The sequence below is a fragment of the Protopterus annectens genome, chromosome 6.part0 (assembly GCF_019279795.1).
Source record: "Protopterus annectens isolate FY-2018-M chromosome 6.part0, PAN1.0, whole genome shotgun sequence".
Taxonomy (NCBI): Eukaryota; Metazoa; Chordata; order Ceratodontiformes; family Protopteridae; genus Protopterus; species Protopterus annectens.
In genome coordinates, this window is record NC_056737.1 from 1,972,189,386 (window position 1) to 1,972,261,474 (window position 72,089).

Consider the following 72,089-nt stretch of genomic DNA (forward strand, 5'->3'; position numbering starts at 1 on the left):
GATAGTTACCTAGCTCTTCCAATTTTCTTTGCTATCATGCTGCTAAACTGTCAGATGAATACAATTCATATGTATCCTGTTATTGAGTATTGTAACTGCCAATAGACATAACTAATGTTTGCATAACATAACAGAAATGCTATGTAAAATGGAATACAGATCTGCCTAGAATACTGTACATTACACAGTTATTGGCCCAATATCCCACAATCATATTTGCAAAGTAAGCCCACCTTTGACATGCTTATCTCACTAATACACCCATACATATGTCTACTGTTACAATATATCAACATATCCTATCCCCTGTTATAGCACATACTTGTTGGACCAACCATGAAACTGACAGTGGCTGGAAAAGAATTGGTGAATTCCAAGCCCATATATATCATCCTTTGTGGTGTATGAGGAGTTTGCCTTGTGACCTACAGCAGTACACACATAGAATACTACAAGCATTACTACTGCTCAACAATACATCACTACAAGATAGCTATTTCCACTATATGCATTGATTACACTGTAATTATTACAGAACAGGTACTACATACACAGACATACTAAATGTATCATTGAGTAGTGAGACCCGCAGTTTATTGCTTGGCTGCACCTGTTACAGCAGCGGACTTTCAATTGAACTTTGCATGATGAAGGCACTATAGGGGAAGCATGAGCCATAGCCAGTATCCAGATTCCCAAGGGTGACAGGTGCAGGCCCTGTCTGGCAAAGCATCATGGTCTGTCAACCATGTTATCCCAGGCAGAGAGATACTGGATACCCTTTGAATTACACCAGTACATTAGACAATTGTGGAATACAGTCCTTTTGTCCCTGTACTGCAGTATAATTCTGGCCAATGGCAGAATGCTACCCAGGCCTTGGGACATACCTGCATGGGCTACAAGACCTAGCAGTTCCTACATGTGTGTTTCCATGCAGTCCAGGCTACTGCATCACAGTTCCTGCACAACAACATGAAATATGCCAGAACCATGTGTATAGTTCAAAAGGTGGTCTGAGTGTATGGGTATGTGGCTAATCATGGCATACAGGCAGCTGACAGTATGTTTGCCCTTGTATAGCGTGGTGTGTAACATAGTGCTAGTGTTTGCATTCACAAATGAGTACTGTTGGGCATGTTTCTGGCCATGTATTCTGAGGTGTGGCACAATTTGGCAAACTATGTCATACAGTTTGTGTATTTTGTTGTCTGTCTATTCCAGTTTGGGAGGTCTCTTGCTTGGCCAGATACTTAGAAGCCTCTGTGAATGTGTGTGATTTCTGGTGACATGTATGGGTGTCCTTACTGTCTCCTGGTAAGGGTATGTGTTGGTTGTGGTGATGAGATGCATGTTTTAACCTACCCCTCATAACTGTCCAGTCCAGTCATGTCTGTAGACTGGACTGCCTTCCAGCTTACCTCTGTAGCTGCATCCCAGACAATGTGTGGGGTGTGGTGTTAGGTGGGTTTGGCAGTATACATGGCATAGAGATTACATTCCCCCAGGATGGCCACATGCGCAAAGCTGACATTAGTAAACACCAGTAGCTGACTAGTGGACATGCCTGTATGAGCATTCAGTACTACAAGTACCAAGTACTGTATTTAGTTTACTTATTGCTTATGAAGATGTTTTAGACAGTGATGCTCATAAGTACATATTTGTGTTGTGGACGTGACAACACTGGCTATTAAAGAAACATAGTAGCTACCTTTAACAGCAATCCTCATCTGAGGAGCACATCACATCCTGATAGTTGATTAGAGATGATGCAAGTGTCAACAGGTCTATATCCTTTTCTGGGTATATACTCACATATCCACCAGAACCATGAGCTCTGTTGGGCACGGACACCCACTCCCCAAACAGAGTCAAGTATCAATAGACTCTGCTGCCACTATCAACATGATCAGGATATAATCAGCTAGTGTAAGCCATCACCTATGAAGCAGCTATTACACATGGGCAGCAGTCTCCTACATCTTGCACTCCTACTGCAGATGTTACACTGGAGTTAAAGATGATATGCAACTTGTTTCATTAACAGTACTGTGCACAACCTTACGTACAGTATTTGCAAGCGGCTGTTAGGTTGGCAATGAGAGGTTAGGCTACACAAACCTGAAAGTTTAACCAGTGTGTCTCTACTCTCAATATCCACTCTATGTAGGTATGCACACAACCATTTGGCCCAGCCCTGTAATAAGGGTCACTACACATTTGCATAACATGTACACATGCACAGCTGTTATTACTTGCAAACAATACTAGAGAGGTGGATATTACATGTCTTGTGTGCATGGATAGTTACCTAGCTCTTCCAATTTTCTTTGCTATCATGCTGCTAAACTGTCAGATGAATACAATTCATATGTATCCTGTTATTGAGTATTGTAACTGCCAATAGACATAACTAATGTTTGCATAACATAACAGAAATGCTATGTAAAATGGAATACAGATCTGCCTAGAATACTGTACATTACACAGTTATTGGCCCAATATCCCACAATCATATTTGCAAAGTAAGCCCACCTTTGACATGCTTATCTCACTAATACACCCATACATATGTCTACTGTTACAATATATGAACATATCCTATCCCCTGTTATAGCACATACTTGTTGGACCAACCCTGAAACTGACAGTGGCTGGAAAAGAATTGGTGAATTCCAAGCCCATATATATCATCCTTTGTGGTGTATGAGGAGTTTGCCTTGTGACCTACAGCAGTACACACATAGAATACTACAAGCATTACTACTGCTCAACAATACATCACTACAAGATAGCTATTTCCACTATATGCATTGATTACACTGTAATTATTACAGAACAGGTACTACATACACAGACATACTAAATGTTATACATACCTTCTTGGTAATTGGAGGTGTTATTGACTGGTATTTTAATCTTTTTCGGTTAGTGTTTTAATCTTCTGTTGGGTATTTTGTACTGTTCTGCAGGTATATACAGATGGTTTGAATGTGTGACAAGGCATCCTTTTATAATTAGAGATCAGTAACGTGCTATCCTGATCACCAATTGGTGTTCCAAAGTAGTTAATTACATGCACATCAGCTGTGCAGCTACTCCATTAGCCAATACCATGGCAACAGTGGAGTATAACTGAGTACTCCACTTGGGCATTGTCCCTTTGCCTTACTTGTGAGGAAGAGAGCCTGGAAGTGTTGCCTGAAATCTATTGCAACAGCTGTATGGAGACAAACACAAATATATTGTGTCTAATGCCTGGAAGATTTGGTCTAAATGTGAGTACTGCTGTTATATTTCTGAACATTGCCACTTCTGCATATGTTTCAGTCTGGCCAGGATGTTTGACCAGCTCAAGGCTGTATGGCTATGCATATAAGGTTAAGGGGTTTACAGTGTGCTCACCAGACATTTTTAGTTTGGTGTAAATGTGTATCATACTGTGCTGATAATCAGTAATTGGTAACACTTCTATCCAAAGGAAACACAAACCAAGAAGAACAAACATAATGTATCCAGACAATCACTCAGCAGGTACTCGTAACGACAATTTATTGGGTTCTCAATAAAACCACACTCAAAACACAATAGTCCACAGATTAAGCGCTTTCATCGGAATAACCAACTTCATCAGAATACACATAATACAACTCAAAGGATTTAAATACCCTCCCAAAAAGCAAAAACCCCGACATCACATCCTACTATTAGGTCACTTCCTGTCAACTAATGCACATATTTAAAGGAACCAATACCTGAGTTGAATTGCCAAGACATATGAAAAAGTATACTCTCATATTGCAAATAAATATAAAAATATAAACATACATATCACCAATAAATATAAATGTATATAAATATATAACAAACAACTGTAGATACTATAATGCAGAAAAATGGGGTAATAAACCCATTAAATGACAATAAAAACCTTTTAAATATTTTAAACAATTTTTTAAATATAAAACAAAGCTCTTAGCTTCAACAGGGGCATAATACTTGTACGCTCATTAATGCCAGGATATGAGCCTGCATTCAACTTAATTTGCCATTTCAACTCTAATAATTCTAAATAATCATCCACTGGGCCACCCTGGGGTCCCAGGTCCACATGATCAATGGCAAAAAACATAAAAAAATGCATTGGATATTTGTCCACATGATTAAAAAGTGCATTGTTTTTATTTTTGCATTTAATATCATAGCAGTGCTCATATACTCTCTGCTTAAAGGCCCTTTTCGTTTTGCCCACAAAAAATATGTTTCATAACCAGCACTTGGCAATATATACCACCCTTTTCGAAAAACAAAAAAGTTTTTTACTGGGGTAGATTCATCCAAAATTCTTAATAAATGTATATTCACCCTCCATAACATATGGGCACTGCCCACACCTACCACATTTAAGGCATCCACCAGTTTTGTTCTCTTTCTTCTGTCTTTTCAAGAATGCTTTAAAACTATAATCTTTTTTGTAGACAATCATTGGTTTATCCCCTACAATTTTAGAGACATCCTGGTCCGATGACATCACTGGCCAAAAATTAACCAATGTATTTTTGATTTCATAAAAATCCAAGGTGAAGGTTAGGGTACACGATCTTGAAAAAAATATTATTATTAGAATGTAATCTATCTCTAACCTTTCCATCATCAATGCTACAACAATTTAATACATTTTTTACTATTAACCCTTTTTGTCTTTTGACAGTAACCTCATTTTCGATTTCTTTTAAAAAATTCATAGTTTAACCCCTTCTTCCAAACATGTCAATACGTTTATCACATTCTGTTTGGAAGTCCCCTTCATCTGACACCATTCTAGCGATTCTGATAAATTGTCCCTTAACTAGGGACTTTTTCTGATGAATCGGGTCCCAGCTCTCAAAATGTAAAGATGTATTTGAATGTGTAGGTTTCCTGTACAGCATAGATATAAAAGATTTACTCATATAATCCTTCACAATAGTGACATCTAAAAAATTCAAGCTCTCTTTGTCAGAATTCAGGGTAAATTCTAAAAAATCAGTGGTACTACTATTAAGGTATTCAAAAAACTCACCTAATTTATCCTCACCCCCTTTCCATAAAAGGACTATGTCATCCAAATAACCAGCATATAGAACCCAATGGCCTTTGTAGCATGAATTCATAATGTATTCCTCCTCCCAGTGTGCCAAAACCACATTGACAAACACAGGGGCACAACATGCTCCCATGGCCACTCCTAAAGTTTGCTTAAAGAGGTGGCCATCAAAGCTTAAAAAGTTATTTTCCAAAACAAGTTCCATACAGGTCCTAATGGCATGTTTGGTGTCAAAACTTAAATCAGAATGCCTACAAAGATATTCATAAAACCAATCAAGCCCCTCCTCATGTGGAATTACTGAAAATAGATTCTTGATGTCCAAGGTGGCCATAATAAGGCCATCATCATGCATATCTGGATGTATTCTACCTGAAAAATCCCATAAATCTTTAATAACCCAAGGCGTCTTTTCCACTAGACCTTTCAATTGATGGTCCACAAATTTGACCAACCCATATGTTTTCGAAGCCTCGGCATCCACAATCGGACATAGAGGGGGGTTCTGGATGGATTTATGTATCTTCAGAATGCCAAAGATGGTAGGTGCTCTGGGGGTTTTACACTCTAAGAACATATGTGTGTCAATACTTATCTGTCGATTAAGTAACAATTCCTCAATGGTCAAATTGATGATCCTATAGGCTAGATTCATCTCATTGACTGACACTTCTCGATGTGTCAGTATACAATAGATCAACCATTTTATTATTGTAGTCCAAATAATTCATAATGACCAGCCCTCCCCCCTTATCAGGTTTCATAAGCCTGATGTTGTTGTTACTAATGATATCTTGAAGTAACATCCATTCTTTTTCATCCGAATTGTTGACATAACCACTGTGATTACTATTTAAAATGATGTTCCTAAGTTCATTTTCACAAAGTGTCTCATAAATCACAAGAAGAGGGTGGGTAGGTGGAATAAAAGTGCTGGGTCTATGCAACTGGTGGGCATTTTGAGTAATAATGTTTGTTTGTTTCTTTCGGCTTTTCCCGGTTAGGGGTCGCCACAGCGGAACTCCGGTCCGCTAATGATTGGCAGTAGATTTTTACGTGCTGGCTTGCTGGGCTTAATGCACAACCTTCAATGAAGGAATGCCCATTCATGCATGTTGCCACACAGAAGACGCTCTAACTGAGAATCGAACGGGCAACGTCTAACTGTGAGGTGACAACGCTACCGCAGCACAGTATTACCAAAATATACCCCTAAATTTAATTTCCTCACATACATTTTAAGGTTTAAAATACTGTCAACAACATTTGCTGATCTCCCTGGGACAAATTTCAACCCTTTCGCGAACAAATTAGCCCAATTAACATCAGCACAAACTTGACTAAAATTATAAATAGTAAAATCAGCATCATAATTTTGAATGACCTGAATAACTTGTTCACAGGGTTCAACTATCTCCGGTAGGCTCCCCTTCCTCCCCTCCATGATGGATAATGGTTGTAGTTGTTTTGATAATACATTTGTCCCTTCCTCTCCCCCCTCTGCTCCCTGATCCTCTCGGATCTTCTCAGGGGAGGGGGGTCCACGGGGACATCCCCATTTAAATACTCATTGTCAACAGGATTATCATTGACCACATCGTTCACATCATTATTTTGTTCATTAAAATAAACAGAGTCCTTCCCTCTAGGAGGGTCGGGGTAAGCTTTACCAGTTTCATAATCAATCTTGTCTCTATTTAGTTTACGTTGCTTCCTAGCCCTAAGTTCAACCAGCCCATTGTCCACATGTTTGAATACATTTAAAAAATCATTCTTTTTACTAGCAGACAATAAATCATTCTTAATACTCAGTTCTACTTTTTTAATGTCTCTAATAAGTAAGGACATTTTCCTGTTGTTATCGCTAATGAGAATTCTTAAAAACTCACATCCCTGTCTGTTAAAAAATGCAATTAAGTCTTGGTACAACTGGGAGTTCTTAGTCAACCCAGAGGGATATTTCCACAATCTCAGTCCTTTTGGAATTTGCTCTCGTTCTATGCATTGTTGCTGGTATGAATTTTCCAACTGTAGTTTCTTATACTTGAAAGTTAGTTCCTGAAAATGACTCAATTGTTGCTCCATACTCATATGAGATTCATTGAGCCGTTCCTGATTGTCCTCCAGTATTGTCTCACTTCTGAGCCAATCTTCCGTAGAAAAAGACACCGTACTCAGGGACCCGATTCATCAGAAAAAGTCCCTAGTTAAGGGACAATTTATCAGAATCGCTAGAATGGTGTCAGATGAAGGGGACTTCCAAACATAATGTGATAAACTTATTGACATGTTTGGAAGAAGGGGTTAAACTATGAATTTTTTAAAAGAAATCAAAAATGAGGTTACTGTCAAAAGACAGAATGGGTTAATAGTAAAAAATTTATTCAGTGGTTGTGGTATTGATGATGGAAAGGTTAGAGATAGATTACATTCTAATAATAATATTTTTTCATGATCGTGTACCCTAACCTTCACCTTGGAATTTTATTAAATCAAAAACACATTGGTTAATTTTTGGCCAGTGATGTCATCGGACCAGGATGTCTCTAAAATTGTAGGGGATAAACCAGTGATTGTCTACAAAAAAGATTATAGTTTTAAAGCACTCTTGGAAAGACAGAAGAAAGAGAACAAAACTGGTGGATGCCTTAAATGTGGTAGGTGTGGGCAGTGCCCATATGTTATGGAGGGTGAATATATATTTATTAAGAATTTTGGATGAATCTACCCCAGTAAAAAACTTTTTTGTTTTTCGAAAAGGGTGGTATATATTGCAAAGTGCGGGTTATGCAACGTATTTTATGTGGGCAAAACGAAAAGGGCCTTTAAGCAGAGATTATATGAGCACTGCTATGATATTAAATGCAAAAATAAAAACAATGCACTTTTTAATCATGTGGACAAATATCCAAAGCATTTTTTTTAGTTTTTTTTGCCATTGATCATGCGGACCTGGGACCCCAGGGTGGCCCAGTGGATGATTATTTAGAATTATTAGAGTTGAAATGGCAAATTAAGTTGAATGCAGGCTCATATCCTGGCATTAATGAGCATATAAGTATTATGCCCTTGCTGAAGCTAAGAGCTTTGTTTTATATTTAAAAAAATTTTAAAAATATTTAAAAGGTTTTTATTGTCATTTCATAGGTTTATTACCCCATTTTTCTACATTATAGTATCTACAGTTGTTTGTTATATATTTATATACATTTATGTTTATTGGTGATATGTATGTTTATATTTTTATATTTATTTGCAATATGGGAGTATACTTTTTCATATGTCTTGGCAATTCAAGTCAGGTATTGGTTCCTTTAAATATGTGCATTAGTTGACAGGAAGTGACCTAATAGTAGGATATGATGTCAGGGTTTTTGCTTTTTGGGAGAGTATTTAAATCCTTTGAGTTGTATTATGTGTATTCTGATGAAGTTGCGTATTCCGATGAAAGCGCTTAATCTGTGGACTATTGTGTTTTGAGTGTGCTTTTCTTGAGAACCCAATAAATTGTCGGTATGGGTACCTGCTGAGTGGTTGTCTGGATACTTTATATTTGTTCTAACTGGTAACACTTCCTGGTGTAAATACTTTTCAATACTCTGAAACAGGATTCATTCAAACAAACTCTGTAACATCAGCAGCTGTCCCATTGTATAACAGCAACTATTTCACATAGGGCCATGTTAGTGTGTCTCTGTCCAGGTATGTCAAGGTTTCAGCAGATGTCGTACAGTGGGTGAATAATTGGTTATGGTATGACAGTATATATTGTTGTAATTAGTGTGGGTGTGGGGGAAATGTTGGTGGGTGTACTTAGCAGATGCAGGTGTGTAGGAACTGCTTTTATACATATTCTATATGTGTGTGGGGGTTATTTCCCTATGTGAACACCTATCCCTTAGTGGACTAATACCATGATAATTGCAGGCTGATTCATTAAGGCACTGTTAAATGCTTCCTGTATAGCATGCAGGTAATGTTAGTCCTTGAATCCTTTTGGCAATACATCAGAATATAATAAAGTTTTGCTAAATGAAAGATGTCTGTGTATTTCTGCCATGGATATTTGCAGTCATTGTAGTTGTGTTGGTGACTAACCCTATTTGGCTCATGTCCATAGAACATATTTGTAATAGTGTATTGGCATATACTCTTCATATGTTATGTTCATATTGTTTGGGGGTGGCAGAATGTGTGATTGCTATGATCCATGTTATACTCAGATTTGAACATATATCTATATATATATATATATATATATATATATATATATATATATATATATATATATATATTTGTATATAGATATAGATATGTGATATATATTATTGCATACATTTATATGTACCTCCATAGATGTGTAGATGTGTTTAACCTATCTATATATCTACATATATGTATATCTCTGTATATCGACATGTATCTCTCTCTCTCTCTCTCTCTCTCTCTGTATATATATATATATATATATGTGTGTGTGTGTGTGTGTGTGTGTGTGTGTGTGTGTGTGTGTGTACATCTGTATATATAATATATATATCTATATAGCATACACCTTTCATTGGGTACATGGCGGTTTGTCCTATTTCCACACAATCCTCCCTTTTGTGTTTTAACCTGTCTGAATACACAACTGGCATAGGTACATCTCAGGTAGCTTAGTGGCAGGTTACTCTGAGGATGGTGTACATGGTCGTGCGTTCTAATCCTGGAAGTAGTTATTATTTTACCTCTCAAGCAGGCACTGGTAGGGAAAGTGTGATTAATGCACATTTAAGCAACTGTAAGCAAGTTTGCCTGCGGTCTGCGTGATGGTAAGCAAAGGTTACACCTGTGAAGTGCTTATTCGTTTAACTGTGTTTAAGTGCTGCTTTTCCGTCGTGCAGACCTGTGCAAAACCGCTTAAAAGTGCCTTTATCAACCTGCATCCAACAGCCCTTATTCTGGCCCTCAAAATAAATGAACAGCCCTTGAACCCGGGACCATGAACACCACAGTCACTGGCTTTACCACTAAGGCATCTGAGATAGGTGCCAGTGTTATGGTGTTTAGAATATACATTTTACTACGGGCATTCCTCACTACTGAAAACAAATGTGACAGTCAGTTGGTGTACATATGTATGATACATGTTAATGTTCATATATTTGTGGAATTAAGTGTTGCAATGTGACCTGACAGGGTGGATTATGGATGAGAATGGTTCTTGTTTTGTGTCCTTTTTTTATTATCTCCATATTCCATGTATACACCTCCAGTTCACTTATTGAACATCCAACTCAGGCTCTCCTTGATGCATAATTTCATTACCCATCATTCCTCCCCCACCCCAAACTCCACATACACAACAACCATCTCTTCTATGGTGAATTAAGTTAATATTAATAGTTATAATACCATAGCTGCATGTGTTTTGTGTACACTTCAATTCCTTTGGATTGCTTCTGTGTCACAAAGTGTGTTCATAGATGTGTATATATGGCTATAGATGTAACTATATATATATATATATATATATATATATATATATATATATATATATATATATATATAAAACATTTTTTTATATCTATGTGCAGACATCACTGACATGCATATATATATATATATATATATATATATATATATATAGTATTAATTTTTAACAGTTATACATATGTAGACTTGTATATGTTGATTCAATTCCTTTGGATTGCTTCTGTGTCACAAAGTGCGTTTATAGATGTGTATATATGGCTATAGATGTAACTATATATATATATATATATATATATATATATATATATAACATTTTTTATATCTATGTGCAGACATCACTGACATGCATATATATATATATATATATATATATATATATATATATATATATATAGTATTACTTTTTAACAGTTATACATATGTAGACTTGTATATGTTGATTCACAAACTACAGTACATTACAATGTATTGCACATATATATACAAAGTGACTGTCCCATTTGTGGTCAGTACTGTGGAATGCCTATAATAAAAGGTGTAGTGTGAAAACCATGGAACATGTATGTAGCTCAGATGGCTTAGGGGTAAGTCCCATGATTATGGTGTGCATGGTCCAGGGTTCAAGACCTGCAATGCTTTAAAAATGTTTTTTTACTCCAGAATAAGGCTCATATAACCAGTTGTAAGCATGTTTAAAAGTGTTTGTGCGACATTAAAGCAGCAGTTAAACACAGTTTATAAACGTATAACCTGTGAGCGCAAACACGGCCACATCTGCTAACTACTCAGGATATATATATTTCAGTGAAGTAACATCTCACTATGTGCTTACATAACATTACAATCTCTGTTGACTACTCTCTGGCACACATGGGTTTACATGGGTGTTTCAAATGTTTATTATACTGAAGATTACTACCTAAATATGCAAGCTGTGGTTAAGGTATACTTTTTAACATGAGAAACATCTCTGACTTTATTGGGATTTGAACCACGAATGCACAGATACTATGCAAATGCTGTAACCATTACACTATTGACATTAACGTTGCTTCTGCCTATTTCCTATTTAGATTATTTCTATGTATAAGCTAGGCTAAGCAAAGGGCGGAGATGCCCAAACCCACTGAGCTTCACTTACTCTTGAAATAAAAACATAACAAATGAAATGGGAGACTATTAATTAAATTCCTAACTACATTAGGCATAGCCCCTCACTGACACACATCAAGAGAAACCTTGATGTGTGAATGGGTAACAGAATATACACCCCTAGGATCATGTGTCCCAGAACCATACAGCCAGAGGGAGGGGAAGCCCCTCCAGTTTTATAGCTGCAAGGCCTGTTGGGGAAATGGAATGGTGTTGATTTTTCACGTTAACATGCCCTTTTTAGATCACTAAGTGCCCCTATCACCCTCCACCACCCCAGTCTTCAACACCTTCCAGCAACTTTGCCTGGAATCACATCATTGGCTATGCTTGACAGAAGGTCAGTTACTTTATCAATGGTGCAGAGAAAGCCAAGACACTGTAGCTATGCTTCTAAATGCCCTTGGGCCAATAGCGTACTACCTATCTGTGAACCTCTAAAGTGCAGGCCATCACAGAAATAATATGTGAATAAACAGAGCTTTCAGATCACAATATACAGTGAGAAATCACCATGTAGTCAGAAAACAGTTAATTACAGCAAGAAAATACAGAACACTGATACACAATCACTCCAAAAGCCTATCTTGGTAGCTAGAAGACTTGTATCAGTTTAAGGCTTTCTGTTGCTTACCAGCAGGTTACCTACAGGAAAGATGAAACAAGTAGAGATGGGAAACATGCATGCAACGATACCATAATGACTTGCATGTGTCAGCCTTAGGCTTTTGAATACTGGTCAAGGCTTTTGGCACCCCCATGGTGCCTTTTTTAGGCATGGCTCAAAGGTGAATCCCACCTCTGTAAGCACAATAGCAAAATCAATGAGGGTTATGCTACTCAATGCCAGGAGGTGTAGGTGTAATCACAAAATGCACGCACTCACAGCACTCCTCAGTATGGACAACATCAACATCTATGCAGTAACTGAAACCTGTTTTAAGGCTCCTGAGAGCACACCAGCACTACTGGACTACAACCCATACCACACATTTCGGCCACAGAACATGGACTGACATAGACATGGGGGGGTGTATCCATATTCATCAGGGATACCTACATCTCCAGGTTAATGGGGCAGCATGATACCTCTGAGATCATCCATGTGCAGCTAACATCAGCTACAACTGCAATGCATACTGTGACCTGCTATGGATCACCCTCCATGACCCAGGACCACCACTCCACCTACCTGGAGTCAGTGGAAAACATGACAGTCCTATGGAACACCCTGGTATTGGTCAATTTCAAATACCCAACCATTAACTGGGAAACTTACTCGAGTACTCACTTCCAGGCCCAGCGCTTCCTGGAATTTATCACCTCAAATGCACTGTATCAGATGGTAAACTCCCTAACCAGAGGTGGAAACATACTAGAAGTGGTAATCACCAACATATGTGACAGGTGCACCACAGCAGAGGTAAACCGGTGACTGGTTAGAGCTGACCATGAACTATTCACTGATGATTTCTACCCCCAACCAAGGAAACCACAGTGAAAGCCTTTCCTACAGCTAACTTCACACTACTAAAGACAGAGATGGGAGGTTTCACAGCCCCCACACTAAGGGAAAACATTGTTCAAGATACAGAAAGATTTACAAATGTACTCTATAACCACCTACAAGTTCATAGATAAGTACTAAGCTAACTGCCCTTGCGAGCCATTTTACACCTAGCCAATTATCTCTTGTGAGACTCAAACCCTGCACCTTGTGTTTGGAAGGCAAACACCTTAACCATTAGGCCACCCTCCCAATCCCAAGGATGTATGGCTCATGCCATCACTGGTAAACCAAGACTCACTCCTCCAAGACAAGGGCACTAGTCTGGTGGACCCCTGCAATAAACAGGCTATACAACAGAAGTAGGACAGTAGTCCAGAAAAACAGCAAGTCCCAAGAAGGACAGACATCAGTGACCAGTATTAGTAAGAAACATAGGTCTCTCATGAAATCATCCAAGGCTAACTTCAACAGGAAAATAGGCAAGGATTCAAAAGATAACCACAAAGCCTTCTTTGGCTATGTCAAGTATCTAAGTGGTAACACACAGATTTGCACTGTGCTGGTAGAATATACCACAAAATATACTGACCCTACTGATATCGCCAACATCCTTGCAGATACATTCAGTGCAAACGTCACCCCCTAAAGAGCCCACTACAATACCCAAAAAGTACAGTATCCCAGACATCAGAGACATACAGATGGAAATAGCCCACTCAAATGGCAAAACACATCATCAATGGAGGCAGATGGTGTCCCAGACTGCGTCTTGCAAACACTACAAGATGAACTAACCCCCCCACCTAATTAAACTTTTCAACCTCAGCCTCTACACAGGCTACATGCCCATACAATGGTGCATAGCAACGGTTATTCCACTTCACCAAGGTGGAAACACAACTGACCATGGTAACTACCACCCCATAAGCCTGACTAGCCTGGTCTGCAAAGCTATGGAGCGCATCCTCATGTCACTCATTAAAAAAGACATTGGTAACCTCCAAACATTTGACCCAACCCAGGTCAGCTTGGTTGAGTGCAGTTCATGCCTACTGAACCTGTCCGATGTCTTACAGACAGTCATCAAGGTGTTAGATGAGGAGAGATGTGGTTCACACATACTACCTGGACCTCACCATGGCTTTTGACACCATTCCCCACTCAGGTATTATTGATAAACTCACCGGCCTGTACATAAACCCATACATCACAGAATGGGTTGCCAACAGGCTTATACACAGAACCCACATGGTAAGACTAGCAGCCTCCAGGTCCAACTCTTAACCAGTCACAGCTGGTGTCCCACAGGACTCAGGTCTGGGACCCCTACTGTTTGGCATATACTTCTCAGAGGTACAGGCAAACACAGCTGGACTACGGCAGACCATGTTTGGCAATGACTGCAAACTGGGAGCCATAACTGACAGTCCAGCTGACACAGACATCCTTCAAAGGGCCTCACAGAGACTGACACAGGGAGTCAAAGTCATGGCCTCAAGCTAAGTGCCACAAACTGCATGGTCATTCCATTTGGGAAAAACTAAACACCCACATATTAACACATAAGTGGCAGCCACCTTAATCCAGATGTGGTAATAGGGGATCTGGGGACTAAGGTAGATAGTGTTCTCTCTTTTGACAATCATATCTCCAAAGTAGTTAGGACATCCTTCTATGTAGGCCATCTGATTACTAAAGGGTTCGCATCTAGATATACTGAGGTTATAGTGCCCATTTACTCATCACTCATCAGTCCCATCATAGAGTATAATAACCCATTTGGGATGTACCTCAGAAGACACTTCTGACAGCTGGATGGACCACAAACATACCTCATCAAGAGGATTACTGGCCTCAAACATATGTCCTATGCAGCTAGACTGAATAAACTCCTGCTTTACTCAGCAGCATCTTGTTTACTCAGAAATGATCTCTGCTGGCCTACAAAGCCATGTCCAACTCAGGCTTAATGGATATGCTCCACCTATGAGAATCCATGTCATAGTAAGCCACACGCTGTAGTTAGCTAAACCTTGCCACAACAATAACTAGAACATGCTGGAGGGACAGATTCCTGTCACAGAAACTCCCCATGCTTTGGAACAACATCCCTATTTACATTATACAGAGCCCCTCACTAACACTCTTCAAGAGAAACCTTGAAGAGTGGATGGGGAGCAGTAGATACACCCCAGGGATCCTGCCATTGGCTCTGCTCCACAAAGGGACAGTTAAATAATCAATGGGGTGGCAAAAGCTGACACATTTTGGCTAGGCTTATGAATGCCCTTGGGCAGTTAGCCACGTACCTACCTATGAACCTATACATACAGTATCAGCACATGCTGATAGCTTAATTTACTGTTCAGGTGTTGACTTACCTTGTGCCATTAGGAGTTGTGTGTGCAATAGTTGAGGGCTGCCTATGTTGGATGCACACAGTAGACTGCCTATACATGACAATTTACAGGTAGTCTTGTGTGTGTGCCATCCATGTTTACTGTGTGTGCAGGTGAAGAAAGGTGTCAGTCCCTAGGTGCCTACACTGTCAGTGTGTGTGCTATATGTTCCCTCCTTGTCAAGGCATGGGCATACTGGGCACGCCTCCATCTGCCTACTGGGGCTGGCTCAGTGTGTTCATGGTCTGAGTACCTCTGTGCCTGTGAGGCCCTTCGCAATGGTGGTGGGCTGTGAGGACCTTCACCATTCTGTCCCTGCTGCAGCTGTTTCCACAGGATCATATTGTGTAGCATGGCACATGTAACTGGAGAGTACTGCAAGGCTCCACCAGATATGTCCAAGCAATGGAACCATGATTTAAGCATCCCAGACACACGCTCTATGATGATTCTGTTTTGTGCGTGTGCCTCATTATTGCGTTTTTGCATGGGTGTGTGTGCATTTCTGATGGGAGTCATCATCCACAGTTCCAGTGCATAGCCAGCATCCCCCACCAGGTGGCCATATGGGATGTCCCTGCTGGCAAATACCTGATACAGCTGTGAGGCATGCCAGATGTGGGAGTCGTGATAGCTTCCATGGATGCCAGCACACACATCCATGATAATGCCCTGGGCATTGCACATGACCTGGCAGTTGATGGAGGGGTATCCCTTGCGGTTTATGTAGTGCCTACCCTGCTCACCTACCTATGAACCTATGAACCTATGCATACAGTATCAGCAGATACTGATAGCTTAATTTACTGCTCAGGTGTTGACTTACCTTGTGCCATTATCAGTTGTCTGTGCAATAGTTGAGGGCTGCTTATGTTGGATGCACACAGTAGACTGCCTATACATGACAATTTACAGGTAGTCTTGTGTGTGTGCCATCCATTTTTACTGTGTGTCCAGGTGAAGAAAGGTGTCAGTTCCTAGGTGAAGTACCCTGGATGCTGATGCCTGTGGAATGCCAATGCTACTCCTGCACCTGGCGCAAGCTTCATTAATCCTTGGGTATATCTATTGACTTGATGTGTATGTGTGTGCAGTCTATTGCACCCAGTACCTCTGGGTATTCTGCCACATGGTGGAAGAGACACATATTGCTGGCCAACTCCTCCTGCATTCGGGGGAAGTATATGTGCTCATTGGCATGTGGTAACATGGCATCCAGGAACTGGTGAAGTACCCTGGATGCTGATGCCTGTGAGATCCCCATGATATCCCCAGTTGGTCTTTGAAAGGTACCTGTGGCTAGTATTCTCAGGCTTACACATACCTTTGTATCCACTGGGATGGGTTCCTCTCTGTTTGTTCTGGCTTTGAGGAGTGGCCGGCACAGCTCCACAAGTTGCTGTAGGGTGTCCCTGTCCACCCTGTAATGCTCTACTATCTCCAGATCATGTAGCCCCTGGTAGGTTACCCTGGGTCTGAACACTCTTCTCCTCCTCTAGTGCCTGTGGTGGTTGTCAGCATCATCTTCCACACCACCTTCAGTCTCCAAAACATGCTGGTGGATTAAAGCTATGGCAGCTCCTAACATGTACATATTAAAAGTTCCCCGTATGTATGCACCAATGGTGCAGTGTGTATGGGAATACAGAAGTGTCTGTGAGGTTTATACTATTGTGCTATGGATGCTGCTGATATCATTGGCTGTGTATAAGCAATTCCAGCTGCAGGGTATATTAATTATGGGTTTTACAGTGAGTACTGCAAGAGTGGGGCCTATAGTGAGGAGTTATGCTTGCCTGCCTTGATTAATCTGTTGCCCTTTAATTCACTTTTAAACCTGGATCCCCTCCCATTGTCAGGCATGCATCCACCTGCCAACTTTCCTGTTTTGTACTTTCCCTACCCAGTCATGTGTTGCAAAATGTGTTTTGTAGCTGATATAATGCAATTCTGCTTTGTTCTGTTGTGACACTTTACTGTTTTCTTTGCAGTACAGCCCCTCCCTTTTCCGGTTCTGCAGGTAGCTGCTTGCAGCCTTGTTAGCTGTTTTCAATGGCCCCCTGTAGGTTCCTAGGTGTTAATTAGTCATTTGTACTCCGATTTCCCTGCTGCAGCATTTCCTTATTTTTTCCTATATCCTTCCTGTTTCAGCTCCAGTGCACACTGCGCAAACCCGTTTACAGAGCTTAAGCTCGTTTTAATCTCCGTTCACATGCATACTCAGTTACCTTGTGTGCTCTCAGCTAAGCAAAGCTAAAGCCAGTTCAACACACCCCTTTCCTGCAGCTTTGCTTAGCTACGGGCAAACCGGATTAGCAATGCTCCAATGTGCTTACAGCAAAGGTGACACAGCCCTTTCTTGATGTCATCTCTATCTCATGGGCACACCTCGGTGTTATAATGCTACGCTTTGAGGTGCATCCTTTCACCAGCGGGGAATGTGTGATTCACTACAACACCTCTCATTTGCATGGAATTGCCTACTAATTCCTAGATACCGCGCATAACACTGACACAGCCCCTTGGCAACCCTTGCACCATGGTGTGGTGTAACATGCCTGCCATTGACTATTATATGGAAATCATGATATGTGTTGCATTGCAGTTTTATTCTATATTTTACTATTTTCCTTGTGATCCCGTTTGCGCACCTCTGCCCTATGCTTAAACTTCGCGATAGTGCAAAAAAATAAATGAAATGTTATTTTTATATTTTGTACATTTTTTTTATGCCAATGGCTATATAATTAGCCATTGGCATATATTAACAATATAATACGTGTGTTTGGCCAGCTGTCATGGCTCCCATTTTATGTTTGCAAAAATGTGTAAACCGTTTTTTTTACGGTTTACATTTCTGCATGCTTACACTACACCTGCACCACTTCCTGGATCATTAAATACCTTCATTTGCATGCTACACTGCTGAAAATGGGGTAATTAGCATACAGGGCCGGGAGCTGTGTGGGCATAATATACGCAGGTAGTGCACGTGAAAACAGCTTGTACCTGGATAGCTCGCCGGCCATATTTGGTGTTGGAACGCCAATGCTACGCCTTCACCTGGTGCAAGGTTCATTAATCCTGGGGTGTATGTATATATATATATATATATATATATATATATATATATATATATATATATATATATATATAAACTAATGTTACTAAAAACATTTCACTGCTTGTATCTTGCTATCCATATCCATAAACAAAAGCTTCCAGATTCCCAGTTTTTGTGTTATCTTTTTAGTCTCTTCCCAAATATACTTAGTTGCTATAACAGAATCCTTGTTAATCCATACTCATAAATACTTTGTTTTATCTTGCCCTCATAAATCTGGGTATTGTTGAGCCAGTTCATGTATGGGCACATAGTTTAGAGCTATCCTATCTTCAATTGTATATGCCAAAAAGACTTGTAACTGTCTTAAAATGCTCCACAACACTGATTGTCCTTTTCTGGTTTTATCAGGTACAAAATAACATCGTCTGCAAATTAAATAAAGTTTTCTTGATTACTAAACCAATTATATCCTTGAATTTCTGAACACTTTATTTTCTTTGCCAATGGCTTCAAATATAAATCAAGTAACAAATTGGAAAGTGGACAGCACTGTCTGGTTCCTCTGCCCAGAAACAAGTTATCAGAGAGGAACCTTCTCACTTTAATTTTTGCCTCTGCTCCATCATATATCCTCCTAATTAACCTTATTATTGTATCAGGGAATGCAGATGCATTCATTTCTCTACTCCTAAAATCCCAGCTTACTCTGTTAAATGTTTTCTCTGCATCAATACCTGCCAGGAACAGTGGTATTTTCTTACATTCTGCTTCCCTATGGGTCATCATTGTTCTATTAAAGTTATCAAATGTTTGCGGCCCCTCCACAAAACTACAGTGATCTATAGCTATCAGATATGACAAATATTTGCTATTATTTTAGTTATTATAGACATAAACACTTTGTAATATTGGCTGAAAATTAAAATTGGCCTGTGTGAAGCTGAGCCTGATGGTTCTTTGTCATTTTTAGGTATTACAGCCACCACAGGCTTAATTGCCTGATGTTGGTGCTTCCCCTCATTTTAAAATACTGTTAAACAAAACCTCCCAGAGTTTTATCACAATTTTCCATACTAGCTTCCATACCTCCACAGGAACACCATGTATTCCTGGAAACTTTTCTGCAGTTTGATTGTACTTCACCATTTTTATCACATGTCCTCCTATCTTAACTGTTAATTGTTGAGCCTAACATACCTTTAACCTTGGCATACTTAAGTCTTCCTTAAATATTTCCATATGTGCTGTTTCTTGATTTCCACATCTCACTGCTTTGTACATATTTTCATAAAATTTCTGAAACATCTCTAGACCTCTACAGGATCTCTTATTACTTGTCACATTATAGGTTCCATAAGTTTTGCAATAACCCTTTCTACTTTCTGTTTCTTAAGTTCTTGTGCCAAGAGTTTTGTGCTCTGAAGTTATAAAAAAACAAAAAAACAAACAAAACAAACAAACAAACAAAAAAAAAACAGTTGCTTAACAGCAATCTTTCTGAACTCAAACATATTATCCAGATACTCTCTTATTTTCTCTTTAAGACTCTGCAGTTGTCCATCTTCTTGTTCTGTGAAATTCCCCCATTCTGTAATATTTTAAACTTTGTCACCCGGCTAAATAATTCCTGTTACTTCTTAACCATATCTCTTTTTCTTTTAATTCTGTCCTATTTATAGGCTCCATTTTCATTTTATTCTACTCCCTAGGTATAACTACTGAGGAAATTTCTATCTTCCTTGCTAACTCTTGAATATTTTTTACCACCCATTCTTTGGTAGGTGGTGATAAAGCACTAGTATCTCATTTTTATTTCATTACCCTGCATTTTTATCTTATTTGTTATTGATCTGTTATCTAAAATTGTTATTGGATGTGTGTTAAAAGTTTCAATTAAATGCACAGGTTCCTGTGAAATATAATTTCTGTCTAGTCTACTCGAGTTATTATACCTTGGAGAATAATTTGTAAATGTTCTCTGGGTTTCTACACCTGAATTTGCATGTTCCTTACCAAATCTTTTCATAAATGTCTTCAGAAATCTACTCTCTTTTGTTGTATTTTCCCTTCTAGTTCCCTATACACATCACCACTGTTGCAAATCAAATTCTAGTCCCCACTTATAAGTAATATTCCCTGATGAAAGCTGATTATTTCTTCCAAAATGTTCAAGCTCCATAATAGCGGTTTTAGGTGAAATATAAATATATCCCAGCATAATCCTCCTCATTTGCCAGTAGAACCTTACTACCAGAAATCTAACATTATTATTTTTCCCTTCTTTATCACTATTGGAGCTCCTCTAAGAATTAGTATAATTGCTCCCTATTTCCTTTTTCCCTGATTGTCTGCTGAATATTCACCCAGAAATCTTTTCTTTATAAAATTCATATGCTTACTTCTTTCCACGTGTATATCCTATAGCATTGCTATTTGTACTCTGCATTTCTTTATATAATTAAATACTCTTACCTTTTTGTCTGTACCTGTGAGGCCATTCACATTCCACTGTAATATGGATAGTGTTCCCAGTATGATAAGAAGTTATTATACCCACCTATTGTATGTGACAGTTTCTTTAAATGTCTACTTCCATCTTTTATGTTACATGCACCCACTAATGTTTGGCAAGCTCTTCTTTTATACAGTTGTTTCTTGTCATATTCTTTTGAACCTATGTTACATTTTTAAAGACTTTTTGTTTTACTGAAAACCCTCAAAAAACCCTTCCCCAAAACACCTCATAATCTATTAACTTAAAACAAATAAACAGAGCTACATACATCTTCAAATAATGAAGTTTAACCCTCCAGATAGGGAAATTGTCTGAAATCAACAGCTGCACTCACAGGCATCACCTAACCTAAAATTAAGGTTATCCATGCTAAGGTGCATGTTATACTAACTGCTGTCTGTTTTGTCTTATTTTTATTCCCCTTTCAGATGTGAAAACCAGCTTGTAGGCTTTCAGAAAACATTAGCTTTTAGCCTTAAGAAAAAGTGCATTGGCTATTTTTAAATAAAACTAAATTATACATTGTTCTAATAAATGTATTAAAGTATTTAGGTATCAGGAAAGCTGTTTTCTGTTATCCACTTCCAATAGTTAAACAATATATATTTTTACTCAGCTTTTTGTCCTTGTACCTTTTAATTTCATGATTACCTCAGTAAATAATGCCTAGAACTCTCAAGATTTATTCCCTGTACCTGTAGTCAGCTTTTCTTCATCAAAACATAAGAACAGAATGTACAGCTGCCCACAGCTGCAGACTTCTCAACTCACAGTGAACATTTATTTGCTAAAGGAAAGCTTTTAATTACATTCACAGTGCTATTTTATTTTTAAAGCCCACACTCTTACACAAAAGAACTAATTATTAGATTAATCCAAAGCTTTAATCTAGACATTCACTTATGCAAAAGTAAGAGAAAATATCTAAACTCTACATATATTATAATCAGTGCACTTTTACACCTCATTCCCCACCTCAACAGTCCAAGATTATATCATATTAACTTAAAGATGCTTTTGTCCAGCCTTTCTTCTCTTTTACATTGTACAGCCTACATTTCTTAAAAATAAATAGGAAAAAACACACTTGTTTACTTCAGTATCTTTATTACATTCAACATTCACTGAAAATGCTTTACTATATAACATGCAATCTATATCATGAAGTGTTTTATACAAGTATTGTGAAGAGCAAAAATTGTTTTTCTTACAGTTACTTTTTCCCCGTTTCCTTTTAGTGTCCTTCCAAATATTAATGACATGAAGTTAGGTATAGGCCTTTCAGTCCTCCACAAGTTTAACAAAGTCAACAAAAGTCCAATCTTTCTCAGCCACTATTTTCTTGTAAAGCCATGCTTCACAAATGTGACTGATGTTTTATAGTCTTACATTTTTTACTAGTTTCAGTGTTGCTGATCTTCTTTATGTTCACTTCCATATCCCAACCCAAGACTCTGGTTTAAGTCAAAGATACTCCTGATACTTCTAATCAACTCCTGTGCATTGTTTTGTCTCCCAAGCATTTTACTTTGGAACATTGGAAAAAGTTTTACTGGCAAGTCTGTCTATGAGCTTTATTATCAGAAGAATGAGAAGCAGAGTCCCCTTCTGTTTGATGGCTCACTTTTTGTTAGACAAACTTCTATTTCCTCCATAGCCTGCTCTGCATGAAAAATGACATTATAAACAAACACACAGTGTCAAAGTTTGCCAATGCCAAATGTTGACTTGCATTGATATCTTACTGCAACAATAATGACAGGAAGAAGGGGAGAGACATAGAATAACCTACAACAGACAATACATTATTTAAAAATTGATTGAGCATTGTTAATTTGTCATGTACATGGGTTGTATGAGTTTAGTTTACTCAAGATCAAACAATTACTACAGTTTTGCTTCTGATTGTTTAGTTATTTAATTAATGGGAGGCTTAATTCATACATTCTTTGCAACTTAATTCATACATTCTTTGCAAACACAGAAATTAATAAAATAGACAACACATATTTAAAGCTTAAATAAAAATTAGTAACATTGAATACTGAATATGAACCATACAGAAATGAAATGTAAACAGACTTATTCTACTTAAATAAATGTATGTCTAAATAAAGTTTTATGTTTGCCACTGTGTTATACTAGTATGCCATTATTAAAATTGTGCACTTTTGTCTGATATGGAAAGCAAAAGAAAATTAAAGATAGAATGATGCATGTTTGGAACATTTAGTGAAACTGTTCATTACTGTAGTGAAACTTAATATGTGGTACATCAGTCTGGAAATAAATTAGAGGTTTAGTGTTTTCTAACACATCCATCTATACCATTTTGTTATGTCATATCCAGCTCCTATAGCGACTCCATGAACTGATACCATCACTGAGACATGGATGCCAAGAAATTCACATTGAGAGCAAAACCCAACATAAACCAAGCATAATAAAAGGTTATGATCAGTGATACAATCATAATTCTTTGTAGTGCATGGAATTTTATCTGGTCCATGTACAACTAGTTTTAGAAAAAAACAGTAAAATAGCATTTATAAATAGACAGCCACACAAGTGAACAAGTAAGGAATGGAAGGAGATTCCCAGGCCTTTCCTCAGTAACACAAAGATGCATCTTAAACCAATTTAGAGTTGTCAATCTGTCTATCACATGTCTTTGGGATGTGGATGGAAACTGAAGTACTAGGAGAGTACCCACACAAATCCAAGGAGGATGTGTAGAGTCTGCACAAAAGGCAACCCAGATGAAAACCAAATCAGAGATTTTCTTGTTGTGGGGCAACGGTGGCACTCACCTAACATATAAGTGATTTGCATTCCAAACATCTGTAATTACCCAACTTAACTTATAAGTGGTTTGTATTTTAAACATCTGCAATTATGAAAGGTGGCTTATTTCTTTAGTCTAGTATTGTTGTTGCTTCTTCTTCACTGAAGAAAAGAGGCCTAATACCAGAAGGTGTGTTTGAGGAAGTGAAGAGTGACACCTAAGTAAATGGTAATGACCTGCAAAAGAGATCTGACATTGCATGAATTCAGAAAAGCAAAGAGAAAGGGATAGAGGAGTCTTAAGTGAAAGATCTCCTCTGGTAGAGTTTATAGTCAAATTTAGAATAGATGTTGCTGTTAAAAGGGATAATTCATAGGGCATATAAAACACTGCAGGACAACTATAAGAATCAATCAGTGGCATTTAGAAAAGATTTGGAAGAGAGACTGGGAAAGCATTGAGAGGGCATATGTATGACTCATATGTATACAACAAAGTCCAGAAGGTTTGCAATTTTTGCTTTGAAGTGTTTGCAAAGGATTTTTATATCCTAATAAGACTTCAAAGAATTTTTTTACAGGTAGACAGATAATGTTGGAGGTTTGATGGACAAGAAAGAGGTAACTGGGGATTATTTTGGGGGGTGTAATGAGTTGGTAGATTTAAAAAAAAAACCTGCAGTGTGCTCTGTCAGAAATATTGCAGGAGAAAATTGCTACAGCTAAGGAATTAGTCTTTTGAGCTGTGACACATGATCTGAAGTGCTTAGGCATACTAAGGCCTTATTAAGTTTAATTCTACTGGCTGCAAAAAAATAATTACTCGAAAATGGAAACCAAAATCTAAATCAACTGCATTTGAAGTATTGAATATTGTAAAATAGATAAAAGAGCTAGAAGAGGAATCTTAAGAAAATGAAAGAGTAAATTACATAGAAATAAATGGAATTATGGGAACAGTATATGCAGAATAATATTCAGGATGAGGAGTGAGGTTTAAGGGAAGGCAGGAATTCAGCAATTTATGCAATGTTAGACTGAAAGGCAGTTGTTATAAAGTAAGAAAAAAAGAAGGAAAAATTATCAGTATGGTTTGTTTTCTTTTGTATTAATGTATCTGTGCCTATGTCTTAAGTGATATTTTAATAAAGGTATTAAAAGACACTGTATATTCATTCCTCATTTTCAGGCCACCAGCATTAGTTCAGTCACAAACTATATTAAGATTGTCCACTGTCTACAGTGTTAATAACAGTATTTACAAACATTACTGTAAATAAACAAATGGTATAGCTATTTGGTATTATTAACCCAGTGCCTCTGAAGCATTTGCATTCACATTCAGGGAAGTGGTTAATTTTGAATGTGGTATGCAGTTCTTTTAGAACTTTTTGGTTAGAAATTTCAGCTGGAAGCTAGTTCCAGAAGGCAGGTCTGATCTTAAAAGAATGCTTTTTTTGTCTGGGGCTACACCAAATGGTAGTATGGTTAGGGTTAGTGTAGTTTTACTATAAGTTTTTAATGCAAAAGAATGTGCTATTATGATGACTTTCACAGCTAAATGGGGTCATTGTCAATGGTTAAGATTAAATACGAAGGTTGCAAGTAAGAGGATAGCTCTGGCATTCACTGCCAACCAATGTGACATTTGTAGAGTAGACAATGGTGCATTCTGTAATCTGCCAGATATGTAAACCTGCAAATCTTGTTATATTAACCTGCAAATATTATTTTTGCACTCGGTAGTTGGTTGGAATTAAGAGTAATTACTGGAAGTGAAATTCTGTTGCTGAGTTTAGGTTGAAGAAGCATTTTGTCAACTATCTTAAAGGAGAAAGTAGGATTCAGGAATAGACAAAGATATTTGTGTTCCATAACCCGAACTATTTTTTTTTATTTAATATATCCTTGTAGTATATGTAGGTGGGTTGAAATTAACTTTTCAGAGTTCCAAAAATTATGATTGCCAACATTTTTTGGATTGATTGTTTGGTTTTAACCATCCAGTGCTATAATGCATTAAAACTGCCTTGTAATTTGTCATCTAATTTGCCAGACAATCTACCAGCATTTAATACACAATATCATATGCATACCTGATTAATTTAAGAAATGGTAGGTCTTTGGTAAGACTGTTAAGGAAAAGTGAGAAAAGGATTGGTCCCTGAGGAATGCCACTTGTAAAGGTTTCTTTGTCAGAGAGGGAACTGAGTGGACTTATCTGGTATGATAAGCTTTTAATATAAATGCAGAACTAGGAGATGACACCAGGCCCAAAGCTGATAGATCCTGGATTTGATAGTAGAAGAGAGTGCCCCATAGATTCAAACACATGTGCCATGCCAATCAAGATACCACCTTCTGCACATTTGTTGTCCATATTGCTGTAAATAGAGACTAAGTCTGTTATCTCATTCAGAATCCATATGAGGCATCAGAAAGAAGGTGATAGTTGTTAATATGCTCTAGGACTTGTCTTATAGTAAAGAGGTTAGCTATAGGATGAAAGCCCTGTGGAGAGATTGAGTTGGTGGTCCTAGGGAACAGAAGGATGATGATAAGCTTGAAAGTAGAACAGTGACAGACTGTACAAGAATTCAGAGGATTTAGAAATGGGGTGGCCATCTTGAGAAAAGCTAGGTGGTGTTTGCTGAACATTGATCCAAATTTATGTTATGGTTTTTTTTTCAGAAGCTTTCAGATGTACCTTTTAGGGCTAATTTGTTTGAAATGTTTATTCTAGCAATCATGTTTCCAAGACTCCATGAACTTAATGTGCCAATCCTTAGAGTCTAGTAGAGGCCATTTGAACACAATATGAGCCCAAGAAGTGTTATACCACAGACATTTGTGCCTTCTTACTCTGCTTTATTTGCCCTCCAAAAACTTAGATTCACTCTTGAAACTAAATCACAGATTACATGATGCATGAAAGAATATGTTGGCAGCAGGTCCATGAACCACACACATATATGCGTCATTTGATAAATGGATTCAGTAGGGCTTTTCAGCCTTGTATTCTTCTTTTCTACCATTCAGTGTTAACATCTGGGTTTTGACCTTGGATATTGAATAGGCTGGTTTTCTGGCTTACTGTTAATTGTGTTCTTTTATTTTTTGCTTTTCTTCCCATATATGCAATGATTCATGAAGTATAAATGTAAGCATATTGGATTCATACTATGCTTTTATATTCAATAATTGTGTTTTGGATTACTGAAACCAACCACTGTCATACCAACACAACTGATTTTTCAACTGAGCTAAAACTGGCCTGTCATAAGAAAAAGAAACATTCATACTCTCAATACCCCAGGAGTGCTAAGAATTATTTATAGAGAATTCCTTTCATTTAGCCACGAAGCTCAGAAGTGCTCCCTTTCTTCTTCTCCTTTTCATATATTCTGACAGGCTTAGAGCAAGAGACAGCAATAAGTAAAATAACATTTGCAAGGTAGTGGATTTCTTCACTTAACAGGAGCACAGAAAAAGGTCACTTGTGGCACAACCAGCTGTGATAGTTTGTCTGCTTGTAAATGTTTAATAAACACCATTGCAAGCAATGAGTGCAAGTTACACATTTTTAAAATTCTCATTATACAGCGTACCAGCTTTGATGAAAATATTGCCTTCTACTGCTGAAATATTCCAGACTTTCCAAAGTCATTTATAAAGGGCACCAACTGTAACACGTAGCATCACTGTGAAATGTACAGTGTGCATAATTTAATTTTGATGGTTGTCATAGTTAAAGCAACATTAGTGCTGGGGTTCATACTTGTCACAATGTGAGGGTTTCATTCCACAGCTGAGTTGTTTTTGTATGTGGAGCTCATCCTGTATGTAATGTAAGCTGGACATTGTCATTAAGTGAGGAAATATTTTTTTTTTTAATTTTTTACATCAGCATCTTTCCGAACTCATGCATGTGTTTATAAAAAATGGAAACCTAGAGTGGGAAGTGGACTGGCCAGATAAATTAAAGAATAGCTATTGAAAGAGTACATTCTGACAGTTAAAGAAATGAACAGCTTCAGTATAACAGCTAATGTAGTTATTGACTGTGCTTAAAGTGAGGAGCATTCATTTTTTTTAACTTCCAGTTACAAGCCGACGGCAGTGCATACCCCCTACATAGTCACACATGCATACACACACAAACACCTTGTCATTGCTGTAGTATCCTACATGGATAAATAATAATGCAAGTGAAAATAAAAAGTATTTTCCATTTTGACTGTGTATAAAGACTTAATTAAATCCTTCTTACATTGGGTCTTTTTTTTAATTTATTTTGCAGATACACTGCTTACAAAAGACCATTTATGCCACTGTGTTCATTTTGTAATAATAATAATAATAATAATAGTAATAATAAAAAAAAACTTGTCAAGCAAAACAGTCAGTCTTAATTCAACTGGACCAGTGCAGAAGCACTTGTGAAGGTATGTATGAATGCCCTAATAAGTTACCTGCATACATTTCAACATACATCTTTTAACAAACTGATACTGCTGCCTGTAGGAAGATGTTCTAAGGCCATTTTCTTTAGATATATACAATTATATTGTACATATTTGTCACAAACTTTGATAACATTAACACTGAAATAAATATTTTGGCTTTGCATTAGTTCAGAAATCTCTAATGTCAATGTAAATAAGAAGAGGGTAATACATTTACTTTTAATTGCAGAAAGCTTTATTTATTTGTTAAGTTTGTTTGCGGGGCTAGTACACTGATCACAACAGATGATTTGCAGGTACAATCTGGGTAAAATGCATTTGTACAATACCATATTTATAGCCCAAAGGACATTAGAACAGTAAACAGCTATGTCAAAAATCTACTTAACTCAGTTTAACATGCAAGCTGGGTATTAAGGAACATTGTTGTTTCTGTTCAAATTATAAAATATTAACTCCTTTAAATAATTAACTGTAATAAGGCTACAGCTCAGCAACATTAAATAAATAAAATTAAGAAAGCCCTTTATCTTTCTTACTACTTGTTAGCAAAGATTATAATCTAGTTAGCAATTTAATGGTAGTTCTGAATACTGAGTTTTGTTCAATTATGGAACAAAATTAGACATCCTCAGCTAGACACAAATATGCCAGCAATCATTGATATCACTGGTACATTTCTATTCTATTTTAAACTTTTCAAATTCAAATCTGATTTCTATGAACAGTCCTTTAGGATTGGTAGCATTGGTATGGCATTGTTTTATTTATTATATTTTATTTTATTTTAAATGTGTTAATTGCGATAGATTACTGATCCCATTAGACCTTTTTCAGTGTCAGCCCAGAGGTAAACACAATAGATATGTGGCATTTTATACAGAGTGACTGACTAAAAAGAATATATGCATTCATTATGTACAGAGTGGAAATTAGAAATGGCATGCTGATGCTGAAAGAATGCCAATGAAAAGTACAGTCAGGATGAGAAAAGTAGGGTAGGAGGAGGTTAAGTCATATAACCAGACAGACAGCAGTTGCATTAACCTCGGGTCATGTAATATGCTTCCACATCTGATCAGAAAATGGAGTAAGAGGAATGATCTTTAGGAAAAAAAAAGGTATAGAATAATTTATAGAAGTGATATATTGCCACAAGCGATATTCTTTTATTATTTTGTCTGTGCTCCTCTAGCAGTTGTGACCTTGCAATGGTGGAGAGATTTTCTTGCCCCTGTGAACCTTAGAATTGTATTGTCTGATGCTTTTTGTTCTAGGTAGGGTCACCATTGACAAGTAGGTCTAAGACAGATTTCCAGAAAACAACCTACATATTTTGACCCTTATTATGATTTAGGCAAACAATAAGAGGACCTCATAGAGAAAGGACTATCAGTACATACTCCTGGGATCAGGCCTGGAAATGGTGTTCAGCAATGAGCACCTGGTGCTAGATATCCCCTATAACTTTAGCACTCCAGAACAGCTACATGGAGCACTGGTTCATGACCTGCAATGAGAAGGTTAAATTCAGGTGCAATGCTAGTCAACTGGCAGGCAAGAACACAATGGAATACGATGGTTTAGCCTCTGGCAATAGATGTAGGCTCTTGCAACATGGGTTGTCACATCTTTGCTGGAAGGAGGCAGAGCTTGCATTGGAAGTTAAAATTGTTCATCTATATACAGTTGGTTATAACTTTACACACAGTATAGGTTGTTCATAAGTATATTTGAAAGCACAGCACCTTGCCAAAGGTCAGTGACTGACGTTATAGCTGTGCCATCAGATATGAAGCTATATATTCTGGAAAGTGGGGACAAGACAGGTGCTGAGCTGCCAATTAATAACCATTTGGTAGGGAGCTGAATCAGATGGCTAAGGAGGCAGCTGGCCACACCAAAAAAGAGTGTAATGATGGCATCCTGGGAATATCTAGCAGATGCTTATGTGTAGGATGATTTCAAATTCCACTTCTGTAAAAGCTTCTACTACATGCCAGGGGAGGTCAGGAATGTGGGGAAAGAATGGACCTTCTTCAAAACTTCAGTAGATGAGGTGATGAAAAGAAGCTATGGCTGAAGGTTAGTTAGTGCTTAACATGCCGTATGTCTAGTATCTATTATGGACACTACCTGTGAGTCAAACTATCAGGTTAAAAAAGGGGCCTTCCATGCAATACTAGTGGGGGATGGGGGGGGTCACTCTGGATCTGAATGATAGGTAGCAGCAAGCCAGAAAGGCAACAGCTGTAGCTTTCACAAAAATGAAGTCCTGTGTATTGGATGACATTGGCAAGTCACAGAAATAACTTTTGAATGGCATCAAGGAAGTCTGTCAAACCATCCAGTGACTCAGGAGGGAGAGGATGGACACAGTTAAGAGTGTTCTTATAATGGGTGATGAAATATTGACCTTTTATGAGAACATTTTCAAGCAGTAGAAAGAACACTTTGAAGAGCTTATGAAGCAGAAGCAACTGGTGGCACTATGTCCATTTGTGTAATAAGGCCACTGCAGCAGGAGCAATAGTAGTTGAGAGGTAACAAGTTTGTAGGATGTATAGGATCAGTCTGCAAATTCTAAGGGCAAAGGATAATGTTGGGATATTGTGGTTAATGTGTTTTAAATTTTGCATAGAAGACAGGAAAGGTATGTCTGGACTTGCAAATTGGATCATGGCCATCATTTTCAAAAAAAAAGAAAGGTGGGTATGTTCTATTTGCTGAGGGATCATGCTTCTCAGACTCCATCAGAAAAATTGTGCATAGTACTTGGAGAGAGACTTTGTCCAATTAAGCTTCTGATTCAGGAGGAACAGTAGAACGTCCATTTTGTTCATCGAAACTGGCACAGATATTTGTCCCTGCGCACATATTGTATGGGGTCATGGGAGTTCAGTAGTTCTGTCCATATGTCTTTTATGGACCTAGAGAAGGTGCATGATGGTGTGCCTCAGATGGTATTGTAGAAGATTCTATATTAGTAAAGGGTCATAGGATCTCTTCTACAAATCATTCCAACCCTGCATATGTAGAGAAAATTCTGTGTCAACATTCTTATTATTAAATGAAAAATATTCAAGATGGATCTTGGATTTTGCTCAGGATGTGCCTGGTCCCTTGTGCTGTTCATAATGTTAATTTATAAGATAGTAAGGCACTACTAAGGTTTGGTGAGGATTGAATTTGGGAATATGAAGACTGCATCTTTGCCATTTGCAGATAATGTTGCCTTCTTGGTCTGAACAATCTGTAATCTCTGATCTACATTGCAGTGGTATACAATTAAGTGTGCAGTGGCTGAAATGAAAAAAACAAATCAGACATAATGACCGTCTCTTGGAAAAGAGTAGAATGTGCCTGTGGATGAAGGGGAAGGAGTTACCCCACATGGAGGAGTTTAAGTATCATGGAGTCTTATTTTCAATAGGAATGTAGAAGGGATTGAAAGACTGATTAGGAAACTGGTGCAGTAGTAGCAGTTTTACAGGCATTATACTAGATTGTGGTGGTGAAGTACTTTTTTTAAACAAGAAACCTCTTTCTGTGCTACAAATTGTAATTCAATAAAGGTTGTTGTTGTTTGTCTTTCGGCTTTTCCCAGTTAGGGGTCGCCACAGCGGAACTCCGGTCCGCTAATGATTGGCAGTTGGTTTTTATGGTGTTGAGTTGCCAGCCCGATGCCCAACCTTCAACGAAGGCACGCCCATTCAACGCATGTCTTTCGAACACCCACTCGACCGTGGGGAGGACATGCAGACTTCACGCAGAAGGCACTCCCAACCCAAGCTGAGAATCGAACGGGAGAACTTCTTGCTGTGAAGCAATAACGCTACCGCTGCACCACGGAAGATGTAATTCAATAAAGGTGTTTTAACAAAAAAAAATCTTTATTAAATTATCACTTATGACACAGGCAATCATGCATTTATATAAATGAAACAAACCACATTGACTTATTTTTAGTTATAATATTATACATCACTTATAATCTATCCAGTCATTGTCAATCAAACATTACATAGCTCACTCAAATCCTGCCTCCTTTTAAACCTCATTCTTCCTCCAAAACATTATTCTGCATGTATTGTGCCCATAATTCCCATTTGTTTCTATGTAATTTGCTCCTACCACTTTCCAAAATCCCATTTCCAGTTGTTTTATCTCTGTTACTATATTCACTGCTACTAGTACAGTTGGTTTAGACTTTGAATTCCATTTTCTAGTAATTACTTTTTTGGCAGCCACCATAATTTGACTCAACAAGGCCTAATTATGTCCAACAATTCCAATTCTGTATCACAGCTCAAAAAAAAATAATTTCCTTAGTTGCACCAATTTACTCACCCAGTAATTCTGACAGAGTAGTTTGCAGGGAATCTTTAAAGTCTGAAAACTCATTATACTCCCAGAAAATATGTTCCCAATTACCTCTTTCTTCCTCATCACACCTCCAACATTTTCTATCTACCTGCGAAAAAAATTCTTTGGAGTCTACTTGGGGTATAATAATACCTATGTAAACACTTCCAAGAAAAGATCCTAAATCTTCTAGACTTTCTTGCATATTTGGAAGACATACGTATATTTCCCCATTGTTTCTTTGTGAATTGCTTATCCATTCTCTCTTCCCAATCCTTTCTAACCTCCTCTGATTGATTTTTATAGTTATCATGTAATATCTTATATGGTCTACTAATTAACTCTTTTTTAACAGCAGATTCTGCTCTAGATTGTACTAAAACCTCTACCAGTGCTGGTCTTTCACATAGGATCCCACTATTTCTTTCTCTTTGCCTGTACTATGATATTCACCCTTGATAGGGAAGGCAATCTCTAGCCATACATTCTTGGCCTGTTAACATTCTATTACCGTTCCCTCTCTAAATTATTTATACCGTGGTTCCTTTGCCAGTTTTCTTCAATAATTTCCATCCCACTCTTGCCTATTGCCTGTATCCATAATTGCAGTCATTCCTATTGGCAGAATCCTCTTTCTCCATTCCCATGCTGGCTTAGTTCTTAGAATACTTTCTGCTACTTTATGAATATAATATTCTGTATGATTATTGTTATTGTTATTCTCCTTAAGGATCTGCATCCAAAATCCCACTCTCTCCTTGCTTCTTGAACTTCTCCCCTCTTTTGCCATCATCCCTTTCCACTTGAATTATAGCTTTCTGCTTGTGCTATGTATAGGAGCCTTAACTGTGTTGCTCTGAAATACCCCTTCAAATCAGGTTATCCCAAACCATCTTGTTCTATTGGAAGACTCAGACTTATCCCACTTGTCTCTTACCTTCTTTTTCTCCTAGATAAAATTCTTCAGCTCTTTATTAATTGCTGTCCACAACTTCTTTGGTTGAAAAATATGCCTGACTTGTGTATAAAACTAAAGGGACTAAAAACTTTTTAACTGTTTGCATCTTGCTATCCAAATCCATAAAACATAGCCACCAATTTCTCAGTGTTTGTATTATCTTTTGTTTAATCTCTTCCCACATATCCTTAGCAGCCATAACAGAATCTTTATTAAACCATACTCCTAAGTACTTCATTTTATCATGTCCCCATAAATACAGATCTTACTGAACCAATTTACTTGTGGGTACATAATTTACAACTATTGCCTTTGTTTCAACTTCATTAATTTTGTATCCGGAAAAGACTTGAAATGGTTTCAAAATGTTTTGCAAAACTAAAATGTCCTTTTTCTGGTTTTATCAAGTATAAATATCATTTGCAAATAAAACTGGCCTTTTCTTGAATACCATACCAATTATACTCTTGAATTTATGAGTTTCTTATTTTCTTTGCCAATGGTTCTAAATATAATGCAAATAACAAAGGGGAATGAGGACACCCCTGCCTGGACATCTATTGAGACACACAACTTATCAGAGTGGAACCCTTCCACTTTTATTTTTGCTTCTAATCCCTCATATATCCTCCTAATTAACCATATTATTGTATCAGGGAATGCAAATGCTTCCTTTGCCATCTTACGCTGTTGAATGCTTTTTCTGCATCAAGACCCACCAACAGCAGTCGTATTTTCTTACATTCAGCTTCCCTCTGGATCATCATTGTTCTTTTAATGCTGTTAAATGTTTGCCTCCCCTCCACAAAATTAGAATGACCGAATTAAAAAGAAAGGCGGTGGTGCAGCAATAATATACCCAGGTTGTCTCAACCTAATCCTTTATAACACCCCATACCATGATTCAGTAATACAGAGCGTCTTATTGATTTCCTCAAACTAAACAAACACAAACAAATCTATATCATTACCTTATATGTTCCCCCAGGCAATAATGGGAAATTTATCAGAATAACGAAAGCGCATATGTGCGACTACATAAAAGTCGATACATATGCGAAATGTGTAAATAGCGAATGGCCGCATAATCAGATTTTTTCCTAGTGAAAAAATTCACGTGGCCGTTTAGAAAAAATATAAAATTAAAAACCATTATCAGGTGTGGGCTTGGCACCCCCCCACAACCCCCCACACCCCCCCTAACTAAATATACCAACTCCAAGATCGTACTATAGCGAATGAAAGGGCAACTCCATGTAGTTGGCCAACTACCTCCTTGCCCAGTGACATATTCATCGAATCGCTTAAATGCAGTTCGATGAATATGTGTCGCTCTTTACATGTTTGCTCAAAAGCAGTTTCGTACTTTTAATATAGACCTGGCAATAATACATATTAGAAAACATTCTACACTGGTCCTCAGCTTCCATCCCTCATGAAACAATAATACTAGGAGATGTTAATATTAATTGGCTTGACCTTATGTCTACCTCTCCTAAATTTAGCATAAATCTTTCTGGATACAAACAATTGATACAAACTCCAACATAAGTAAGAAAAAAATGCAGGTAGCACTCCCAGGTAATCAACTAATAAACTCCAACATACTTTAGCAAAAACTCAAATTCCATACTAGACTGGATCTTCGTATGTCATCCTACTGCATTTACCTCATCAGGCACCCTATCAGATCCCACCAGTGACCATCTCCCTGTCTTAACCAAATGTCACACACAAAATCCTCCAAAACAGCAAACTATAAAAGCTATTTATAACACAGCAAAGTTTAACCCTCAATCATTCAACGATATCCTCTCCTCAATAAACTAGAATATACTAAGAAATATCCCACTAGATGATGCTGTTGAGAAATTTAGCTCAATGTTTCTTAACACCATAAACAAAATGCCATCCCCCCAGAAATAAAAGAATAAAAATAAGAAATGCTACCTGGTTAATTAACACTACAAGAAGACTAAAGAAAACTGGAGACAAAGCCTGGAAAAACTGGCAGACAAACAAAACCCCACAAAACCTCCAACAATATAAAGGTCTTCATAACCAGGTCCATATCTGTGATAAAAAAAACATACTATAGGAAACCCCCAAATAAATGCAAAGCCAATCCCAAGAAATGCTGGTCAACCATCAAGAAAATACTGCAAACAGGGCAAAAATATAATCCCAATCCATGTCCAAATAGTATACATTTGGACACTGCCACACAACTTAATAACTACTTTGTGGACACCATAGCATCTATTGCAGAACAAGTTAGTCATAGTACGGCAGATCACAAACAACAAACAACTATTATCTCCATATTTACATTTCAACCAGTATCTACAGCCTATGTAAAAAAAAATCTGCTCTGTCTCTGCAGATAATCTACCCAGTGAATTCCATAAAATAACAGCAAGTAGCATATGTTACCCCACATCCAAGGGTGCCCGCAAGCAGGTGCATGGGGGTGCACTTGCACCACCCTGGAATCGGCTGACTAATCTTATAATTTAAAAAAAATTTTTTTTTTGTTTTTTTTTAGGACGTTCTTCTTTAAGAAGAAAGAAGTCCATGCTGACATCATGCGTTCTGCATAGAAAAGTCTGTACCAGTCTGCCCTAAGTCTAGGGATGAATTCAGGACTAAACCTTTCTGATGGAACTCTCATGTTAAACTGTATAATGAAAGAAGGAAATTAATGCCACTGAGGAACTTAAGAGCCCCATTACAAAAAACAGCAGCAGTGGTCAAACTTAAGGGTCTCAAAAAATACCAAGAAAAATGAAAGAATGCTGTCCAACAATGCACTGAATCCATCCACAATATTCACATATTCTGATCCCAAGGATATAGTCTGTGTGTGTGTGTGTGTGTGTGTGTGTGTGTGTGTGTGTGTGTGTGTGTGTGTGTGTGTGTGTGTGTGCGCGCGTGTGCGTGTAATCTGACCAATTTGGTGCTAACTTTACCCACGTTGTAGCTTCCATTATCCCTAAAATGTCATTTACCCTAAAATCACCTTGTAACAAACAAGTATTAGAATCCCTGGCTAAAAATAATACTTTTCCCAAGTCAGATTTTCTTGGTTAACAAATGTTTAAAAAAAATGACACATTTGAATATCATCAGACTTCATATTCTTCAGAAAGTGCATGGTAACAAAAGCTGGTAACAAAAGCTTTTATTCTAGCAATTTTCTAAGTGTACAAGATGGATATTTGAAATGTGTCCCTGTCTTTGGGACTGTATCCCCCCCCCCTCCATTATTGGCTTCATCCAGGTTTTGTGCTAAGGTTGAGAGCTATGGTAAGAACTGAATTCACTGAATGTTTGGGGGCTGTATTCACCCAATATTGACTTTGTTCAGGTATTTTGTGCTAAGAGGTTGACAGCTGTGCTATGGTGAGAACTGAATTCACTAAATGGTAGCCATTTAAGTTTCAGTCGTTCTCTTTCACAAAACAGCTGATTTGGCATAGTGGTATGTTGCTCTGACTGTTTTGCACAGGGTCCCCTGGGTTCAAGACGTGGCAGTGAAATGCATGGTGGTAATGCAGCATTTTATTCTAGCAACTTTCCAACATTATACAAGCAATGTTTAAAATGTGTCCCTGGTTTTTGGCCTTTTGCCCCCCCCAATAAATTTTGGCTTTTTCCAGATTTCTTGTGCTGCAAAGTTCAGAGATACAGCTGAGTGTCGAGTAGATTTTATAAGGACCTGAGAGCTACAGGGGAGCAAAAGTTTAGTGCTGCTTATGTTTAGTCTACTTGCATTGTTAATAGCACAACAGATAGTGTACTTACTTTTGATGCTGAAAGCTGTGGGTTCTACTCCCACAGTAGGTAGATGCATTGCTGATACTGTACTGTGTTGTAAAGGGAGTGGATGCTGCAGTCCTTTTTGGCAAAGACACCTAGTAACTATGAACCCGTTATCAGTTTGCTAGCCATTCCCTATTACGGTATTACTAGCTTATCATTTTTTTGTTGCATGCAACAAAGGCAATTTATTCTTCAAGGGCAACTGGCACTTTATTTGTAGATGAAACAATAACATATAAAGTTGTTTGCTAGCAGCAACCTCTTTATTAGTTACACATTTCTTTAATGTGGATTTTACTACTTCAGAGATTGTGCATATTTTTTACTGACACTGGTGGACTATAGAAGGTTGAGTAGACTTTTTATGATGGAAATGTTCTGAATTGGGCAGTTTTGTCATTGGTGTATGTATTTTGTTTCATTGTTTACTGGAAAACTGTTCAAAACAATACATTTAAAATGCCCTCTAACAACTGTACTGCACTGTACAAGGAATATAATGTAATACAGTCAGGAAGGTGTATCAAAGAGCATGTGTATGTTATGTTCAAGGGGCCTATGATTTTGAAGACAGCCCAGAGTTAATATTTATCTGCCACTGGCAAAATGTATTTTCTTTGAATGTGGGTTTCAATGCATGTGAGTTTCAAGGGCAGAGAAGTTTTAATGTTAAGTCTATTTTCATTGTGAGACTGCATTGCTTTGTTTAACAGATATGTATTAGAGTTTGTACTGTAAAATAAAACTTTCAAATGAAATCTAAATCATCACAAAAGTAAAGCAGTATGCACATTACAGTGCTTATGGTAAATGGGGCAAAATTGGATATGTTTCACCTGCACATCTGCTGATTTTACTGTTTTATTATTGTCATCATCCTCTTAAGACTCACCTAATACTGTTTACTATATTTTTCTGAGTTACTCAGCAGGAATACCTGGCTTGCTTGTAATGAAATTATATATGTGGGCTGTCTGACTCTGTCAGACAAGTTGACTGTGTGTCTCTATAATAGTTTGTAGATACACGAAACACTTGACACAAGACCAATGCTTGTTGTTTGTTAGACCAAGTTACTGTTGAATTACTGTTTACAATGGTCCCTTTAAGTACTTGTATGTGTTAAAGGTGGTATTAACAATGTAACTGTCTGCATTTCCCTTAACTGTGTAAGCTGTACTTTGAATATACTGCTGACCATTTCACCTAACTGTTAATTTTCCTTCTCTAACCTTCACAGCTCTCAACCTCCTCTCTGATTTAAGAACTTGGGAATCAACTTGCCTGGTCTCTAAAGATTTCCATCTCATCTGCACCCCCAAGACTCCTTTGTCCTGTGCTATAAATCCCTCCCTACTAAGGAACTTAAGAAAGTACGTTTGACCCCTTGATAAAACTGTGGACAGAATTGTTCTGTATTATATAAAACCAAGTAGTGTATGTTTTAAGTCTCCCTCCTGAGCCAGGTTCCCAGCAGCCAGTTCCAACTCTCACCCTATTTTTTTTAACCCTTCTCCCCTTGGTTCTATTAATCGACTCACCTCTTCCTCTCTATTTCTACCTAGCCAACTAACTGTAATTCAAGCTGTTGTCCACCAGGTGGCACCCTTAACTTGGCTTCTTACACTCCATTCTCTCTTCACTAGTATAATATCCCTCCTTACTTCTTATCTTCTCCTCATTTTATCCTCTTTTCTATTACTACCCCCTCTGTTTACTTTATTCCCTTTCCCTTCTCTACTATCTCTTGTTAATTGTTTATAGTACTACAATTCTACACTCACCTGGAACTACCTAGAGCTCCTCCACAATAGGTAGCTTTCTGATTGTCTCCAGGAGCTCATATTTACTTGCTCTAACCCGCTTCGTTCACCCTGCGGGCTCACTCTGCTCCCCTACCCTACCCCCAATTTCCACCCACCCCAGAGATCCTAACCTTATACCTATCAAACCACACCCCCTCTCTATTTCCACCAATCACTGTTTCACTTCCATCACACTTTCTCACGTTTTCCCACCTTTTTAAAAACAACACCCTATCTCCTCAATCTCTCTCTTTACCCTTGCTGACCTCACCAATTTTACCACTGCACATATAGATATAATTTTTATCTACCATGTCTATGAATAAACCCTACACCTTAATCTACTTACAAATGTTACTCATACTCACACTTCTACCTCCATTAACTCTTGTCTACCTATTAACCTTCTATGAGCACCCTGTATACACAAACTTGTTACGTCCTACTAAATGATCTACCTCTTTTTCACTACCCTCTCACACTAACAATTTCAACGTTACATCTATACCCAACTATCTATTACCTAAATACCATAGGACAGTACACATTAGATTTAACTCCCCTAACTCCAGAAGATATCCATTTCTTCTCAGTAAATTTACTAATAATCAATAACTAACACTACTCCACTCCCTAAAAGACGGAGACATTCACCCAAATCCTGGCCCAAACACCTCAGGTACCATTCAACTCAATAACCCAAACCCCTCTGCCATTCACCCACTTATAAAACCTCCAAACTCACTCTTAATAGCTCACCTTAACACACAGAGCATTAATAATAAAATAACACAACTCCGTGCTCTCTTGGAACTCTACTCATTTGATATTATATGTCTAACAGAAACCTGGTTAAAACCAGTAACAAAAGACAATGAAATTTTACCACCTGGTTATAACATCATACGCCTTGACCGTGTAACCAAGAAAGGTGGTGGAGTAGCTGTTCTATTCAAATCTGATCTTCAAATAACCATCTTTAACCACAAACCTTCCCAAGACTCAAATGCTGAAATACTTATTACCAAGTTTCAGCTAAACCCAGTTAAATCTATCTATATTATTTGTATCTATGTTCCTCCAGGTAATAACATCACTACCATTGAAAACATACTTTGTTGGTTATCTCTAAACCTTCTCCAAGAAACCATAATCCTAGGCGATTTTAACATAGATTGGAATTCTTGCAATAACAACTGCCCCACTAGCCATATTAATCTTTATGGGTTCACCCAAACTATTACCTCCCCTACTAGAATAAACAAAAATAGCAAGAAAGAAAGCACCTTAGATTGGATACTTATTAATAATCAACCTCAGACTTATGAAACCGGACCCTCCCTGACAACATAAGCGACCACTCATTAACCTACATCATCAGACTAAAAACCAATCCACCCTTTCAACCCATATATAGGGCAATTAGAACCAAGAAAAAACTCAACTTAGATATATTCCTTAGTGAACTTAAAGCATGTAATTGGTCCCCATTAAAATACCTTTCTCTTGATGAAGCTGTTGATTACTTTAATATTAATTTCCTAAACATACTCAACCGTCATGCTCCTACCCACTCTATCAGGATAAGAACAAAATCTGCTCCATGGCTTACTAGGGAAACCAAACAAAAAATCCATCTCAGAAATAAATACTGGAATAAATCACGCTTAACTAAAAACCATACTGTCATCCAAAACTACAAACAACTGAGAAATTAAACAAAAAAAGCCATAGTGTTTGATAAAAAAAACTATTATTTACAATTTCAGCAGACCCACCATAATAAACCCCAAAAGTTTTGGTCAAGTATTAATCAGTTATTACATCCAAGTCAATCTATCACACCTAACCCACAAGGCACTGACAAAGACAATCCTAAACAAACTGCAAACACCTTAAACACCTTCTTTATCAAAGCAATTCAAGTTCTTGCCTGTCAGCTCTCTCCTCAAGACATAACATCCAATTCTGACTCTAACCCACCTCCACATTTTCTCTTCCAACCTGTCCCCACAGTATTTATTCTCACCCTTATCCAAAAACTGAAACCATGTACTCCTTCTGCCGACCAACTACCCTCAGAATACCTACAGATAGCAGCCAATTCAATTGCTTACCCCATCTCCATCCTCATCAATAGAACCATCACTGAAGGATATATCCCCAAACTCTGGAAAGTCTCTCATATTATTCCCCTTCACAAAGGAGGAGACTCTTCTGAACTCTCTAACTATCGACACATAGCCCTACTTTCTCCTCTATCTAAGATCATGGAAAGATGTATCCATAGGCAATTGCTAGACCACCTTCTCCATAATAACCTGCTTTCCAACACCCAACATGGATTCCGACCTTCCCATAGCACAACTACTGCCCTCCTTTCCTTTATTGACACTATCAATAACAACCGAAACCTTAACATGCTCTCCTCTGCACTTTTCATAGACCTGTCCAAAGCTTTCGACATGGTAAATCACACTATACTCATAAACATTCTCAAATCTCTGTCTCTTGACACACTAGCTATTAAATGGTTCCATTCCTACTTAAATAACAGACATCAAGCTGTACTCTGGAACACCATTCTTTCTACTCAGCTACCTGTTAATATTGGAGTTCCTCAAGGCTCCATACTGGGCCCTCTCCTGTTCTCTATATTCATCAATGACCTTCACCAAGTAATTCCCCAAGCTACATGCATCCAATATGCAGATGACTCTACACTTATATGCTCTGCCTCATCTGTATCTGAACTTCACTCCCTATCTCAAGACACATTTAACTCTGTAGAACTATGGTTTACAAAACACTGCCTCTTATTAAACCCTAAAAAAATGAAACTTCTCCTTTTTACACCTACCAGTAAATCTCCACCAATAGACTTCTCCGTATCATCCCATGACGGTACACTTATATCTCAAGATCAAACTACCAAACTGCTAGGTATCACCATAGATAATAACCTAAACTTTGATGCCCATATCAACAACATTCTGAAAACTACCAATAAAAAAATAGGCTCTCTTTATAGGATTAAATCCTTCCTCACTCCTGCAACTAGAATAACCATTGCCCACACACATCTTATCTCCACCCTTCTTTATGCCTCACCCATATTTACCAATCTGTCAAAAAATAACCTTAAGAAACTAGAAAACTCCTATAATAGCATAGCCAGATTTGCCACAGGTAATCCATATAGAACTCATCACTGTATTAATCTAAAGCATCTTGGGTGGCTTGAATTTCACCAGCATCTGAAATGTAATCAACTGGCCATCGTCCACAAAATACTTTATCAACCTGACAAAACACCCATCCTATCTAATCTTATTCAGCCCTATGTTAACCTTAATTCCCTAAGATCATCACAAAAATCTCTTGTATATATCAACAAATCAAATAATAGAGCTGGAGACTCTCTGTTTTCTATTTCTATTGGAAAAACCTGGAACCTACTTCCCTCTGAACTTACTACACTTCCCTCTACTACTCTGTTTAAAAATAAACTTAAGCTCTTCCTGAAAACACACTGGATGTGCCCCTGTTCTAAACCGGACTGACCAACTTATCCATTATTACCTGAATCAATCAACCTTCTCATATCTGAATCTACTTCTTCTTTCTAACTAATTTGCCTCTATTCTCTAAATCTATTTCATATTAAATACTACTATGCTTCCTCTCCATCACAGTCCTAGCTAGTACTGGATTCTTTAAAGTGACTCGTATTACTTCTAGATTTATTACCCAACTGCTTCTCCATTTCATTTTCCTTATCTTCCTTTATTACCTACATTGACACTATTGCTTTCTTCTCTTCTCTTAACTAGTACTCTTCAGTAACACTTAAATGTAACTTCTTATTAACTATACTAGTCTATTCAAATATGTGTAACCTTCGTTATGTACTTGTAAACTTGCAGCCTTCTCTGTTCAAGAAAATGTATATGCATTCTAAATATGTATTTCTGTAGTTGTGAACTTTATTTGAATTGTGTGGAGCTTTTCTCCCCAGGCCTCTACTGAAAATGGACATATATCCAGCTAGACTAGCCCGGTCAACAAATGTAAAATAAAAATTAAATAAATAAATAAAAAAAAAATAACCAAGGAATGGGACATTTGAATGTCTGCAGGGGGGGAGGCTCCATTCGACCATGATTTTGTGAGGGGGGGGTAGCAAACTCAGACAGCCCCGGTTGAACTATTCCTCTCAGTTGTCCATATCTTTGCAGAATGAATAGATATTTGCTTCTTATTTTTGGTTTGATCCTCACAGTGAAGTCACTGAATGACAGACATTTGAGTTTCAGACGTCATAACCTTCAGAAAAATGCATGCTAATGCAAGACCTGTTATTGAAGTCTCCTAGAATAATGATGTTGGCTTAATGCAGAGGGACACCATATTAGTTAGGTAGGAGATATGGACTGATGGGGTACATAGAGGGGACCTATAGTTAGGTATGACACAGTAAGGAGTTTTATTAATGCTTAGCATTGGATGCAGAGGAATTCCACGTCATTATCTCACCTAGCAAGTCTGGAGATGAAATGTTCTTTAAGAATATGTAGACACCATCACCTTTTCATCTCGGGTGATAGGCCTGAACTTGTGGCAGGTATTGAAATCCTGCATTAAAGGAGTGCTGTCATCGGTCTTGAACTAGGTCTCTGTGATGATGCATATATAGATGTTTTCCAGGGGAAGCAGTGCTTGTAAGGAGTGGACTTTTTAGCTTAGGCTCTGAAAAGGAAATTGGTTATTTTTTAATTCATGTAGCTATAAAATTCAGTATAAAAACTGTAAAAGTTTCTGAATGCAAACACACTGTTTAAGCAGCATCATGGTAGGGAGTACTTCAGTACAGAGAGATTCAACTATATACATAGCCCTTTCTGTCAAAAACATACACACCATGGTCACACAGAGTTTACAGTTGTAACAAGTTTCTGAATGCAAACACACTATTAAAGCAGCATCATGGTAGGGAGTACTTCAGTACAGAGAGGTTCAACTATATACATAGCCATGAGTTCCCTTATACCTTTCCGTCAAAAACAAACGCACACCATGGTCACACAGAGTTTACAGTTGTAACTTTGAAAAAATCTATTTATGTATTTCTTGACAGAGTCAGAGAGAAATTCCCTAGTTAGCTCTAATAGGTGGAATTTAGGTGCAACTGTTTTGTTTAGCAAATGGTATCATTATTGTGGTATAGAATTTTAAAGCAGTGTTAGCACAGCAGGTAGCATACTTGCGTCTTTATGCAAAAGGCTGTAGGTTCTATTCATACAGCATGTACATTTGTATTTTAAGGGGGTATGGTACTGCAGTTCTTAGTATGTCCTCCTTTGGATGAGACACCTAATAACTATGAACCTATTTTTCAGCCTGTCACCCATTCCCTATTGCAATATACCAACTTACCATTTATTTTAATGTAGCACATGCAATTTATTCTTCAAGGGCAACAGGCACTGAATTTGTAAATGAAACACTGAAATATAAAGTTTTTTTTCTAGCAACAACCTCTTCATTGGTTTCAAATCTCTTTAATGTGGAATTATTCAGATGACTTTTACTTCTGCAGAGATTCTGCATACTGATTGATATTGGTGGATTGTATGACAGAAGTTTGAGTGTTCCTTTATGGTTGAAACATTCTAAATTGGGCAGGCTGTCATTATTGGTTCGTATGATTTGTTTCATTGCTTAAAGAAAAGATGCTCAGAACTATAACTTTAAAACACACTCTAACAAGTGGTGCTGTATTATACAAGGGATATAATTCAATTATTATGTAGTATAATTAAGTCAGGAAGGTGAATCAAAGAACTCTTGCATGTTTCTAAAAATGTGTGCAAGGAGCCTATGATTTGTAAACGGGCCAAAGGTAAACTTACCCTGCCACTGGCCAGATGCATGTTCATTGAATGTGGGTTTCGATGCTGTTTCAGTGAATGTGGGTTTCAAAGGTAGAGAAGTTTTAATGCTAAGTCTGTTTTCATTGTAGGACTATTGCTTTGTTTAGGTTTAGTAAATGTCTGTCAGTGTTTGTGCTATAAAATTTGAAATAAAAGTTGTAAATGAAATCCAGATATCTGTAATCATTGTAGAAGTAAAGCATAAAACAGTATGCACACTGAGAGATTTGAACAGTGTCTATGACAAATGGGGAGAAATAGCCAAGTAATGGGACACTGGAATGGCTGTGTGGGCGGGGGGGGGCTGAGTGGGTGGGGCAGTAGAGGGGGTGGGGCTGCATGGGCGGGGCTTGGGTTTGCACCCCCCTGCAAAAAATCCTGCGGGCTCCCTTGCCCACATCCATACTCATAAATAGATCTATACAAGAAAACTATGTCCCCAAAATCTGGAAAAAATCACATATCATTCCCCTCTATAGAGGCAGAACTTCTACAGACATCTCTAATTTCAGACCAATAACTATCTTATCTCCTCTCTCTAAAATTTTAGAAAATGTATCCACAAACAACTCCTACAATACCTCAACCAAGAAAAACTTCTAACTCAAACCCGGCATGGTTTTCAACCCTTGCATAACACAAATCCAGCTCTGATAGCTTTCACAGATACAATGAACAAAGCCAGAGACAGTGGTAAACTTGTCTCTGCCATATTCCTTGACCTATCAAAGGCCTTTTATTCGGTCAGCCATACTATACTACTAGAGCAAATGTTAGCCTTGGGTCAAACACCAAATAAACTAAACTGTTTCAAGAGTTATCTCACTGATAGATGCCAATCAGTAAAATGGCAATCAGTGCTCTCGCCTTTTCTCCCTGTCAACATTGGTGTCCAACAAGGATCAGTCCTTGGTCTTCTCCTCTTTAATATCCTTACAAATTCTCTTCGCACTTACACACAACATGCTTCTCTCATACAGTACGCTGATGACTCAGCACTTATACGTACTTTCAACAACCATACATAACTCAACCAAATTACACAAGAATCCCTGACTGCCACTGAAAAATGGTTACAAAACTCCCACCCCCTGCTTAACTCAAAGAAAACCAAACTTTTACTTTTCTATCCTAAATCTCTGTCTCATGAAAAACACAGCTTTAAAATATGATCCCTCAATAATATCACTACAGAGGTGGTAACCAATAAAAAACTATTAGGTATGACAACAACTCCCTCAATAATACCACTATAGAAGTGGTAACCAATATAAAACTATTAGATAAAAAACACCAAAAACTAGGCTTACTCTACAGAGCTAGAAGCTTCCTCTCCTTCACACACATCCTTGCAAATAGCTATCTTCTGCCTTCTCTTCTTTATGGAACCTCAAATAAAAAAACAAACAAACATACATTCCAGGACACCCCTATAACCTATTACCTTAATAGTAACACACATAATGATGCACATATTCAAATACTGATGTTTAATCCTCCTAATAGGAACAATTGTTCCAGATTGACAGCCACACTCCCAGACTTGAATTAGGCTATAAGGAAGGTTATACATGCTATGATGCATGGTACAGCCTGTGCTTCTGCTAAGTGCTGTCTGTTTTTGTCTTATCTTTATTCCTCTCCAAAACTGGGGAAAACCATTGAATGCTTTCAGAAAACATTACCTTCTAGCCATTGAGAGAAAGAAAGAAGTATTCTCTTTTTATTGCACCTTATCGGATTGTCTCCATGGAGACATGAGAACCAGATATGCTATTGCCTCTACAAGCACTCATTTATTTGGAAAACATGTTTTATATTCTGTGTTCTTTTTATTTGCTTCCCCTTAAATCTTTTTCCTAGATCAAGTCAAGGGCCTTAATCTAGTCATCCCCCTATGCAAGAGTTAGAGAAAGCACATCAATGTTTCTTATATCATGCTCTTTTGATCAGACTTTCTTTCTTTTTTTACATTGCAGTACCTACATTTCTTAAAAGTGAACAAGGAAAAGGAAAGAAGAAAAAAACAGAGACATCTGTTTACTTTAGCATCCCTATTATACTCAAAAATAACTGAGAAAACTTTGCTTTATAGCATGCAGATTATGTCATGCATTATAAAATACTACTGTTAAGAACATTTTGCTTTACTTACAGTTAAATATTTCCTTCTTCTTCCCTTCTCCTAAATGTTCTTCCAAACATTAATGACATGAAGTAGGGCTTTGGAGTCTCCTACAAATTCAACGAGTCAAAAAAGTCCAATATTTCCAGGTTCTCTTCTTCTCTCATGTTTCACAAATATAAGTAATGCTTTGTAATCTCACATTTACGTGTCAATTTCTAAGTTGCTGGTTTTCTTCCTGTTGATCTCCATCTTCCAAATCCAGTCTCTGCTTCATTTCCAAAGTACTCCTGGTTCTTTTAGTCAACTCTTGTGTTTCTTCTATCTCTCAAGCATTTTCCTATGAAACATTGGAAAAGGCTTTACTGACATAGTCTCTCTATGGGCTTTATTAACAGAAGAACAAGAAGTTGAATTTTTTTCTGTTTCATAGCTCACTTTTTGTTGGACAAACTTTTGTATTTCCTCCTTAACATTTTCTGCATCAAAATTGATTTTGACCCTCCAGGAAAGAATATTCTGAAAATAGCTGGATATAGCAGCTAAAATTTCATACGTGCTTCTTGTCATTCCCTGATTAGTGGAATAAGTTTACTCCTCTTCTGCCTGGTGTATAGTCAGTAATCAGTCTCCACAAATACTCTACTGTCTCCCACTTTTAGTACATTATCCTTCTGTCACAGCTTTGTCAGAATCAACTCCTGCTGGAAGGATTGCGTCTTTACTATTAAAGGTCTAGGTTGCTTTCTCATGGCCAAGTTTGGAGCATACACATGATGTGCCCTTTCAACTAACAACCCCTGCTGTGGAATACCAGTCTAGTTGCTTATTTGTTCTTTCATAAAATTAATACAGTCTGTTCCTTTCAACTTGTCTGGTACAGCCAAAAAACACAGGTTTTCCCTATGTACTCTGTCCTCTAATTCTATTATTTTTTTTAAGCATCTCTACTTCAGCAGTCTCATATTCAGCCACCCATTTCTCATTTCAGCCTCTGATTTTTGCAGTTTTATCACCTCATCTGAATATTTGTTTAAAGCTTCTTTCATTTTTCAGACTTTTTATTTGCGTTGATATACTCCTTCATTGTTTCATTTATTTTAATCATCTCTGAGTACATTTGACTTATTTTTTTCTCAAGGTTACTGGAAGTCATATCTTGCACCAGAGCTGGAGCTTGCACTGCTTTTCACTGAACAGCTGCAGAATTCTTTCCAGTCAGTGTTTTCTCCTCACCTTTTGTGATTGATTTTCTTTAAAGTTCTCTGAATTTCTTTTTTGCTGACATCCAGGCAGTACACTTACTAGCCAGTTACTACAATTTACTCAAAATGGCACGCTCACTGGCTCTCTTTTCTGAGTTTCTGTTTTCAAAATGGGAGACCTGAAATTAAGCTGTTACTCAGTGTGCAACCATCTTGGAAGTCAGGGTCTTGCCATTTATGAAGTGAGACATGAGTCATTGGACAAAGCTTTCAGTTTACTGGTTATTTTGTGTCCTTATCCTCATCTGTTGCCTTGAACTTTAGGTAGTGACTGAATGGATGAAGTCATGGATACAAGAGTAGAAGTGAAGCTCCTCTGTGGGGTAGATGTCCTGACTCTGTTCAGCTGACTGAAGAGCTCTCCTCTCAGATGATAGGAGTCAGGTGAGGCAATTTGGGCATCTAGTTAGGATGTCCTCATAGGGAACCTCCAACAAGTTTACTTAACATAGTTCACAGGAAGGATGCCCAGGAGAAGACTCTTGATATCTTACAGATAAATCTCAGCTTACATGGAAACATCTGGGAGATCCTGCAGATCCTGCAGAATTAGTTTGTGATAGGGATAGGGAAGTCTAGTCTATTTTAGCTCTGCTAAGTTTGATGCCAACATTAACCTAATCAGGACAAGTTGACAGAAGAATGGGTGAATGGATGCATGAATGGATGTATGGATAGGTGGGTGGGTGGGTATTGAATAAGAAAAGCTTTGGAATGAGGGACTTCTGGTTAAGAATATAATTCAGCAATTGTAAAGCCTTTTACTCCTCTTGTTCAAGAACTGTGAATTAATTAATCAATGCCATTGCTCCTAAACTAATGACTTACTTATTAGTGATGACACTTATCTTGCTAAGACAGTCACTGAGATATATCCCACCTCTTATATTTCTTTTCAATCTTATGACTCATATAGTCAACCATTATCACCTGATTTATGTGCTACTGCATGTTTAGAATTAGTTCCTGGAAATGCACTAAAATTAAATTAATTCCGTTTCTGGTCCAGATGACTTTTCCAGGTTATTTTTGAAAAGAAAAAAAAAAAAAACACTATTTAATACCTTAGTCCAATTCTGCAATATTTCCTTCAAAAAAATATTAGATGTAAGTTTTATTCCCTTATGCTGGAAACCAAGCATAGCTATACCTATTTATAAAGGTGTGGATAACATCCAGGTTACTAATTTTAGATTCACTAGCCATAATTCTGTTATAGACGATATTTTGAATGTGTCTTTGTACCTTATTTTACCTCTGACTACATTAAAATTCTCTAACCTATGAAAGTGCTTGTTTATTAAAAAAAAAAGATCTTACTTCATTAATTTCATTCACTCTATTCTAATGTTAATGACATCATAGATGTTGTATTGAGTGTGGCTATGTTTGCAATTAAGGATAAGAATATGAGCTGTTAAAGAGCTGCTTTCTGTATCCAGAGCGTGATTCCTTCAGTCTCTATCTGTGTACTGTGTGACTGAGCTAATCATTTAAGCAGCTAGTGCTCTCACTCTAGTCTCTCACAAAAAGTGATACAGGTATATAGTGGGCTTGCCTGTTGAGCAGACAAAATATAACCTTGCCCAAAGGTAACTGATAGCATCCCACACTAAAATATTAAATGGAAGTATTTGTGACTATCCTGTTAACTCATGGTCTGTTTCCTGGATTTCAAATTTACTTGGAGAGAAAGAGAGATCTCTCTCTCTGTCTGGAGTAAAAATATGTGCAGTAACCCAAAGATGATATGTTGGTCTCATTAGATAACTATTACAGCCTTTCTTATTTAAAGTGGCTGTAATGACCAGAAACTAAAACATAAAAAGTATTTGTATCTGTCTTGATATTTTATGCTATATTAATGTCCCTACAGTATTATAATCAGCTAATACTCATTTTTATTTTGTTTTAATCAAAATGAACTAATAGGGTAGACTAAGTGATATAATTTTATTTTTTGGATAAGCTTCCTCTTTCCCAGAGTGCATTATATTTCCTCAGAATATAAGATTACCATGCCCTATCTGCTTATGCAAGACCTTTACATTTACTTAGAATGGCAGTACTCTGAGTGAATGCTTCCTTTGTTAATCACTGGAGATAATATCTGAAACTTTCTTCTGCTGACACTCTGTTTTGTGATTGCCATATACCACAGTGAGCATACCTCTCGGCTTTCCAGAATTTCACAAAATGTCCAGATTTTTGCCTCATATTTTTTTATCTGTTCTTCATAAAATCTATGACTTTCTGGCAAATAATTGAGGAATGACATCACTAAATAATGACAGACATTTGCGTTTCAGACTTCATATCCTTCATAAAATGCATATTAACATAACTTTTTTTTTATTTTAGCAATGTTCTAAGTTTATAAAATCAAAATTTAAAATCTGCCCGTATTTAGCACCTTTGGCCACTCCCCCTTATTTTTAACTTTGTCAAGATTTCTTGTGCTAAGAGGTTGAGATATATATTCATGGGATATTTCTTCATTAGATGCAAAATAATGCGTAAATTTGTATTTTTTAGACTAGAAATCAATTGAGTCACCATTCCATAAATTTCTGTAATTGGTAACAGGTTTCTTCATTCTGAGACTACATGGCAAAATAGTTATGAATTTTCAAAATCTTAGTAGCTGCCCCTAGCAGGAGAGAAATAAGACACCTGTCAATGATAGTACACAATGAAAAAGCTGTGAATAATAGAGGCTCATTAGGTTAATGATCCCAGTGGGTGACATAGAATGAGGAGCTGCAAACAGCTTGCTACATGGAATATTCCAGTTTCAAAAATCTTAAAATGTAACAGTCAAGATAATGTAGGAGACAGAGAGACAAATTCCTAAAGAAAGTATAATGACATTTCATTCAAATCCAATATGCTTTTCACTGGTAAAAACAAATAGCAGAGAAATGCAACAGAAGGAATAATCAGTCAGTGGTTTCCTTTATATTTGTCAGTGTAGTAAATAAGTTGTAGGGACAGATCAGCAAAGCTACTGTATGCAGATGATGTGGTATTACAAACAGATGCTAAACAAGCACTTCATCAAATCATGAGAATGAAATACAAAACTGAAGGCACACAGGATGAAACTGAATATAGATAACACAGTTCTCTTGACAGCAAACTGTGGAGTCGGAAGAAGCTGAAAATTGAGATGGAAGTGAAGATAGTGGAATAGGTTAATACCTTGAAGTATCTGGGAGGGGTGCTTAAGGAGAAGGGAAGTCTGGCTTTAGAGGCCAAAGCTAGAATCAGAGGGGCTGCAGCCAACTGGCACAGAATGTTGTGTAATGTGACAGAATAATGCCAGAAAACTGAAAAGTAAGGTGTACAAAACAGTGGTACAACCAGTACTGCTGCATGGTACAGCAACCTGGGGGGGGGGGTGAAGGCAGAGACGATGAGGAAGCTAGAGGTGATATAAATGAACTGCCAGAAATATATGGTAATATAAACACTCTGGGAAAGATGAAGAAATTAGGACATCAGAGCAGAAGCCCAAGTAGCTATAATTGCAGTAAATGTCAAAGAGAATAAATTATAGTGGTTCAGGTACATGTGCACATGTACAGACAAGCAGAGGACAATCTGGTGAAGATTTGGGACAGACAGGAGGAAGGCAGAAGGAAATGAGGGCATCCAGCAAAGAGGTGGTGGATTGTGTGAGAGAAGACCTCTGACTGATAAAGAAAGCAGGAGAGTTATATTAAATTGAGAGAAATGGCGACAGCTGACATGACACATCAACCCCATGTATAAAACGGAAAAAAGGATGTTGATGGTGATGATGAGTGTGGTAATCATTTTTATGCAGAAACACGTTCTCTGGGAAGATGTGTCTAAGTTATAGTTATCCTTTAATGATCTTATTGCTTCTGTAACAGGGACCCATAACATTTAATGCTCCATATTTACTGATGTGTATGCTGTCCTTCAGAGGAAATGTTAAACTGAGGTCCCATCTCCCTTAAATGATGATAGTTTAGGTGGATGTAAAAGATCCAGCAGCACCTATTGAAAAGAAGAGGGGAAGATCCTCAATACTTTAGAGAAAATGTCCTCTAGTAGTATAAATAATGCCTTGGATTTCCCTGAAAAGAGGCCACTAGCCTACTGTGAATAACCTGGTTAACAAATGATAAATAATTACTGCTTTTTCACAAAAAAAAAAAAAGAGAGAGAGAAAATGTACAAGCATGCTGAGAGAAGCAAAAGCTATGCCACTAGAGTCCTGATCAGCAATAAAAGTGCCAGGCACACTTGCCAATTCCTAAGGGTAGCTTAGTTTTCAAATTTGATTGATCTGAATGCAGCATCCAGCCTGTCATTACTGACAGTCAGAGGCTGAGGCTAGAATGTCTTACACTTCAATCAACAAAGCTGACCTCCAAAATAAATGTGCTATTGGGGTATTGCAGGTTTAGAGCAGGACTTAATGGCATCTACTGCTTAGAGGTGCCCATAGAAAAGCACCACATTTTGGTAAATCAAAATTCTGTGGGGACATGCATGCAAATCAGCATAAAATAAATAACGAAATAAAAGCTTAATAAAATCATTTTCATTTCTATGTGGTTGAAGGGTTCCAGCAAATGTGTTCTAAGTTTTGGAGTTGATGTAATCTTATGCCTCTTAACTTATTACATCTGCAGTTAATTCTTACTGATGCCTCTAGACATCAAATATTGTTTGTTTATATTTGCATCAATTAATTCCAAAACCATGCTACGTACAAGGTTTTATAAGATTTTATCTTAAAGCTTAAACAATGGCAAACTAAGCTGATTTAATATTTGACCTCTGTCTAGTGCAGGTAAATAGATATTAACTTTTGTTTTTATAATATTAATTTATTTAGATAGACTTTCACATTTTTCTAAATATCTCAACAACCAAGTAACACAGACAGAACTGCTTAGCCTCATATGAAAACTCTCAGCTAGATTAATAAAATACTGTTGACAATATGTGTGTAACTTGAGTGGTTGCTGAGATATTGTAAGTTGTTTACAAAATATGACAAATTTAATTGTTACTGTGTTTACTGTGACTCAAAAAATTCTTTTTATGACCTAGAACCCAAAGAATACTACCGCTATAAAAGTAGTTTGTGCTGAAGAGTTTGCCATTAATACTTCTTTCATAACCCCTATGGTTCCAGAGATATGAACATGTGTTTGAAGTGTGAGAATATAATTTGATTCTGTCCAAAGGCTTAGGCTCCACCCATTGGAAGTTAGAGTGTATACTTCCTGAGCTCCATTGGAGGGAATGAGTTGGGCATGTGTCAATGAAGCACCATTTGTGAGTTGTATATGAAATGTTTCTAAAATATAGCTGTTCAAACTTTAAGGAAAATGTGTGACAATTTAATGTTAAAGTCTACAAAAATAATCTTCATGTCAAATCATGGAACAAAACTAATAGATTGCTGGGTTCAATTGCTAAAATAATTCCATGACCTTTTCAGTTACACCATATATTTCTTAGCTGGATAAGATTTTTGATCCTTATCTGATAGTCTACTAAACACTGAAACAGCAGCAATGCAACACAAAAATGTACATCATACAGATTATGCACATATCCTCTATTTTACAGCTTGTCTCGATAAAATGGTAAGAGCAGTATAGGGCACAGTTTTATTTTTTTATTTTAATTAATTTGTTAACCAAGGTACTACACTGATCACAATAAACCATTTGCAGTGCACAGCCTATGTAAAAAATCACAAAAGAATAAAATAGAGTAAATTCACAAAAATGGATCAATCACAGAAGACACAGAATCTCACAGGCAATTGAAACAATATATAAATATTAACAGAATAGAAAAACAAATATGGGTTAGTTTTAGTAGTAAGTAAGAAAGGTTGTGGAAGTTGTAGGGGGTAGTTTTAATATGGAATTTGGCTGCAAGAGGTGGGAAGGAACCTGGTCAAAGTAGCTTGAAATGACGAGTCCCTAGGAGTAGCTCTACTATGCAGATGGCTGGTAGCCATTTAGCTTTTGAGGGGGTGGTGCAGTGGTGATCCTAAATGGGAAATTGTAAATGAATTGGAAATTTTGTTTTCAATGAATTGTAAAGTGGATGAGTTTTTAGAGGCTTTGGCTGTAATGGCGAGCCCATATTCAAAATGAGCTAGGAGGACTCCTTTACCATTTTCAGCTCTAGCAGGTCTGGACAGAAAGGGAGATATTTCCAGGACCAGAATCAAAGATAACTTGCCTTTTTCTTGGTGTTTTCACCATGGCTCTGGATGTTAAGTGACTGGTCTAGCCAAAAGCTATGTATTCAAAGGATGTGGCTGTTTCTATTGAAGAACTGTTGAGATCTGCAATGTTCAGATTTTTAAGATTTTTTTTTAACTTTTGTGGGTTTCAAATATCATACTTTTTGTTTTGAAGGGGTTTAGGATTAGCTTATGGTTGTTTAGCCAAGAACTAAGTGAGTGGAGGTCAGACTGAAGCTGGATTTGAATAACTGAATGTGAAGAACTGGATTGGGGATAACTATTCCATCTACATGAAGAGTGATAGGAAGGTTAGGGAGGTGGGAGAGTAATTTGTTATTAAAGATGGAAAACAACAGTGAAGCAAGTATGGATCCCTGGGGCACTCATCTGGTAAGGGGTGGTGGAGGTAATACGGATGACCATATTTTGAGTCTAAAATCCCTGTTTGTTAAGAAATGTTGGAACCAGGTGATAGTGCTGGGGCTAACTGTGATTTCTTGTTGGGACGAAAAGAGCAGGAGGTGGTCTATAAGATCAAAAGCTTTGGTAAGGTAATTGAAGAGTGCTCCTGAAAGGTTTCCTTTAGCTGTGTTGAGAAGGATCTCACCTATAAGTGACTAGAGTGCTGTATTAGGCTGTGGGCACAGGTGGTACTGTTGGATGTAAAAGGACTTTGGCTGTAGATTAGTTTTTCCAGTATTTCCAGTTTTTGCAGTATAGAGTGAAAATGGGAGGCATTTTCTGGCTGATGCTATTTGGGAAAAGGTTTGACAAGAGCAGTTATCCATAGGTCTGGCTTTGTGTTACACAGAGGTTATAAATATGGAGTAGAGGTGTAGTAAGGAAGTCTTTGCAGAGTGATATAAACCAAGGAAATAGGTTGTCTACACCATGGGGTGCATCCATAATGGAGGTTTATGGGAAAGTTTTGGAAATATAGCATTCCCTACCACTGTAATATAAAATCCATCAAACTCTGAACCACTAACAGAGACAGTCTAGCAGAACCAGATTAGCATCTTTCTGAAAAATGTTGAGACATAATTCCAAATGTTCTCCAAATGGCAAAGTATATGGGATATGTAAATTTCACTTTTTTTGTTCCAGCTCCAGCAGACAAATAATTGTCTGTGCATTTTAGAAATGCCACCTATTCAGCTTTTTATGTAGATCCATTGAAAGTTTGACTATATTCTAAATACACCCAATCCACTAGTAGGTATTATCTCCAGAGGTTGATCATCTTCATATTGTAAGACAGCATTCCTTTCTCACCCTACATCTTGTATTTTATTTAAGTGTACATTCAGCAGACCTAGTTATGAGTGAGTGCCATGTTTTAGTACCAGTCTAGAAGTGTAGTACTGTCTAGCAACATATTCGATAAAGTTGGCTTATTTTGGAAGATTAAGGAGATAGAGGCAATGTATGTGCTGTAGTTCAAAGACGGTTAACGGGATGTTGCCTCTAGCATTCTAATTTCTTACTTGAGAGTATGTAATCATTTTTCAATTCAGATACACTTTGTCTCTAAACCCAAGATTCAGAAGAACATTTTTTATTAAATTTTGTGTTGTCTTTGTTACTTTAAATCAGTTGTACCTGGAGACAGATAATAAAGCAAATTATCTGATGTGATATTTCAACTAGAGACATGCAATATTGTAATGCAAGAACATTCATAGGAGTGTGCTATAAATCAGATCTCATGCTGTATGCACATAAGAAAATATCACTGAAATTCATTGCTTTGTAGGACATCGGTACTGTAGTAAAGAAGCCCCCACAGGTAGAGTTGTAGGGAAGGCAGTAATGTTTCTGCAGTACAGATAATGAAGGGTTTAAACTCACCTCAGTCAATCATTAAGACGGACAGCTTATCTCCTACTGACTACTACAGAAAAATAATTATGTAAGAAGAATCACATAAGAGGAAGTATATATGCCAACAATCTCTTTGATTGAACTGCAGATAAGGAAGAAGAAGACAGAGGTAATTGATGAGAATGGGAAAGGTTGACTAGAAAGGCAAACCAGAGGTTAAAGGAAGCACAATAAGTATCTATAACCACTAACTCTGAATTTATTGCAGGTGGTGTGGAAATATTACAAGTACTGGTATTTTAGACAGGAAGGCCTAGAGCTTGCCAGCCATCATCGAGGTCACCTTTATACAGTAGTAGGATAAGAGTTTCCTGACTTTTCTCAGGTATCTTTCCTTCTCTGATGCCTCTGTTGATCATGACCATAACAAAAAATATGGCCAGAATCCCATTTTTTTTAATTTATAATGGGGAGCACCTGTCATCTGTACTTGGTATACTAGTGGAGTTTGCTTTTCTAACAACATCTGAAGTTGATGTCTGGTGATGAATAGGTTCACAGGCACTTGATAGGCTATTGTTCTGCGTGGAACTATAGAAGCCTATTGATAAATTACCATGAAGTTTTTAGCCCTTATATTTTAAGTATGAATAACACAGCAGAACATCTACGTGTTGCCACTTTCCATGAGGGACAATGGTACTAAATCAGGGGTGAATTTGTGGTTGCCCTTCCATTTGTCCAGATTAAATTTAAATAGTGTAAGAGAAGTACTTTGCTTTATGTGGGGGGAAAGACAATTTCAAAGAAGTGGTATTCTCTATGATAGATATATATCACTCCAACACATTCTGTTTATGTTGTAAAAGAGATTAATATCTTATCTAAGCTAAAAGCTGTGCAGAGGTAGAAGAACTGGATAGCAGACAATGTTAGATGTGACAGTTAGGAGAGTATGCTGACAATGTGTTTTGGACAGTCCAGCAATTGTGGCAGTGGGACATTATATACTAGCAGGGGCACTTTCCCAATGTGCAGAGAATGTGCTACATACCAAAGTGCTTGTTATCTCAGGGTGTAGAAGCCTGCCAATTTCTTTCTGATCTTACAGTAAGAAAAGGTGTTTTTTTCACTGAGATTAGTCAGTTAGAGTTGACTACATAAAGTATAGAGGGCATAGGGACACAGCCCTCTTGATGGAAGATGTGGAGGGATTTTCCCTTACAGAAAAATCTGTTTAATATATATTTTTTAATGTATGTAGTGCTAAATTATAGCACTTCAATCTGAAACCTGTCATTACATTTAGACTTTATTTTATTTATTTATTTGTCTTTTGCTAACCAGGTTAGTCCAGCTGGGCTGGTGTCCCATTTTCAGTGGAGACCTCAGGAGAAAAGCTCCACACAAACAAAAAAAAATAACAATAACAAAGTTACATTACATTATAAGTAATGTGAATATGAATACATGGCTACATACATTCATGCCATAATGGGAATTAACAAAGGATAAAACTGAGCAGAAAGAATAGCTAAAAAATACTAGCGGTAGAAATATGAAGTAAAATTGTGGATTTACAACATGGAATCAGAAAAAAAAAATCGCCCCAGAAACATATTTAATGACTAAACAAAGTTAGTAGAGAGGAAGAAGTATTAAATAAAAGGGTTGAAGTACAGAGGTGGGGAGAAATGTTTAAGAGAGTCAAGAGAGTGAAAGAAAACAGTTATGAGAAGAGAAGGGGGGGCTGGAAGGAAAGTAGCTAAGGAAGAGAAAAAGATCAGATTTAAGTATAGTAATTGCTCAGAGGCATAGCTAAGGAACCAAGGTACTACAGAATTATAAAGTTATCTTAAAGTAAGAGAATTGTTATAGTCTAAAGATTAGGGGAGTATATGTTAGGTGGGGTGGTGACAGGTGCAGGAGGGAGCATTAGCAAAGTAGTTTTTCAATTCTCTTTTGAAATGGAACAAAGATTGGATAGAACATATATTAGATGGGAGTTGTTCCAAGTTTGAGATATGGAACATTTATAAAGTAGTCTGCCTATTGTTTTGTTAGGCCTGTAGGTGTCAAGTAGCAGTTGGCCAGCTCTACGGAGAGATTGTGAAGGTTTGTATAGGGATAGGAGGGTAGACAGGGAGGGTCAGCAAGTTTGTAAAGTAGGGAATGTGTCATCTGTTGCTGAGATGGCTGGAGTAATTGAAGGAATTCAAGCCACTGTAGTTGTTTCAGGACAAGGCAATGATGGGATTTATAAGGGAAGTTACAGGCAAGTCTGGCTATCTGTATCTATATATAAGAATTTGACAAGATTCATGCATTTTATTTTGCTGTACTATAAGATGTATATATTAAAATAGGAAAGGGGATAATTCACTAATTATAACTGAAAATTATGAATACAAGTGGGTAAATGTACAAGGGGCAGAAAGGCTTCTGACCTGAATGGTCATATTTGTATTATGTTTGTTTTAAAATTAAGGTCAAGAAAATAATTGTTTTTTTTTAATATATACATCTTTAAAACTTGTAATTGTGCTCATTTTATGTGATCATATCTATGTAAACAATCTGTTGATATGTATGAAGGCTTCTATTTGGAGAATTTACATTTTAATAAAACATTTTCTGTGGTTTCATGGAGATGGTTAATTTTGTTTTAGTATTATCTCTTATGTACAAGATAATATGATATTACCTGTTTTTACTAAGGTGATCAGCAATATATCAATATATCTGGAGATGTCCCAGGGCTTATGCTTTACATCTACCTTGTTTATATCCTAGAATATGGATATGTGATAAATAAGGGAATCTTGGGGTTATTGGAACTCTTTATTATAAAAGTAGATGCCACCATTTGTCCATCTGCATCCTAGTTTTACATTATGTTTTAATACTGGCACAGTGGATTTGAGTATCAGTCATATAAAGAGCCAGATAGCTCTACAGAGGTTGGTGATTTAGTTATTTTTAAAAACGTGTCTCTGCACACACTAGCTATTACCATTCATGATGTCATACAGTTTTTGAATTTAGGATAATTACATTTTTCACGGCTTGGTACTGGAAGTCATATTATGTATTTATTAATGAATGTAGTTTAGGCTGTTTTCATACTATATATTCATTGATTAATGTATATTAGTCTACTGTCATACTATATATTTATTAATTAATGTAGCTTAGGCTGTTTTTATACTATATATTCAATGATTAATGTACATTAGTCTACCTTCATACTTTATATTCATTAATTAATGTAGAGTTGGCTGTATTTGTACTATATGTTCATTAATTAATGTAGCTTAGGCTGTTTTCATAATATAAATAAAGTAACGTATATTAGTCTACTGCACTAACTCGCAAATCTGATTACTGTTTGTCGGGTATCGGCACAGTAAATTTTCCCTTAGCTGTAGTCTGTTGTCCAGCGGGGATCTTTTCCATCTACAGATCAGTACAGCCTCTGAGCTACCCTCTCTAGTGGATTACCCTAGCACAGGAACACCAACAGGCCATTTCTGTGCAATGAGCCACAACAAAAAAACTCCCAGAATTAAGGTGCAGTCGTAAGAATAAGCAGCAGATTTCAGCAAAACGACTTATACATATCAGTTACGTTCTTATACATATCAATTACGTTCTTATACATATCAATTAATCACACAGCCAATGAAAAAAGACAATTCATAATGCAATTAAGTGCTAAATAATACACTTTTAAAGCTACAAACTTCTAAAATCTATATACAAAATTTTATAAACAACAATTTCAGCCTAAAGAGTCATCTGTTTAAGCTTTAAAACAGGTTTGACCAAAACCATCTGGTTAACACCTGGTGGATATTCAGCCTGTGATCCTAAAATCCACTGATATTCCTTGTTTTCTAATTTAGTATTTAAATCTCCTCTTTTGATCGATCTCATCACAACTTCCATAACCCTAAACTTAAAACTATGGGTAGCATTTTCAGACACGTGCTTTGCTAGGGAGTTAGACAATATGCCCCTTCTAATTTCAGAATTATGCTCTATAATCCTGTCCTAAAATACTGTTTTTATTGGCTGTGTGATTAATTGATATGTATAAGAACTGTGATTATTTTATGTTGGTTATTAAGCACTGAAGAAGGGTACTGGATACCTGAAAGCTTTGCTACTTTATCTACTGTTCTTATTAAATTTATTGCTGCTCTACGTTGGTGCCAGTTGTTTTGTTGAAGTTTGCATTTCTGGGCAATCCCAGTTATCAACCACATCTCTTACCTACAAATATGGAATGACAATACCCCACCATTTCTACAACCCACCTGGTCAAATTAGGCATCCTGAGGCAATGTAGCAATTGCCTCATGTACACTGACAACCCACTTCTTTTTCAGTACTCAAACTCAACATGCTAGAGGTGCAGCAACATAAAAAACTTAGAATTAATACTCTGTCATTCACCAGTCAGTATACCTGACCCCAGGAGGTTGTCAGCACTAACATACCACCACCTGCATCCACCATGCAACCAACACATAACCCCACATATGCGAAGGTCTTCTCTAAAAACCCACCCAAAGCACAGAGATTTTGCAAACACAAGCACACCACATGCAGCTCACATATAGATAAACACAGTACACATAAAAACACACATGCCATTGTCTCACTTGATAAGCCATTAAGGCATAACACAAAACCAAATTACTAGTCATAGGTGACATTATCGTGCCACTTACCAGGTTGGAAAAGGAGAAAGTCACGGTTAGCTGCCTGCTTGCTGCCAGGATCCAAAACATTGCACATGCACTCAAGTCTCTTAGCAATAAGTGCTGTTATGACTCTGTCATAGTACATGTTGGTGTGAATGTTATGAGATGTACTTGAGCTCTTGGATTATGTATCCCAGGCAGGTATGTCCCTAACCTTAAGCAGCATACTACCCTCACTCAGGATGATGCTGCAATACAAGCAAAAGATGATTGACTTCAACACTTGGCTTAACGTCTGGTGTCATTCTAAGGGGATCCAGTTCCTGTCAGCCTGGGATGACATGGTTGATAGTCCTTGATGCTTTGCCAGAGACAGTCTCCATCTGTCACCCTTAGGATTTTGGCTTTTGGCAAAGGCTCATGCATCCTCCCTAGTGCCTTTTTTAGGCAATGTGACAAGTACAAAATTTCCAACTTAAAATTTTCTTCAAAAACCAACATCAGGATCATGCTGCTAAACCATAGAAGTCTTAATCTAAAACTACACTTGTTGGAAGCTGCCCTCACCTTGGAGGATGCTGATGTCTGTGCAGTCACAGAAACCTGGTTCAAGGCTGCGGGGAGCACCCTGGCTATACCAGGTTACAATGCATTCCACTCGCACAGACCATCAGACGAGAGTGGGAAATCCAAATGAAGAGCAGTATCTATTTTTATTAAAGACAAAAACTCCTCCAAATTAGTAAATCTAAATGAATCCCTCAAACTGTCCATGTACAACTCTCTGTAGGTAAAATCCTCTTCAGATTATCACCAGTTATAGGGAAGCAGGACACCCACAATGCCTACCTGGACCTCCTGGAGTCCTTCAATATACCACCAAACACCCCGATTTTGGGAGACTTCAACTACCCATTAATAGATTGGTCTAACTACATCTGTACCAACATGCTCATCCAGAGATTCCTGAACTTTGTAAACTCCAATACCCTGGACCAGTTAGTAGACATCCCTACTAGGGATTCAAAGATCCCGGATCTGGTACTCATGAACTTGAGTGATCATTGCACCACCCCAACTGTACAGTCATGTCTAGTGAGATCTGACTACAAGTCCTTCACACTAGAAGTAACAATAGTGCCTGACCCTCCCCCAGCTGGAACTAAACTAAAGAATTTCAACAAAACAAACTATAATCTCTTACAAGATGATATTATTAGTTTCATAGCCTCTACCCCTACTGATGGCAAGAATACCTATTCCAAGGTTTATTCCCATGCCTTTTATAAACACCTCCACAATTGCATCGACTCAGCTGTACCTGATAGGATGGAATTAAGTTTCTCACGTAAGAACAAGCCTGTTTGGTGGACATCAACCTTAAAAAGGTATAAGACAGGAGAAAGAAACTGCTGTCCAAAAGTAGTAGAAGATGGTCCTTAAACTTAAAGGACTTCCTTAATGGACTAAACAAGTAAATTAGACACCTAGTGAAAAAATCCACAGCAGATTACAAATCTAAATTGGTCACACTAGCCAATGGTAAGCACAAGGCATTCTTTGGTTACATCCAAAACCTCAAAGGAAAATCTCAGATTACACTGAACTTGTAAATGGCACAACATATACTGAACCTAGTGATATTGCTAACCTGCTGGCAGATAGGTTCAGTGAGAACTTCTCCCAGTGTCACTACCAAGTATACTACAAACCATTACTCCCACATGTCCTCCTCCAGAAATCTCTAAGGAACAGGTCCTGATTGCCCTTTCTAAGGTAAAAAAAACACAGCCTGTATGGAACTAGCCAACATCCCAGGCTGCATCCTGGCTAGCAGCACCTCTGAGTACCCTCTTTAACCACAGTCTAAGCACTGGGTATATTCCTGCAGATAGGAAAAACTGCCACTATCATCCCCCTCCAGAAAGGTATCCCCTCTACTGACCCCAGGAATTACAGACCAATTAGTCTGACCAACTGCATATGCAAGACCATGGAGAGAATCATCATGGACTTCATCAATAAGGATATAAGCAACCTCCAAACACTAAACCCATCCCAGTTTGGTTTCAGCAAAAGGAGATTGTGCCTACTGAATTTGGTGTACTTCTTTGAGACAGTCAGCAAAGCCCTGGAGAATGGCAAAACTGTGCATACTGCCTATTTAGACCTGGCAAAGGCCTTCAACACCATTTCCCACTCAGGAATCATTGATAAACTTATCCCACTGAATGTAAACCAGTATATAGCTAGCTGGATCGCTAACTGGCTCACCAAGAGAACACACACAGTTAAAATAGGGGACTCTTCATCCCCCTCCATACCAGGAACCAGTGGAGTACCTCAGGCCTCGGTGCTGGGGCCCCTGTTGTTTGGAATTTACTTTTCAGAGGTATAGGCCAAAACAAAAGGCATGTGGCTAACAAAGTCTGCAGATGACTGCATAGCTGGATGTGATCATTGAATCCCCTAGTGACATTGTCACCTTTCAGGAAGGTTTTACTTAAACCAACGATTGGCGTCAAAGTCACAGACTCAAGCTAAACACTAAAAAAGTGCATCATCATCATCATCCCCTTTGGCAAGGGAGACATCGTGTAAAGTGCCACATTAACAATGACATCATAAGTACCCAATCCATGGTAAGAGATCTGGGCTGCCAAGTTGACAGCAACCTCTCATTTGACCATCATGTTTCCACAGTGGTAAGAAAAGCCTTTTATATTGTCCATTTCATCAATAAGGGCATTGCCTGCAGTAAAAAAAGATATTATAACCCCCCTAACTCCTCCCTTATTAGACCAGTTATATACTACAATGCTACCTTTAGTATGTACCTAACCAGGCACATCCAACAACTGGAGAGACCTCAGAGGTACCTTGCAAAGAAAATTCAAGGTGTCCAACATCTGTCCTATGCTGATAGACTAAAATCACTGTCACTATATTCTGTGCCCTATAGACTACTCAGAAGTGACCTCTGCCTAGCTATAAGCAACTGCAACTGTGGACCCTGACCTGATGGAAATGCTACACATTAGCAAGACAAATGGTACTCGTTGCACCTGCTCTAGTGACCTCAACATGAGAAGCGATATTGACAGACCCTGCTGGAGAGACAGGTTCATCTCCCAAAGGCTCTGTCTACTCTGGAATAAGCTGGATAATTGGATGGGGAATCGCAAATTCATTCCTGGGGTTTTAACTGCATCCCTTCTGGACAGGGGTAGCAGGTGTTGAGTCAGGTCTATTAATAGTACCATTAAAAAAAGGGAAACATTTGGCTAGGCTTGCAAGGACCTAAGAGCCATTAGCCTAGTAACCTTCTATGATCCTATGATCTTATTAAACTGAGATTCCATCTGCTTGAGATGGCGGTAGCTCAGGTGGATGTAAGAAAATCCCACATCTCCTGTTAAAAAGAGTAGAAGAAGTTCCTCAAAGCCTTGGCCAAATTCCCTCTAGTAGTATAAATACCACCTCAGGTCTCCCCTGAAAAGTTTCCAATAGCCTAGTGTGACTAACCGGACCAACAAAAAAATACATAAAATAAAAATATGATCATTAATTAATATGGATTAGTCTACATTTGTACTAATATGTTCTTTATTTGATTTAGATTAGGCTGTCTTCATGTAATATGTTCATTGATTAATATGAATTAGTTTGTCTTTATATTATATGTTCACTGAATAATGTAGATAAGGTTACATTGGTACTATACGTTGATCGATCAAGATAGATTGGGTTGACTTCTTGTTGCATGTTCATCAATTAATGTAAATTAGGCTGCCTTAGTATTATAAGTTAATTGATTATTGCAGATTACTTTACCTTGGTACTATATGTTCATTTATGAGCATAGATTAAGCTATATTTATATTATATGTTTATTGATTAGTGTAAATTAGGCTGCTTTCATACTAATATATTTTTGATTAGTTTAGAATAGGCTGTCTTTGTAATATATGTTCATTGACTTGTTTATACTAAGCAGTCTTTGTACCATATATTCTTTCATTAATATATATTAAGATTTCCTTGATTAATTGATTAATGTAGATTAGACTGTCTTTATAATATATATTAAATGACATTTATATTGAACTGCATTGTACTGTAATGTATATTCAGTTATTAGTATGGATTAAGTTGTCTTGGCACATATTCATTAATTAATGTAGGTTAGGCTGCTAATGTATCATATATCCATTGATTAATGTAGATTGGTTGTTTGGATAATCAATATTGACTGATTAATATAGATTAGCCTGGCTTTGTACTATATATTATTTGAATAATGTAGATATTAGACTGGCTTTGTACTGTTTGTTCAATGACATATTTATACTAAGCTATCTTTATAATAAATATTTGTTAATCAAAATTAGGCTGTCTTTGTGTTGTAGTTGCCTTGATTAATGCAGATTAGGCTGCCTTTGTACTATATATTTTTTTATTTATTATTTATTTTACATTTGTTGACCGGGATTGTCCGACTGAGCTGAAGAGCCCTTTTTCAGCGGAGGCCCAGGGAGAAAAGCTCCAACATATTATGCAATTTTCATTATAAATTACCATTAAACAGCAATGTTACATGATTATTACAAGGCACTAAGTAGCAATACAATGTTATACAGTATACAATAATCAGGATTATAGCATAACTATTTCAAGATGTATAAAAAGAAATATGTCATGATGTAGTTGCATGAAGGCAAGACAATTACAATAGAATGTTTCCCTGAGGCAATTTGCTTAATAGATTTTAGAAGACAGTAGAAAGAGTAGTCAAGGAAGATTAGCGAGAGCTAGTGAGAAGAGTGAGTTAAGGGCAGAAAGTAGATCAAGGTATGGGAAGTAGGGGATGTTTAAGGAGGGAGAGTGCAGTGGCAGGACCAGTGACTTTTAAAGTGCTCTTTGGTGGCTGTCTTAAATTGTTTAGGATGTGTAAGGGTCCTTATTTCTAGTGGGAGCCTATTCCAGGCAATAGTGGGGTGATAGCTGTACATGTTGTGTCCAAAGTTAGGGCTTGTAGATTTGTAGTAGGTCTTGGTTAGAGGTATTGGTTATATATCCATTGACTAATATAGATAAAAATGTCTTTACCTCTCTCTCCTGTTTATGCACCATGTGGTACATCAGGTAACAAGCACCTTTCAGTGCTCGTTGTTTCTGTAGCAGTTACGGGTTTTACAGGCTCAGGTTCATAGCCCAAGGCCCAACTCTCCATGGAGGGTGCACCACACATCCACACTCACACACTCACACCTAAGGCCAATTTAGAGTGTCCAATCCACCTACTGCTTGTCTTTGGAATGTGGGAGGAAACCGGGGGAGCCAGAGGAAACCCACATGAATACAGGGAGGACATGCAGACTCTGCATAGAAAGCATCCCAGCTGAAAATCGAGCCATAGAACCTCTGACTGTGAAGTGACAATGCTAACCGTTATACCACTGCACCACCCAGAATGTATTTGTACTACATATTTATTGTTTAAGTATTCATACAATATACGTCCACTGATTTATATAGATTAGGCTGCCTTTGTATTATGCATTCATTGATTAATATAGATTAGAATGTCTTTGCACTACATATTTATTGTTTCATGTATTCGTCCAATATACGTCCATTGATTTATGTAGATTAGGATGCCTTTGTTTATAGGTTCATAAGTATGTACTAGGCTAATGGCCCTGGAGCCTATACAAGCCTAGCCCAAGAAATTCCCTGGTATCATGGTGCCCAAAGTTAGTTTCCAGTGTCCTTGTCAAGCAAGGCCACTGAGGTGATCCCGGGGTGACTGCCACCTGATGTTAGTTTCCCATGCCCCTGTCAAGCAGCATCACTGAAGTGATCCCCAGGGTGAACTTCCTATTGCTCATCCACTCGTCAAGATTTCTCTTGAAAAGGGCCAGTGAAGTGCTCTGCTTGATGTGAATGGGGAGTTTGTTCCAGAGTATGGGAAGTTGCTGGGTTAGGAACCTGTCCCTCCAGCATGTTCTGTTTATGGTTTTAATGAGGTTTAGGTCCCTGGAGCATGTGGCGCTGAGGGATTGGGATTTCTTTAGGTGGAGCATATCTAGCAGATCTGAGTCAGACATGGCCTTGTAGGTCAAGTAGAGATCACCTCTAAGTAGGCGATATGAGACCAAGTATAGCTGGAGTGTTTGAGTCTGTCAGTGTAGGGCATATGTCTAAGATCTTCTTAGTTAGGTATTTTTGTGGCCTTTCCAGTTGTTGTAGGTGTCTAGTGAGGTACATACCAAATGGGGTGTTATATTCAATAATAGGTCTAATATGGGACAAGTAAAGAGGGACTATGACCTCTTTCTTTCTGGATGAGAAACCTTTTGTGATAAGATGTGCTACATAGAAGGACTTTCTGACCACAGTGGTGATGTGGTTATCAAAGCAGAGGTTGTTGTCAACCTGTGTACCCAGGTCTCTTATCACACCTTCGGTGTTTAATGGACTACCGTCTATGTGGTAGTTCATGGGCACCGAATTTTTCCCCAAGGGAATTACAATGCCCTTTTTGGCATTGAGCTTGAGGCCATGGTTCTTGCACCAGTCTTTGGTCTCAGTGAGGTGTTGTTGTAGTACATCTACAGCCATAGGAGAATCTATAATTGCTCGGAATTTGCAGTCATCTGTGAACTTGGTCAACCAGAGTCCCTTTGCGTTGGCTTGGACTTCAGAGAAGTAGATGCCAAAAAAGAGAGGACACACGACCGATCCCTGTGAATGTCACTTGTAACTGGTTGGTAGTCAGATTTAGAGTCTGTTACTTTTACACTGTGGGTTTTATCAGTGAGCCATTTCGCTACCCATCTTGTGACATAAGGGTTTATGCCTAGTATAGTGAGTCTGTCTATGATTCCTGAGGGAGGGATAGTGTTGAAGGCCTTGCAAGATCTAGGTAGGCTGTGTGCACTACCTTGCCCTCATCCACAGCTCTAGTGACAGACTAGAAGAAGTCTATCAGGTTGAGCAGGCATGATCTGCCTTTCACAAACCCAGACTGCATACAGTCCAGTGTTTGGAGATTCCCTATGCCTTGTTGATAAGGTCCATGATGGTGTGCTCCATGGCCTTGCATATCAGACTTGTCAGGATAATGGGATGGCAGTTCCCAGTATCTGTAGTTGCTCCCTCTTTGTGGAGTGGGATGACTGTAGCAGTGCACCATTCTGCAGGAACAAAGCCTGAGATGAGGCTGTGATTGAACATGGTACTCAGATGTGGTGCCAGTTCATTTTGTAGTTCATGTAGGACACAGCCCGGGATATTGTCAGGTCCCACAGAAGCTGTATTCTTGGCTTTGGACAGTGCATTTTTTACCTATGTAGCTGTGATGATAGGGACCTGGCATTCCTCAGGTATTGAGTTTAGCCCTTTATGGGGGAGTGAAGGGGGTAAAGTTCACACTGAACCTGTCGGCCAATATGTTGGCAATATCAGTTTGTTCTGTATATGTATTGCCATTGTGCTGTAACTCAGAGCACATTTGAGACTTGCCATGTAGATTCTTGACATGGCTGTAGAATGCTTTGTGGTTGTCTTTAGAATCTGCAGCAATTTTTTTTTCGTTACAGGCTTTAGATGATTTGATAAGTGATCTCAGTTTTTTGCTGAGGCTAACTAGGGAGTTTTTCCAGTCTTGGGATTTCACTCTTTTCTGCAACATTTTTTTTTCCTGTTGTAGAGTTTGTTTATGGTAGGGGTCCACCAGATTGGCTTCCTTTTTTGGAGGAGAGCGTCTTGGTTCTGTTTGGTATGGTCCATTCCATGCACATGTGTATGTGCTCATACAGTGCATTGGTGTATGATTCAGCAGTCATACACCTATTTTCTATTTGTGTGAGCATCGTGAAGTTTGCCACCTCTGTTTTTTAAAAGCCCAAAGTTGGCTTTGGATAAGTTTTTTTACGGCGGTTTTCTTTAATGGAGGTGTTGAGTGGGATGTGGATGTCCATGGTAATACACTTGTGGTCAGATCTGACCAGAGAGGAATTGATTTCAGGTGTAGAACAATGGTTGCCCATGTTGGTAATGACCAGGTCAGGGATGTTTCTACCCCTAGTGGGGGTAAGTATGAGTTGGTCTAGGGAGCTGGAATTAATGAATTCCAGAAAACGTTGAGCTAGTGAGTTGGTACTTGAGTAATTTTCCCAATTAATGGAGGGGTAGTTAAAATCTCCTAATATAAGGGTTTTGGGTTATACCCTAATATTTTCCAGTGTGTTTAGGAATGTGGAGTGGAACTCTTGGGACATGGTGGGAGATCTATAGCAAGCTACACCCTGGACTGCAGTTTTACCCAGCGTTAGCTGTACCTGAAGTATCTCAGATGCATTATGTTGGGCTATTTGTCTGGAGGTGTGCATATCTTTTATGAATATGGAGACCCCTCCACCTTTAGTGCTTTGGTCTGGAATAGGGGGGCGAAAGACTTGGTAAGAATTATAGCTTGGTAATGCTGGGTTGCTCTCCTGAGCCTTGAACCAGGTCTCGGTCATTGCACAGATGTCGATGTTCTGCATTTTTAAGAGTGCTTCGAGTGAGTGCATTTTGAGATTTAGGCTTCTAGCATTGAGTAGCATAACCCTCAGATTTTGTTTGCTTGTGACTGTTATGAAGGTAATTTTGTTTTAGGGACATTGCCTAAAAAAGGCACTATAGGGGCAGCAAGAGCTTTGGCCAGTATCTGGAGTCCTAGGGGTGACAGGTGCAGGCCATCTCTGGTGAAGCATTGAAGTCTGTCGATCATGTCATCCCAGGCAGACAGATACTGGAGCCTCTTTGAATGACACCAGAAACTTAGCCAATTGTTAAAGTCAATCATTTTCTGTTTGTACTGTGGTATCATTCTGAGTGACGGTAGAATGCTACTCAGAGCCAGGATCATACCTGCCTGGGCTACAAGAGCAGAGAGCTCTTCTATGTCTCTTTTCATGTGATCCAGGGAGGTACATCCCAGGTCATTCACACCAACATGGACAATGACTGAGTCATATTTGTACTTGTTGTGGAGCGACCTGAGTGCATGTGTTATGTGGCAGATCCTGACACCTGACAGGCAGTTGACCATGACTTTCTCCTTATTTAGCCGGGTGAGTGGGACATCAGTGTGTCTTCCTATTGAGTCACCTATGACTAGTGTATTGGGTAAGATGTTTTGCCTTAGGGGCTTTGGTTGTGTGGCACACTGTTTGTGTGAACTATGTGTTACATGGTTTGTGCTGGGATGTGGTGTTTGCTTGCGTTTCTGCCTCAGAGGTCTCTGTTGTTTGGGAGATTTTTATTGAGAGCCTCTGCGAAGGTAGGTGTTTGCTTTGTGTTTCTATGTGAGGGCTGTGGTGGTGTATGTACTGGTGGGCTATGTGTCGAATGTGGTGTTGTGCAGGTGTTATCCTTCTCCTCTTGACTGTCTGATTTAGTCTTGGCTGGAGAGTGCTTGGCTTCCAGTTTGACTATGTATGTGCATCTCTCACAGGTCATAGTGTTGTGGGGTAGGAGGAGTGGGTTGTCTGTGTACACGAGGCAATTGCTACATTGCCTCAGGATGCCCAAGTTCACCAGGTTGATAGGCGAAAGCAGAGGGAGCTGACCTTTAGGCATGCCTGGTTTAATTCTGTTATCTTATTCTCCTTTGTGGAGCAGTATATATGCTAAAGTTAGTTTTTGAGCAAGTGCTGATCTTAAATTAACTAGTTTGAGTGCAGAAGTGTTAAAGCTAGCAAGATCTAAGGAAAAATTTAAAGAGCAGACTTTGTGGTTCCGGTAATAGTTTACCCTAGCTTAGTGGCGCTGCACGACGTGCAAACCTGTACTGTTTTTTTAGTCAGAAAGTTAAAAGAGATAGAAAGCAGACCAAAACAGCCAATTAGATACAATTTCTGAGCTGGAAACCACTCCTCAAGTGCTAGATAGGCTGTTCAGTGCTTACCACTTCCACTGATAAGCAGAAAAACTTCCCTCTACCACGGAAGACCTGGACAACTCAGAAATTCAAAATACAGTCCTGGAATCAGCAAATCTGAAATCTGGACTATTCTAGCTAGAGAAAATGGCAGTAAACAAGCAAACAGATAGGATTTTTTCTTTTTTTTTTCTTTTTTGAGAAAATAGTCAGGAAAACAAATAAAACAGTGGTAAACACTTTTAAAGCACAGAAAGGCTAGCACACTTGAGTGTATAACCTGCAACAGTAAATAACTAAAAAAACGACTAAAAGTGCAGTAAACAATTTTAAAATGCAAAAATACAGTAACAGTGAATGCAGTAAGCTGAAAACGGCTATTTTAAAGTGTGGAAAGCAAAATGTAGGCAAAATAGCAAAAGGAGGTACTTATGATCAATCAAAGTCTCGCTCTTTCCTTTCTGCTGCTGTAGTAGTTTGCAGGACGTCCAGACAGGATCCACACGGCTAAAGCAAGTGCAAACCCATGCAAACATGGGTTTTTAAGTCAGAAAGTTAAAAGGGATAGAAAGCAGCCCACAACAGCCAATTAGATACAATTTCTGAGCTGGAAACCACTCCTCAAGTGCTAGATAGGCTGTT